Source organism: Seriola dumerili, unplaced genomic scaffold, assembly GCF_002260705.1.
Source record: "Seriola dumerili isolate Sdu_G_001 unplaced genomic scaffold, Sdu_1.0 BDQW01000149.1, whole genome shotgun sequence".
NCBI lineage: Eukaryota > Metazoa > Chordata > Actinopteri > Carangiformes > Carangidae > Seriola > Seriola dumerili.
The window spans coordinates 19,863,319-19,935,407 of NW_019174404.1; the positions used below are offsets into that span (position 1 = coordinate 19,863,319).

A 72,089-nucleotide genomic window follows, 5' to 3' on the forward strand; every position below is an offset into this window, starting at 1 on the left:
GATAACGGTGCGTGTCATTTGGTCTCCTGTCAATGACGTTACATGGACATGCGTCAGAGTTGTGGTTGCCTGCCAGAAGCTTTTATTGTGAAACTGCTTTACTCAGTGTTTGTACCAGTTTAAATCTCCTGGCCCGTTAGTTTTGGACGACACCAAACACCCTATTCTGTGTGTGTTTTGATTGAGAGACCTCTTGTGGCACAGGTTGCGTTTCAGTTTTTGGTTGATTTGGGGGCTGTGGAAAACAGCTACAAACAAAACAATGACATATTATAACCTTATAAAAATTGTATTTGCAAAGGACCATGTTCACATCAACTGACAAAAAGCATGTCCAGTATTCATTCTCCTTTTAGCTCCAGCTCCCATTTTTGGAAGACACTGTTTGCCTTTGTAGCAGCCAACTGCTCCACAAATGTTCACCGAATAGTCATTAACTTCCTTTGGGTGTCGTTTGGTGCTTGGGAGCCAGCGTAGTGGGTTTATCTGATCACTGAAAACAGCTTCCTGCCTGTGCCGGAGAGAACAGCTGAGAGCGATCATGATGAATCAAAACAACAAGCTAAAAGGGGCTAAAACACTCCAGAGACATGGGACAACTGCAGTGTGTGTGTGAATGTCATTTAATCATTTCCCCATATTTTTCCTTATTTGTGTTTTTTAAAAAGCTCTTTATTTGTTTCCTACCTCTCCAGACTGTTGCTGTAACATGTGAATTTTCCCTCTGTAAAGTCTTACCTTATGTTAGGCCCAATGACCTCAATACACATCAAGATGGTGAGATAACACGTTCCAAGATCTCATCACGAACACACTATAAATCTATGAAAGTTCAGTTGTGCAGGCACTGCTATACAGAGTTGTTAAAAAGGTGACATGGTCAGACGAGTCAAGAGAGCGGTACAGGCCTGAGCCTGATCCTCACAGTGAGGATGGCTGATGGCTGCTGTTCTGCTGTGGGTGTATTTTACTGCTTACAGTGGGTTGGGTCCACTTGTGTGAGAGGGAAGGATCAATGCAAGTCAAAACAAATCTTATTCCTATGATGTTACATATCTTTCCAGATAGGACAGGTCTCTTCTACGATAACAAAGCCCCTATCCACAGAGGTGAATACCTCCTCCACTATTACCAGAACACCAAATGTGGGAATGTTACTACTTATATTTGACTGTTTTATGTCTCATTACCAGGCTTGAATTTTAAGGGTTAGCCACATATTTATAGATATTATAGATTTTCATTTTGGCCTGTAGCTTTGAAGTAGGTGATTCTGAACTGCAGGCTGTCTGCTGAGAACCACCCCACCTCTGGATTAGTGAAAGGTTTATTTGCATACAGAAGTGCTAATCCCCTCCAGTTAGTTATTGCATGCTCAATATGCATATGAAGTGAGCTAGCAGACAGTTAGAGATGATTTGGCTACATCTACACTATTATGTTTTAATTTTAGAACAGTGTTTATAAACTAAAATGATCTCCATCCAGACGAGCATTTCATCTGAAATAATCTCTGTCTATACTAACACACCTGAAAACGCATATCACATGACCATTCACGAACATGTGCTGGTGTAAGCAGGAAGCAGATTGTCTACTAAGGCAGTTGTAGCGTTAAAATGCAGAATTTAACTGCACAACAGCTGCCAGCAAAGACAACAAGGACAGTGACGCTTATAATTTGTGATCCATCTTGCATTCACCACCGGTAGTCGTGACTGATAAGACTCAATCAGGGAGCGAACATGGGCGTCCACGTCATCATTTCCAAAAGGTCTCCGTTTCTGCTAGTCCAGACTACAACACAAAAACTAAAACATGGCCAGGCATAAATGTAGCAAAAGTGAAAAGCTTTTTAAAACTAAAATGTGGCTGCAGCCTTTTGTGCTAATCCTCTTGTCATGTCTTTACTTCCTTTGTCTTAGCCTTTGGTAATGTCTGATTCGTGTTTTATTTACATTATTTTATCTCTTATTATTATTTTTACATATTTTATTGCCAGATCTTTTTGCATAATGTTGATTTGAGATGTTTTTATCATAAAGCACTTTGTAACTTTGTTAAGAAAATATATGATTATTATTACTATTATTATTATTATTATTATTATTATTGATTATATTATAAATTTGCAGATAACATGCAGGTTTAGAATTATATGGCTGACCTTATATGGTCAATGTGCAAAATTGAAGATGTAGTTGAAAACTGACATCATTGTGTCGCATTTGCATTCAGTCCTTTATCTATTTGCTCCTCTCTGTGCTCACATATACATCGTTTTATACAGCTGAATTCCCAATAAAGCTGTTCTCATTTACATGTTTTTATTTCTAATTATGTGACCATGAAACAAGTTTGAAATAGTGACTGAATAATGGCTCATTTAGACTTCATGTGAAACCAAGCCATTTTCAAGATTCTGCTCTGCTGCTGCTAAAACCTGATTTTATAACCACAACACTGTCTGACAAAACCACCAACACATAAATTAAAGACAAAGACAGTGTGTGCTACTCCGCCTCTCTGACACTCACTGAACAGAGTAGAGAGGGCATTACTGGACACTCTCTTCTAAGTTGCCAAAGTTTGTCCAAAAGTTAGATTTGTTGCTTTTTGGAAAAAAAAGTCTCTATCTCTATCTCGTATCTTGTATTGACAACACTGCAGACTGTAAACGCCCCCTAATAGAAACTGTTTGTGCCAATTCATTTTGAAAGAGCAACAGCCAATGGGGAAACTCCAACTCAGTCACGTGGCATTTGCTGACCAATGGTGGAAATATGATCACCCAACTCTGTCACTCAGTCACAGACATTCATGATTATTGGGCTATAAATAAAATATAAATATGAAATATGAAATTCAATAGCCAACCAGTAAGACTGGTATTATGGTTATTATGACCCATAGTTACATTTTGTTGCTGAAAAAAGTCTGAAAAGTGCGGTGACGTAGTATAAAGAGAGACAAAGTCCACGTCAGGAGGAGGTTGTGGTGGATGGATGGGTCAACAAATCACAGGAATATGACAAGGAGAGCGGTGTTCAATTCCCATATGAAATCAGTAGTTTCTGTTGTTTATATTATCCATGACCATATGACAAAGTAAACAATGTTGTTATTATTGTAACCATGACAACAAAGATCGTCTAATGTTGTACTTGTTTTAACCCAAATCACGACCTAGCCAAGTAGTTTTAGTGCCTAAACCTACCCAAGCCATGACCGTTATTATGGTAACCGTGACGATAAAGGTAGGTACACCGCTCTTGGTACAGTCCGTGTGTTTATTATTGTAACCATGACAACCAAGGTACGGTGCACATGCAGCCGTAGGGGCACTATTTCAGGAGACACTCCTATGGGTCGTATCAGAGGGTTGAAGAAAAACAACCTATATGGTTGTTCAGGTTGGAGGAGTTGTTGTTTCTCCACGGCCCTCGCAATTTCAGCTCCTTCCAACAAGTACTTTCTGTATCAACAAGAAAAGTCATAAAAAGTTAACTCTGCCTCTAAGACAGAAAAAACTTCAGCGTAGAACAAGATTTCACTGAGTAAAACCAGGGAGGTAGCAGCTGTGGATTGTTGTCTTTCCTTCAAATGATTGCTTGAAACACCAAACATGGATTCAGAGTCGGTGTGTGTTGCGGCTTTGTTACTGGTAGATGCCAGTGTAGAGAGCTGAATTTACAGCTCCTCTTCCTGTAAAACATATCTCAGACAGTCTTTCATGCCAAGTTTGGCTGCTCCTGCGCTGCCGCGGATCACAGCTCCCTCACTGAAGTCGCAGCGAAAAAGGAACAGGATCGAAGCAGCAGCTCCTGGGAGAGACTCTTGAGAACAGTGTGGACTAAGTGAAAATGCTGTAGCACTAAGACTGATGTTTTAAATGCGTGTCACACTCCTGGAAAAAAAAAAAAAAAGCCACAGAGGAGGTTCAGGCCAGGTCAGTGTCTTTAGCTGCAGAGCACGCACCTCTCTTAGCAGCTCAGAAAAGCAAATATCAGCGCAGCTTGCTAGTTGCGAAATGATGCAGTGACGCAGCTTTAAAGAGGAGAAATGATTCTGCTAAATGCATTTTATATCTGTGGCTCTCATTCATCATCTTTTCTACATTTGTAAAGCAGAATCTAGCCTACAGTGGTGGCTTCAGGATCGGCCTCCCTCCTTCTTTGGACTTGAGATGTCAGAAATCTGCTTATCGCCATTTGGGAGCTATTGATACAGTTTAAAATAAAGCAAACATAAAGGCGTGAACATTTTTCAGGGTCCACGATTTTAAAGTAAAGTGACTAAATTGAAATGAACTCAACAGACTGAAAATAAATGACTGCATTTTCTGGCAGGTATAAATATGGAGATCTGTGCCACTTCAGATTGTATTTCAAATGCACACATTTTTATCCAAGATTCAATTCAAACACACTGGAGTGTGTACTGGCTCCATTACTAGTTTATATTTCCTAGTTGAAGGTATAGCATGATCATTTATGCCAACTGAATATTGCTGTATTGAGATTAAAGCTGCAATAATCAATATATTTATATCTGCAGAAGGATCAAATTGATATTTATTATGTAAAAGAGCTCATTTTTAGTGAACACAAGGGAACATTTAGCAGCTAAAGAGCCAGATATCCCTCAGGAGTTTGTTAGCCACCCAAAAGGGAGCAGAGAGGAGAGTGATTATTGGACTTACACTCACCAGGCAGACAGAATTACAACTTGAAAAGAATACTAAACAGATAATTATAACAGCTTTATATGGTATGTCAGTATTATGTCAGTATTGTGCATACAGCTTTTCTGGTTGCTGTCAAGTGGCTACAACAAAACAAATAATGCAGTTTTAAATGATGAACGGGCTTCACTTATGTAGCACTGTTCTAGTCTTAGAGACCACTCAAAGTGTTTTACCCTACATGCCACATTCAGCCATTCACACACGCATCAATACATAAAATGGAACAGCCATCAGGGGCATATTGCGATTCAGTATCTTGCCCAACGACACTTCGACACACGGATTGGAGGAGCAGCGGATAAAACCATCGCCTTTCTGATCAGTGGACGACCCGCTCTTCCTCCTGAGCCACAGCCACCCCAAAAATAGAATCAAAAAAATAAGTTGAGTTGTACTGTACGCAAGAAAAGGACTAGAAATCCCAGAGGCCCTGATTTCCTCTGGGGATTCAGGGAACATGTCCATATCTCTTTTCAAAATCCTTTTTTTTTCCAGCCCTCTCACACAGTGGCAATCCAGAGAAGCCAATCATACAACAACCCATCCATCCCCCCACCCACTTTCCAGATCAGTTTCTTACTGAAGTCTGTCTGAACAGTGTCCTCCTCCTGATGTCCTGCCACCATAGATGTTGATACACTTAAACCTGCAGTTATTACCATGCACTCAAGGCAATGAGCTTTACAAGCAGCAGCGAGTTCACTGTAAAAAAAATAAATAAATAAAAAGGGGGAAGTTGAGCAAATTTTCCAGGCAACTAAGTTAAGTAAAAATTTGATTGCACTATTGAACTTTTGAAGTTTGTCACACGCCTCCAGTTTATTCTATGTGTTTCTAGTATTTCCCCTTTCCCCTGTGCCTCCTGTGCTCATCTCTCTCTCTCTCTCTCTGTCTCTCTCTCTCTGTCTGTTTGTGTGTCCTCTCATTCTCCCAGCTCCCTGGTTGCTGATCAACCTGCACACCTGCAATCTACTCATCAACTCAGCAGTATATCTATCCCGGTTCTTCATCCACTCATTACCACATTGTTGTTTGAGCCGGTGTGGCAGATCATGGTGTCTGGCCACTTTGCGTCTGTGTCTTCAAAGCTTTGACTATCATGTTGTTGTGATCACTAAAATAAAGCTAGCGTCTCTGTACGACAGGATCATTGCATGGCTGCATGTTTTCTCTCTGCCTGCCGATCAGTCATCCAGCCAGGCTCATAGCCCTGCCTTCATCCTTACTCTGCCCTGCTTCGCCAGCCACCAGCTTCCCTCAGCCCCTCCGCCTCCGCCTGCCGTAATCCTCACCTCCATCCACCTTCACTCCCTGGAAGCAGACAATCAACCTTTTGTCATTCATTCGAATTCTGACTTCATGTCCTGCATTTAGGTTTCCCCGCTGATCGGAACAAAGTTTTTAGTTTATCCAGCTTAGAATTTTTCCTTTCTGTTAGAGCAACATGTTCTTTTATATATCTCATGTCAGAATTTTCACTTTTGTCAATTTACCCTAAATGAGAGTGACTCCAGTCTGTATGATGGACCCATGTGGAATTATCCGTTTATAAATGAAAATGGATTTTTAAAATCATTTATTGTGTTAAGCCTCATCCTTATCCCTTATGACGGCTGTTTATATACAATCTCACCCATATGACTCAAGTGCCTTACACAAGAGGGGTTCAGGAAGTGTCTGAAGTACAGACCTCCTGTCACAGCCTGCAATGCCTCTGTCTCACTCTCCACTCTGCCACACCTCCTAATCAGCCTCACTGTCCTCACCTGTTGCCCCCAGCTGCACTCTATCTCCAATCAGGCCAGAATATATATGCATCACCGGTTCACTCGCTCTTTGCCTGATTGTTCTAGTATTATGCTAGACTTTCCAGCGTTCATCTCCAGACTGACTTTCCTGTATCGATTCTGCTCGTCTCTGACCATCCTGCCTCGTCTCTGCCCCCCCGGTAAACACTTCAGCCTTCTGCCCCCGACCACGAGTTCTGCCTGTGCGCTTCCTGGTCCCCGTCTGCCTGCACCCTCGACTACGTCTCCAGCCTGCTCCCTAATGGTACCGTTGCTTTCCTACCAACTCGTCCCTGTGTGTGTGTGAGCCTCCCCAACCCGCTCCACTCACCTGCTCCACAACATGGCATCTCCAGCCCCAGCCCTGGACCCCTTCCTCTATCCCCAATACCCACCTGTGTGCAATATCTCTGCTGGTTCTTTAATAAAAGTCATTACCAACTATTCGCCTGTTTGGTTGTGCTGCAATTGGGTCCTACCATACCCCGTTACACCTCCTGTGTTTTCATCATGGTTTGCATTGTTTCACTTTTGATCAGAGAGGAGATCATCTGACACCTTGAAGACACAGATAAAAAGACACATAATAGCCTATATAAAGACTGTTATGGATTTATATATATATAAATGCAATGATGGCTGAAGCTCTTGGCAAGTGACCATCACCACCACCCACTCCCAGCAAGACGCCATGCTCAGTGGCAGAGAAAATTTAGAAATAGCACATTTAATTATTACTTTTAGAACTAATAATCACGAGTTGTTGACGAAATGTTTGATGGACTGTTTGTTTACATTGATTTAAGTTAATTAGAAACATTTTTAGCTTATTTGCTTGTCCAAGCAGCACTCACTTACATGATGGAGGCTTTCTCTGTGTGTGTGTGTGTGTGTGTGTGTGTATAACCCACTACGCCAGTATTTTGTATACTGTGGATATCTACAGTGTTTTCCTCGTGCCCTTGACTCTCCTGTGTTCAGGATTCCCAGTGTCCTCTTCCCATCGTTTCGCCTTGTCCGCCCACGCCACTTTACCCCGCCAGCCAGCTTCCTCATCCATCTGCCTGCCTGTCCTCTGCCTCAGCCGGCTTCCCATCTCCACCATTTCCTTTACCGTCACAATAAATCCACTGTTCCCTTGATCCAGCTGTATGATCATTGTGGAGGCTGCAGTTTGTGGTGCTGTTGTGGAACTGTCATTATCCAAACTGATTTGAATGAGGTGGGCAGAATCATAGAAACACCTGTCAGTTCAAAAGCACCACAGACTACATCGGCCCAACACGTTTGTTTCTTTGCAGATGAAAGGCCTTTAATATTATTGGATAATACAAAAACTGGCTCTAATATGAAGACAAAGAAGAAGTTACATACAAATTAAGTTTACAACTCAGTTATCTAGTTTCTAGTCTTCTCAAGCAGTGCAAGTCAATGTTGTTTCCAGAAGCCTCAGCACTGAACTCCGTGTGCACGCCGGTGTTGGCTGCTTCAGTTTAGTTGCTCAGACATTCAATGTCAGGCTGTCTGAGCCAAAAGAGGATAGAAAAGCATTTGCTGAGCAATTCTCCCACAGTAGATCCAAGAGGCGAGTTAAGATTCACATTTCCAAATGCCAAGACGTGATTATTTTTATTGCAAATGTCAGGAGGAAAAAAAAGTAGGCTGCAATTTTGTACAGTTTGATGCATTAGGGTTTCAAAATAGTTTCCGCACCTTGATAAATATTTAATTTCCGTATAAATATGAATGTGTATGCTAAGGAGTGATCTCTTCATGCTTGAATCACAGTACATCCATTAACTGGCCTGTTTCAGAGCAGAGAATGGGCACTTGATTTTAATTAAGTCCATAATGGTCATTTATATAAACTTCTCACATTCAATTTAGAACAAAAAAATGTAGCAAAGGAAATCTACAGATGTTTAATTACTTGTGATTTTCTCTATGAGAAGATACAGTATGTGACTTCTCCCTGATTAGAGACGAAAAGTAGTTAATTAAGAACTAAGCCAACTTCTGAAATAACAGACTTGTTTACTTTTTTCTTTTCACCCTCGACTGCATTATCATAAAACTTGATTTTCCCTGTGTTGCAACTGTTTCTACACAATCACTACATTCATTCAGGGTTTTAATACCCAGCGCAGACTGAATATTGATGAGCCAAATGATTATTCTCCTATTTGTAGTGAGAATTTTGGCTCACTGCTACATTTCATAATTAATGTTGCTTGTCACTATGGATCTGCCAGGAAATAATAACCGCAAACACCCTGTAGAGGAAGTGCTGTGATTTTTATATTCTGCCTAAACAAGAGCTCACATTTAAAAGAGCATTGCACCAATTTTAGCCATAAATGTCAGTTTACTTGTCACATGGAGAACATGTCAGCATGTGAACACAGTTGTATGTATTGTCCTCTGGTGCTCTAGAGGACAATTGTCATATCTGAAAAAATCAACTCAAATAATCAAGGTTAAACTAATCAAGTTCATCCAGGCTTGACAAAGCCTGGATTGTTGTATTGATGTTGGTTCTTGTTTGAAACGAGTCAGCCTGAAATATTAAAAAGTCAGCATTTTTAACAAACATATGATGCTAACATTAGCTAACTACAACTCAAGAAGAGCTGTCACCCAGCCACCCTGGCTTCCTATAGCTACTTGGGAGCAGCAGGGAAGCGGATTTGTGCTTCCAATTCACTGAGCCTCGCCTCATAAATAAACTGCATTCATTATATGTACCCTTATCGCTAAAGGCGGCAGAGGAATAACTAAACATAGGGCACAAGGAGGACTTTTAATTTTAAATAGTTCATTGAAGTGTTAAGTATGTGTTAACACGCAATGCGCTAACTTTAACGGGAGCAGATCAAAACAAGGCTTCGTACTAAAATAGAGCTGTGACCAATTATATACGTCACACAGAGGAAATTAAAATAAAGACCTGTTATCTTCAGAAGTTGATGTAAATAAAGGCCAAAACGTCTCTAAATCTAGCGACACATGCGCTGCAGGCTGCAAATGCCTGCCAATGGGAAACTCCTACTCATTCCCATGATATTCAGCTAACCAATGGTGGAAATATGATCACTCCACTATAATCGGTCAGTCAGTCAGTCAGTCAGTCAGTCAGTCACGGACATTCAAAATTAGCAACACTTTTCAATTGAGCCAACAAAATTGACGGTTGCCACCTAGAAATTATCAGATGCTTTTGTCTACTTCTGTTTAAACAGCACTCATTAAAAAATTACTAAGAATTTCAAGTGGTGAATCTGTCCTCATTTGCAATGTAGACTGCATATGTTTACGGAGCAATATTATGCTTTTATATTAATTGGTAATATACTAATATTCTCAGGGGTTTTGTATCACATGCTTGCCTTCCCAGCAGCTCTGTCACTTTTGAAGTGCTCCTGCCTCCTGTTTGAAGCAAACTGTAAGCAGCAGTTTGCTCAGGTAACTATCCCCTGGGTATTTACTGTGATACTCTTCTCTTCCACCCTATGTGTGTGTGTTTTTCTGTCTCTTCCATAGACCATCGAGCATTGGAGATGATTCTGCACCAGGATCAACATTTATTTTGGCGCCCACGTCTCTTCTTTCTCATTTGTGCATTCAAAGCATATCCCTTCCTCTTAAAAAGAACACACAGAGGAGGAAGTGAGGGAAAGCAATGGTGCCCTGTAGGAGGGAGGAGGCTTGACTGATAACCCATCCCTGCTACACAATTGGTTGTCAGTGTAAAAATGGCCTCAGACTCACATCCATTCAATCTAAAGTATAGCGAGCAGACGGGAGCCCGCTCCGGCCCTTAATGCCGTGCAGTTGCACATGTCTGGTTTCAGCGGAAGCCAAGTGACAGATGTCGACAGAGAGCATGATGCATGTTTCCCATCGCCTCCACTGGGTGATATTGAACCTATATTATATTCCCCACTCTCTGCTTTGATGTAAATATGACATTGATTATCCAGCATTATCCATAATGCAAAGGGTACCTACCTACTGCTCTGTGAAACGCTCTCTTTTGAAGGCTGAGACAAATAAAAGCTGTGTTTTACGTACAAGCGTCACTTGACTCACATGACTATCAATAAATCAAGACCTGTGCAACTGAAAATACACTTACAACAACTGAATCTTTTTTAACTAAGCGCCTAAAACTTCCATTTGTCATTACAGACGACACACATCCTATTGTCTCTATGGGCACCCACGTCTCCCAGTGCAGCAGAATTACTGACATTCAGTTATACTGGCAGCCAGCACCAGTGACGTCACCACTGTGCATGGCTCATTTATTGATGTTGAATCCCTCCTGATAGGCTCGGTGCTTGTCTACTGATAAGCAGGTTTGAAAGACAGCTTTGTGACAGGAGCGACACGGGGGGGGGGGGGAGAAGTAGAAAACTGCGATGAGAGGGGACAATAATGAAGTGGGGGGGGGGTGACAGAGGCTCATTATAAGTACATGCAGAAATTGTCTGCATATGCTTATGATGTATATGACAGCTCAGATCCAAGGAAAGCATGCAAGTGTCTCAGTTACAGCAGCTTATACACAGTACACACACAGAGAAAGCTCAGGAAATGCAATATATGGGTGTTCACGTGGAGTGTATGCCCGTATGTAGATCTGTGATCTCTGTTCCTGTGTTGCTATGGATTCAAACGTGTGCAGCTGTACCAGCGTCTATTCCCGTCTGCTCACCATTTGCTTGTAAATGCATAAAATGTACTTTAGCGTCAGCCTCTGCTGATGTTTCCCTCCACTTAGATGCCTGTTTGACAGCCATAGCAGTTCTCAAACGAAGGAACAGTATAGATACCATCAGGTCGTGACACCCACTCTGGATTACCCATGGTGACTAGTGCCTTGTCTGCCTGTCACTTCCCGGGCCCTGCCAGATCAGACTTTCCGGCATTGCCGGCATCTAGAATGAGGTATCTTGATTCTGGGGAGAAATGGTGTAGGGGGGTTGCCATAGCAACAGCTCATTCCCCGTCTGTCTGTGCAATCTGATCTTGTTTATCGAGTTCTTCTTCTCGTCAGAGCAGCTGCATGGAAACAGCCCCTGATGCCTCACAGCCAAAAGAACAGCGTCAGATCTGAAGAGAAATTGATCACTGAAAGAATAAAAATGCTTAAGGATCCCTGAGAAAGTCCTGGCAGAATGTTAATCAGCCATTCATTTGTCTGTGTGACCCCAGTCTATTGTGGGGCCACACAATAGACAGGGCTATTCACACCCCCCCACTTCACTTTTTAAACATTTTTTTACGCTGCAGCCTTTTGGTGATATCGTTTGAATTCATTTTTCCTCTCATCACTCACCACTCAGTGCCCACAGTCACACGTGAAAACAGTATTATAGAAATATTTGCAAATTTATTAAAACATTAAAACTGAAATATCACATTGACATAAGTAGCCTATTCAGAGCCTTTACTCAGTGCTTAAACAAAGTACCTTCACCTGACCAAAAGTTTGAGGACACTTGAACATTACACCCACATGTGGTTGTTGAACATGTGCGTTAATCTCCTGCTACAACAGCCTCCCCTCTTCTTTGAAGGCTTCTCACCAGATTTTGGAACCTAGCTGCACGATTGATGTCAGGCATGGGTGAGAATGTGGTTTGGTGTTGGTGTTTCATTTGAATCCGAAGGTGTTGCATGGGTTTTAAGTCAGGGACAAGTGCAGGCCAGTCAAGTTCTGTCAAACTGGGTAAATCATTCCTCTGTACACAGAGTCCTTGTCAAGTTGAAACAGCAAAGGGCCTTCCCCTAACTGTTGTCGGAAGCACACAAGCCTTAGAGCAACCATAAGCAATATTTTTACAGTAACAATAAGGTCATCCACCTGGGACCCGAGTTGGACCAGGTCCCAGGTGGGGTCTCAGTTCCTCTCCAATCTGTGTGTCAATATGTCCAATATTGGAGTGGATCCAAATGGACTCAAGCGTACATGATGATCACATGGTGCATCCCAATCTATGTGTTTTCAGACGAGAGGAAGAGTGAGGACTGTGAACTTTGTCATGATGAGGAAACTGGAGTTGAAGTTATTTTCGAAAAATCAGTAGCCTGCAAGATCTATGCTGTTGACAGTTTTGTGGAATTTGATTTACAGAAATATGTTAGAACATTGTCTTTTGTCCATCTATGGCCCAGCTGACTCATTCTTAAGACATTATTGTCATATTTCTGTCCTTTTTCACCATGGCTGCTGTTAGTTGATTGAATTAATTTGATAGCGCATTGTGCTGCTGTTGAGAACATTTTCACTCTGTTAGGGTCTGGTTGGGTTGACTTTTAGATCAGGTCTAACTAACCTCTATTTGCTGCGGGTCCTGCCTTTATCCGAAGGGGACCTGAGTACAACAAGACCCAAACTCAGTTAGGTTTTATGCAGGTCCATTTCAGAGCAGTTCCAAAATTCTGGACCTTTGAATACCACCACTGTAAATGTATCAAATGACAATGTGACAATGATGATGATTTCAAGCACACTTAACCCTACCAGCACGTCTAAAACTCAGTAACTGCCGCATTGAATCTCACTTGTTTGGTCTAATTGCCTCCCGGCTCCAGCTAAACACTGCACACTGATATGAGTGTGGTAACTGCCCTCTTCTCTAACTCTCAGCAAGAAAGCAATTAGTGTAAATTACTTTTAAATCCCCCCTAACTAGATCAAGGGGGCTTAAATTATGAAAAACAGCCCAAGGGCAGAAGTACATACAAACTTTTGGCCATATACTGGACTTTATTTTGTAGCACCCCTAACAAATGCATGCTGATAGGCTTCAACCCAAAGCTCCAGAAAATGGAGGGATGGATAGATATATTGCATCATTTTCACCATCAGCAGCCTGGACTGTTGCCACAAGGACGGTTGGATCTATGGTTTCATGCTGCTGACGCCAAATTCTGACCCTACCATCTGCATGCTTCATCAGAAATCAACATTCATCAGAGCAGGCTCCATTTTTCCAGTCTTCAACTGTCCAGTTTTGTTGAGCCTGTGACCATGGCAGCCTCAGGTTTCTGTTCTTGGCTGACAGGAAATGGTCTTCTGCTGCTGTAGTCCATCCACCTCAAGGTTGTGCATTCTGAGATGTTTTTTCTGCCCACCACAGCTGAACGTTTCTGTCCGCGGAGCTGCCGCTCACTGGACGTTTTTTGTTTCCTCTCTAGAGATTGTTGTGTGTGAAAATCTCCGGAGATCAGCAGAAATACTCAAACCAGCCGGTCTGACACCAACAATCATGCCACAGTCAAAGTCACTGAGATCATATTTTTTTTCCCATTCTGAGGTTTGATGTGAACATTAACTGAACCTTTTTTCCAAAGTATATACAAAGAGCTCAGCACAAGATTGGTCTACACAATCAGTATTAATAATAATGACAGAAATATATACTGAAGAATAAAAATAGCAATGAAAAAATATTGATACATCGGAAGCTGAGAAAAGCCATACTCGCAAATATTTTCTTATCCCGTTATCTCAAGATAACAGAGCTTTGTTTTCGTGAAGTAACAGGATGATTATTCCATTATCTCGAGATAATGAGGATTTGTTATGCTGAGATCACGGAATAATTATCCTGTTAACTTGAGAAAACAAAGCTCCGTTATCCATTATCTCAAGATAAGGAGATAATTATTCAGTTATCTCAAGATAATGGAACTTTATTATGTTGAGATAATGGAATAATTATCCTGTTATCTCAAGAAAACAAAGCTCTGTTTTCCATTATCTCGAGATAATGAGATTATTATTCAGTTTTCTTGAGATAACGGGATAATTATTCTGTGATCTCGACAATACAAAGCTCGGTTATCTTGAGATAACATCGCTAACGGGATTAAAAAATATTTGCGATTACGGCCTTTCTCGGCTTCCATATCATCAAACACTTTCGCCCCTCCCTTACATAAAGATAAAAGTCACGATTTTATTATGAAAGATCAAATGACAAAAGGACATCACGATTCAGTATTAAAAAGAAGGTACAACAAGTGGGGTCTATAATTAGTCGAGGATAATACTTGAAAGTGTTGAGGCCATTCTACAGATCTTCGTAAATTGTTCCTTTGAAAAGTGAAGCAGACAGGTCAAGTGTAAAACACTTGATGATTATCTTATGCCAGTCTGCTCCAGTAGGAGGTTTGTGATTTATCCATGACATAAAGATATTCGTCCTTGCAGCATATGTGAGGATATCATACAGTTTGCCAAAGCGAGCACCAACAACAGCATCTGATCCTGATGGCCCAGGAGCAAAGAGAGAGGGTTCAAATGTAACGCCATAATAAAATTATTGTCATGTTTTGCAGACTATCCATCCAGTATGCTTGTATTTTAGGACAGGACCAGACACAGTGACTGTAGGTTCCTGCTGAGATTTTAGATTTTAGGCACAAAGGTGGAAGCTGGTATTTGATTTTATGCTTTGCACTGCCACCACATGATTGGCTGATCGGATAATTACACAAATAAGCAGGTGTACCGGTCTTCCTAATAAAGTGGAGATTGTCTATATACCCATGTCATCAATAACTCATTACTTTCTAAGTTTGTTTATCCTTCTTGAAAAAAAGTTCCTCAATTGAACAGTAATTGCCATGTCGTTGCCTCACAGGATTGATCTAAAAATCTCTATTCTACTCTCCAAATATTTCAGTAGGTCTTTCACGGTATTCAGTGCCGCACTGTCAGCAGGTCTCTCATTTGAGAGTTCACCTGAACACAAACAAAAAATTAGTTTGTGCAAATGCTGGGACTCCTCTCTCGCAGAAGGGCTGAATTCATTATAGGAAAGATAGAGTTTTAATAGAAAATCATAATACAAGTGTCGAGGGCATAGGGAGTAAGCTGAGGTTAATTTCATTCTCTCCTCCTTCTCTGGCAGCAAAACGCTATCTCCGCTTGCACATTTAAAAGGAGGAGTAATTGAATCATTTGTATAGCAAAGGCATTTGAAGGCCATGTATTTTAAAACCAAAGAGCATACAGTAGGAACTTCTCCGCAACACATGGCTTCCATAAGCCGCATTTTGAGTGGATGACAGGACTTAATTGAGCTCACATAAGTATGATTAGATTTTTCCAAAAGGTAGTGCAGGTTTGCATGAGCAAGATATTTGACCTTAGTCATGATAAAAGTAGTTTCAGGTCGCAGAATCATAGTATCAGGTCTCTTATTGATCTCAACTGGTCCTGAATGAGATAACACAAAGCTTATTCAGAGGTTAAATAGGTACTTGGACAATGAAGCAGCACAACTAAGATAATATCAGAGGATAAAAGAAAATCTCTGTGCCTTTTTTTGCAGTCAGGACTAAAATATATCCAAATGGCACTGCAGTGAAGTTCAGAGCTGGTCGCTGCTGATCATCTTTTAGAGCTCCTGATAACTGAACAGAGATAATAAATGTCAATGTCACTCTCCCTATAGTTTTGTAGCCTTGACTATTATTTGATGAACTTGCCTAACTTATTTTTCATTAATTTCATTACTTTTTAAAATTTGATCACCTTTTCTGTAATGACTAGTTTTAGGGATTCGCATCAAACTTTACAGGGGTTTGATGGCTGGTTGAGTTTGGTCTCCCTGAGTTCACTGGAGAGAAACGTGTCGGGATACAGGCTGGAAGTGGTGTGACGTGGTTATCTTCTACTAAAAGAAGACATTTGTAAAGCGCAGTTTTTACATGTTGTGTCTTGTTAGCTTGCCTGCTAACATCAGCCATTAGTAAGCCTGCATTAAGAAATCAGTTCAGAGTTGCAGGACCTCCCTGCACCTTTGTTGTGAAGGCAGGACTCCCAAAGTGCTGCTGTGTGAAGTCACTGGTGCCAGTGTTAACTTAGTTGTAGGTCAGTAAATACTTCTGAAACATGCAGCGTGTAGCATTTTCTTGTTTTCTATTTCTGCATGTCTTAAATACATACATATTTATACATTTATATTTATATACATTAATGAAAATGTGTGGGTGTGGAGGCTTTAAAAGCAGCTTTGATGGAGTTGGGATGAGTAATATGTAAGGAGTAATGTACTTACATGTGCTCTTGAGTAAACTGACATCATTACTTTTTCAGTGGGTAAAATGTAATGGTGACTGATGGTTGGTGTTTCTGTCAGACAGCTCTTGATGAGTAAAAGGAAAGAATTTTGATGCTGAATTTGCAATGTTTCTTCTAGACTGGTAAGTAAACAACTGTTAATGCTAATGTTACCTATGTAGCAATAGCAAAACTTACAAATAGCTCCTTTAAACAGTGGATGTTCTTTACCCTGGGTTTCTCAGAAGGTCAAGGACCTGCAACAGTATTTTTCCTGAAAGCACTCCTCATAGACAATGAACAAACAGTGAAGCGAAACAAGAGAAACTGCCAAAGTGTGATTAGAAAGGAGACAAAGGACAGCAAGGTTAACCAAATATCAGTGAGATCTCAGGAAAAGATCAAGTTCAGGATGTGAAAACAAAGATGGCACACTATCCATGGCACACATGAAATAATGTGAAAAAAAGAGAAGTCTGTTTTAATTTAACTACAAAATACAAGAGATTGCTATGAAGTGTAACCATGTACTTCATTGCACCTGATAAAGGGCAGTCAAACAGCGCCGAGCACTCAGTATGAGCTTGTTTGATTCCTCCATCTGCGTGTGTTAGCAGTGAATGCAAACATCTCAGAAAGTATGAAAACTGAAACAAAAGGAAAATAACACATGTTCCAAAAAACCTGTGAGGTTGGACTGGAATTTATAGCTTTCAATATGAAAAGTAATTTAATGACTAAGTTCGAGTGGGAGACAAATAATCAGTAGCAGGAGTATGAGGAGGAAGAGTGTTGCTTTGCAGGTACATTGTTAAATTGGCACATTAAACATACTACATTTTCAAAAGAAGGTATTGTAGAAACTTTTCTCCACAGTATGTTACTCAGGCTGGATTTTTGCCCTTTTGATTAAAACTAAACCTGATTCTTTACCTCAAACGGCGCTCTAAGGGGATTTTACAGAAAGGTTAGGTCACCGTTTCATTCCCCTTTCACCATCACCTCAAGCAGGTAAACAAATCTCCTCTCCGCCAGCCATTCCTCTGCACATCTAAATTCAGCACTTTTGGAGGGAATACCAACAAATAAACATCATGATTGAAAGGTGTCACGTAAATAAAATAAATAAATAAATAAATAAACAAAACCGGCGCCTCCATTTCCGAGCCGCAGCATCTTGCTGTCAGCCGTTGCTGCTTCCACTCGGTTTTGCATGATCTCAAAAGTGTTTTGACAGTTTCGCAGAAAGTGCCAACGGATAGCGCAACGGGGATGGGATGGTGTCATATACTCAGTATCAACAAGCTGACACTGAGGACTCATCAAAGTGTCACAGCTTCACAACTGTGGTGTGACAAACTGATGCGGGCTCATGACAGTGTGTCTGACTTAACATAGCCACTTTCCAAGAACAGGCCTCGAGGCGGAAGAAGGTGAAACGACACAGTGACCCTTTTTTTCTGGGGCTGCTCCTGTACCACTGTGGTTTGTGGATACGAGGCCCATAAAAAAAAATATCATTGCTGCGTTCCAGCATGTCAAAGTGAGGCCGTGGCATTTCATTAGCAATGATGAATGACATTTGATTGCACTCACACTGCACATGTGTTAATGTGCTAATGACTAATGTCATGTTTAGAGCTGTAGTTTTCAGGTGCATGCTGGTCATTTTTTGAGACCAGTTTCAGTCCATGGATGTATTATAACCATTAGCAACCGATTGCTGCAGTCACACTCCTTTGCATGAGTCATAATTCAAGTCAAGTCAAGTAAAATCTAAACACACTGACACAATACACATATATTTACACTCAGTGTGACTTTACAAGAATATCATTAATCATTAAAGGTCCCATATTTTATATATATATATATATATATATAATTTATATTTTAAGGTTTTGTACCAAAAACCATCTCAGTGAAGTTTTACATTTCCTAGTAACAACAGGTCGGTCGAAGAGAGAAGGCTCTGAGCCTCTCTTCTGATTGGCTGACTGTTTTCTGAGTGGTTGAATAGAAATATAGAAGATTTCAGGTAAACACTAAGAGAAACCAAATCCTGCAAGGTTGGATGGTGGGTCCACGTGGGCGGGGCTTGGGGCATGGCTGAGAGCGGTGACTGCTTTGTTGTGACATCACAGAGTTACAGAAGTCCTGAGGCTGGTTTTATGGCTCAGTTTCTACATACAGGCTGGGTGCATTTCTCTGCGGACTGAGCACTTTGATACTTTCACAGTATTAAAATAGAACCTAGACCTGCTTTAAAATCAAACAACACATGGAAATCTCACTTAATACAATATGGGACCTTTAAATTATTCATTGTCCACAATGCATAAATTTCTATAAATATGCCTAGAAATCATAGAAAAAATATGGTCCTTATAACTCCACTGCTAATAGCTAATTCAGCACACTTTTAATGTTGCCAGTGAACAAATACAATCTTAAAAAGGAATGTTGTAGTCCACAGGGTTACAAAACTGAGATTATCCCCAAAATAGAAGTAATACAAAGAATTGTGTTAATTTTTATTCATTGGCTTATTTATTTACTATTCAAAGAGTCAGACTTTGAAAAACCCCTAGTCTAGAGAATCTAAAGCCAAAAAAAGAAGTCTTTTTGTATAAGGATCAGTGCAAAAGCACACAAAGTATTTTATCCCTGTTACCCGTGCAAAAGCAATTTCAGGCATGTTTAAATTTGAGCCAGTTTAATGAATATGAACACTAAGAGCTTGTACTGTACAGTAGGTGGTGCGGGAAGGGATTGAAGGCTTCTTTATGATATCGGTACCATCATCTAAAGTGCTTTCAGTGCCTGATGTGAATACATTACCCACAGTCATTGTGGTGGAATGGAATGAGAAAACGGTGGTGCTATTTTGGTACGTTTGCTGCCAGCTATATGCCGGCACAATACCATAATTGGTTACTCTAGCCCTTGTGCTGTAATGGATGTGAGAAAACACCTAATCCAACCACTGGCTGCCATGACTGACAAGCAATTAGGGATAGAGAAGTGATTTTTAGGTAAAATGAAATGCATATTAAGATCAAAAAGTGGCATCACAGTGGGAAATATCCTGAAAAGTGACAGGCTTGCAGAAATTTTTCATGTTTATGAGGAACAAAGCCATCTGATCGGCGCCCCTGTCATTTGGTATAACATATAACAGATTTGGTTTTTTTTTTAGGTACATCCCAATCCAGACATTCAGGGACAATGCAGCAGTAACAACAAGCTAATTATTGCCATGTGTTGAGGAAATGTATTCGTTTGGTATCATCTCGACTGCACTACTCTGCAGTCTGAAGCTGTAAACCTGGGAGTGCCCGAGTCTCTGTGGTAACTGGGAGAATGCTAAACCCTGCATGTAAAGAGGAAGAAGAGGAGGAGGAGGAGGAGGAGGAGGAGAAGGAGGAGGAGGAGGCCACAGTCCAGCTGCAGTTTGAATGTGGCGCAAGACAGCCCTCCAATGGAGGAACGATGAACGGACGCAGAAGAGATCACAATACTGTAGCACAGAAATGTGTTGTTTCAAAAGACCAATACTGTTTCCAGTAAAATGGATTTGCTGTAGAGTGGCTCCATTTTCAGAGTTGACTTTATTCTATAAAGATGAAAGCTATCATATGAAAGCACATTACAGAGGGCTACACGGAAATGGATTATTTAGCCCTGGGCATCCCACACTGACGACTGCCTCCTCAGTGAGCTCTACCAGTCAAATGCTTTGGGGCATATACAGTGTAGTCGAGGTTATGGGCTGTGCCAGCTCTTGTGAAGGAGATAGGAGACGTGTTCACGTCCTGCCTGGGAGGCTTAACTTGGGGCAAACATGGCTTGCGGTTAGACGGTTCTGCATATCAAAATATTATGGTTTGCTTCCTCTCTAAATGCGACAATGAGAAGCTCAGTTAAGGCAGGTCGATATATTTGGTCTTTACGGGTAGGCTACTGCTCTCGACCTTTAGCCTGTTTAACCCCAAGAGCAGCAGTTCTCACATCTTAGGACCCACATCACGTGTTGTAGTGTGTTTTTTCATTATGTGTATCATGTAAATACTATTTAAGGCCTATGAAAATGTAAATTTGTTGAGGATTTCATATAGATAAACATCATTTTGTGTAGCAGAAATATGTTTCCTCTGCTTTGCTTCTAGCCTATCATCTTACGGCTCCTCAGATTTGTCCTGTCCGCCCCCAGGTCCAGGCTGTGTGGATTTATTGTTGTGTCACACACAGATGGGAGAAATACTAAGATCCTTCATTGAAGTAAAAGCACCAATGCAAGGATGTAAAATACTTCATTACAAGTGAAGAGTCCTGCAATCAAACTCCTTACAAGTACAGCAGCAAAATGTATTTGAAGTATAAATAGTAAAAGTGCTTATTGTACAGTGACTGAGATGTTATTATGCATCACATTATTAGACTGTCAATGATGAATCAAGCATTTTACTGTTGTAGCTGGCCAAGGTGAAGCTAGATTTAGCTTATGTTTATAACTCAAAGGAGAGGTGAAAAGCTGCTCATCACAGAGAGCGTGGAGACATGCTAACTGTTTCAATAATTGTAATGGTGTACATCTTCACATAGTCTCTCCTGGAAGGCATTCATAGTGTTGCACTCGGTTGTTCACACAGAAAGTGAGTGAAAAAGTTGCGGGAAGAAGTGAAAAAACGAAGCTGCACAGACAAATTCAAACCCTTCACCTCCACACCTGACCAGTCGTGCTTGAAGTAGGTGTGAACGTTGGATTTTCTCTTTCATAAAGTTACAGAAATAGTTGGAGTCAGCCTTAAAATCCCAGCTGTTGTAAAGACGTGTGAGGGGAGGGGGTTTTTCTGAAGCCGTTTGACCATCCGACATGGACCTCTCATAGAGGATACTGCCGCTACACATGCATGTATTCATATTCAGTTTTGAGCTTCTCACTAATCTTAGGGAAATATTGGAGAGTTTAACCTCATTGGAGCCTTGAACAGTTATTTAAATGAAACCATCTGAGAAGTTTAGAGGGGAGCTGCTAATAACTGAGACATCTGAAATGTGACGAGGGTTCTCAAGTAGAGCTCAGCTGTTTTTTTTTTTGTGTGGACTCAGAAGTCAAACAGGTTGGAAACCACTGAGTTTCTTATTGTAAAGTATTGATGTATTGTACTGTATCTTATAAGCTTGTCATATTTTTTATGATTAAACCTCTTTATTGCTTTCTTAAGTATACAAACATATATTAAACACATAGAAGATCCACAAATATTAAATATAATGTAGTAAAAATAAAGAATCAAAAATAAAACCATGTACATTCTTCAGTGTATGACAGGTTATTACACTTCATGCTTGTCCATAGAGCATAGACAATTATATGACGCACATAGAAAATAGGGATGGGCTATATCAGTTATCTTGGTGCTCATCTCTAACTATTACACCCAGATATGGTGCCCCATATCTTCCTGAATACATCCAGACTATTATTAACTCAGTGGATAACCTGTTCAGAAGATCTTATCCAGCTCGTCTCTCCATTCATTAAAACTGACACGCTCTTTTGACTTCCAGTGCCTTACCTCAATTCTGCTTCCTGTTATCAAGCCTAGTTTCACCCATGAACACATTTCTGTTCTGAGGGCAGATTAACTTTTCGTTGGCAAAATAACCATTATGCACAATGGTTGGATTTGCACTGAAATCTGTCTCTAACCAGAAGTTATGCACCATTATAAACTTTTTTTGTGTATAATCTTAATCTGAAAAAATGTACTGCAGTAAAAAGTACAGAAGTATTAAGGGGCACAAAATGGAAACACTTAACCCATATACACATGTAATATACGTACATGTATTGAATTTCCATATATGACATATATGTACATATAAAATAAAAACATACTTTATATGTAAAAATTATATATGAAAACTATTAGAAATTGCAATAATTTCATATAGTGACGCATATGTCTAGGCCATACAAAATATGTATGTTTATGTATGTATGCTTATATTGTAGTACATAAATAAATAGGCCTATCCATCCCAAAGCCTGTCAGTATACAGTATGTTGATATTATATATAAGGTCCAAAAACTCTGTGACACCTTCCCACAATGGTAAGATAGGAATGTTAAAATTAATGAGAAATTAATAAGAAAAACATATGTAATTTTTATATGAATGTTGTTTAAATAAACTTGCACATGTATAAATTAAATATATATGGTTAACATATATGCTCACAACATGTTATACCATATAAAGAATCATCATTTAGATATTTTTGATACATATACAAATTTGACTATGTATGGGTATTTCATATACGTTATAAACGTATATCTTCATAGATCCAGAGGATGTATATATGTAATAATAACATCTCTTGATCATCTTGATATAGGGACATACACTGTATGTCATATGTAACATTTCTGTAGGGGAAAGTACAAGTAACTCAAAGTAACTCAGTTACTTTCCTCAACTGGTGTAACGTTTCATGCATCACCAATGCAACAAAGTAGACTTTCACAGAGCCTCATCTTTCAGTGAGCAGCAGTTTACAGTTCACTCACACTTTCTGATGAACTCTTGTAGCTTTCATTTGTAACTCCTAATTATATCTATGGCCATTTTTCCCAAACAGAAAATGAACCGGAGGATGAATGAATTCCAAGCCTGACGAGATTGCATCAATTCTCGCTTCATTTTACATTTTTTAGTCAGATCACCCGAGAGAAAATATCCATTGATTGATTCAGACCGAGACTCTGACGCTTTGCAATCAATCCTCTCATCTCTGGGGAGAGGTGAAATGGTTGTAGCAGTGGCATGTGTAGCATGGGACCCCTTGTTCCTGTCACATCCCATATGTCTGGCAATTCATCTCTCTCTTGATACCATCATCTCATCTCATAATTCATTATTTGTCTCCACGGCAGATGTACAGTATCTCTTACGTGATTACAATAAACAGAATTCGAAGAAATCCTATGATGTCATTACTTTAGTATGAGTGTCTCATTTCCACTTTCCTGTGATTCCTTCAAAAACAGACGAATGAAACGCCCTGAAGGACCATCCAGGCTCTTTGTGTAAAAATTAAACATATTCCTCATTCTGCTCACAAACTCACGTCACGGCCGGAGAGATTAAATTTCATTTTAGATTAATGACTTTGCACATCGGAAGGTAATTAATCATTTGTTGGGTCCTTTCTTTGGCTCTCAGCACGCTTTGGCCCCACTCAGAGCCCCCTGCTCAAAAAACATCTTGACATTTTTGTAATTACACCTTTTCTCCCCGACGCTCAGCGACTCAGCAGCTGTTGACAAACTGAGAGGTCATATTGCCTCAGCACAAATATAATAAGGCTGTGTGTTAGTCCAGTTCAGCCCAGCAGTTGCAAGAGTGACCATTTTTCAGCCTATAAATTTACTGTAAAGTTTTTAAGTACAGTTTTTATGTATATTACATTATCATTTAACGTCTTGTGTAGAGATTTGAGCAGCGTCACCTGCTTCGTGTAAATAGTCACATGACCGCAGCTGTTACTAAAGTCTGATAAAAGAAAGGTTCTAGCATTGATATTTTATTTTGAAATAGTAAATGGTTTTTAACTTTTTGAGTTAAATGAGTGCCTTGAGTGAAACCTGACTTGAATGGTAATAGATTGGAAGTAACTATTTGAGTTCAATGCACTTTTTTCTCAACATTTGAGGTTAGAAAGACTTGATTTTCAATTTTCATTTAGTGCTCTTTACCATTCTTTTCAGTCAAATATTTAAGTTGAGAAGACTCAAAGTGTGTCCAGTTCACTAACAAACACACAATGCAATACATTTGTTTATATTTTATTTAAAAAAAAACAAAAAAAACAACACTTTCTTTCTTATTAGCCAAAATATACAACTAAAAAAACATTTCCATCCTAGAAAAATACTTTTGTATTTTGGAAGTGCAGGCACTACACTACACTGAGGTTAACATGTTTTTGCATTTCATGTCATAAATGAAGCCAGACTGGAGGCACACTGTCTGAGGCGGGTTCTTCAGTTCCTCCAGGACAACAATGCCTTCCATGATGAGAGATACACTGGACCTTCCTTTAGGAAAGGAAAGGAGCAGATGCCGTCCCACAATTCCTTGCTGCAGCAACATTTAAAACCACACAACATTGCAGTCCCCCTCCAAATAAGCGAATGAACTAAAAACAATTCTTTACTTAACAAATGGTGAAAAAAAGGACAAAACTCTCACATATAGAAGAATAGAATTTATCCAGGCCCTTTACTCAGTTCTTTATTTTTTTTATTGAATTATTACTTTAATGGCTCAACTCTTTCTATTTGTATATTTCTTTCATGTTTCATGGAAATTAATGTTTATTCTCCATGTGTTGTAAGGTTGGTTTAAAATAAATCCAAGTCTGATCGCATTCGGATCCTTTCTGCACCGTGGTTGTCGTTATGAATTCTCCTTCACATCTTTCCTTGACCTCATGACGTTTTCCATCGAGGTCCAGGAAATGTGGTTAGGAAAGGAGATCTGTTTGACATCACGACCGCAGCCTGGGAGTGACGACGCCATTGCTGACGTTTGTTTTTCTGCTGAAGCCGTGGAGTTTTACCCGCAGAATGTCAGAGCAGAAAAAAATTTCAGGACTCCCATTAGAAAGCAGGTGACACTGCTTTACAGTCATTAGTTTTGAAAAGGCTCCCTGTGTCGATGCTAAGTCTGGAATACTGATTTTGTTTTCCAGCTGCTCCAACTCCCACCTGGGTCACACAGCGCTGCAGACCAGATACATTTTTAAAAAAAAAAAAAAAGGTGTGCACCAAAAAAACAAAAAAACAAAACACAAATCAACCACCAATGCAGCCAATTGAATATCAATGCATATGACCCCTATCAGCACTTCCCATAGGCGCAGACAATTATCTGAATAATTGTGAAAATGAAGAGGCCCACACAAAAGAACATCACATGTATTCAAACAGACCTGCTCATTCAGCATGCAAAATTATGCATGCCGTAATTAATTTGCCATTAAGGCTGGATTGATGTCGCCTTCATGATGCAGACTACCAAACCATAATTGCCTCTGGTGTTGCATTCACAGCTTTGCCTCATTACTGAAACAGATGCTAATTTGGCGGAGTGGCTTCAGGTTGACAGGTGTGTGAAGTGTGTGTGTCTCTGTGTGGTTGGCTCCGCTGTGTTGCTGGGCTACATGTGAAGAGTTATTGCGGCAGGGAGACGACGGGTTGAAAAACACATCATATAATGAAACGACATGTTCATGAGGGAAAAAAAAAAAGTTGTTTTCCCTTTTTGGTGGAGGGTCTTTTAATCGTAATGAATGGTACAGAAAGTAATTGGTATGAGGGGGGAAAGGGAGTTAATAGCTTGGGAAAACAAACCATTCTGATGAATTATTAAGCTGTTTAACTAAATGATTTGCTTTTGGACCTCTTAGTTTTTCCTGTTCTTCAATTCATTAGGTTGAAACTCTTTTTTCTATGTGCATTTTTTTTTATAATTCAAATGAAAAAGGATCATCCAAATGATTTAGAAGATATTCTTTTGACAATAAACCCCATTAATATATTTAGTGGCAACATCTTCAGCTATTTGAGAGAAACTAGACTCATAAAAACAGACATGAAAAACTACAAAATATATTTTTTTCTCCATCAGTTCAGTTCTTTCATGACACTAAAGTCTTTGTCTCTGTTTATGCAGTGGCCATGATCTCGACAGCTGGTGTATTTCACCACCTGTCCAGGATTGGCCGGTGAGTTTAGAGTCCACTCTCTCTCCTCCGACACTCACTCAGCTTCTCTTTCACATCTTCTTTGCCCGTTTCTTGGGTCTCTGGTTGAAGACGGGCGACGTGCCCATCAGGGAGTCAGGTGAATGCGAGGCGTAGCTGCCGTCTGACGCAGCGCCTCCCGGTGAAGGTGCCATGGCTCCTCCCGATTCGCTCATGGTGGACATGGGCCCCCCCTCCTCGAAAACATCTCCGCCCAGGACACCGTGGTGATGGTGGTGGTGGTGGCCCGAGCCCTGGCCCTCCTCGCCGTCCTGCGGCTCCATTTTCACCTGCGGCCACAGAGGGGAGTTGTTGGCCCCGCCCCCACCTTAAAAGAAGAGGAGAACAAATTGAGCAAAGGTGATTTTCAACCATAAAAACAAATTCCCTGCATTAAAAAGAAAGAAGGTAATTAAAAAATGCTAACGAGACGTGACAGATGCCATCTGGAATATTGTGTGGTTTTTATTCCAACTATATTTCACATAAAACCTGCTGCTTCATTCTGCAAAAAAAGGTATTGGTTTAGAGGAAGGAGAAATTTAACAGCTAGGAAAACTTTGACATCAATCCTTACACATTCTTATCATGTGAATTAATTAAGGTGGGAGGTAGACAGTCACAATTTCCAGGCTGTGTGGCTCATTCAAATATGACATGTAAGAGGCCTATGAAGGTGCCTTGTTTTGACTGATTTTGATGGATGCAGACAGTTGTGCCTGAGGTTTCATGACCTTGCAAGATCTGCTAAGAGTAAAAACTACGAGAGTAACATGCATCTAAAATATGGAGAGAGATGGAATGGTTTCATAGGGGTAAGAAAAGCAGTAAACAACACATTAGCTATTTTATTTAAAGTGTTTTAAAGAGGTTTGTGGTCAGATGCAACATACTGGTGCAGTGGTAATGTCACTGTGGCAGGACGTGCTGAGTCAAGCTCAGTTTAATGGTCCGCTGACGACTGACTGCACCTATAAACTTGATGTAGATAATGTCTTAATAGCAAACAAGTATAGACTAAGTTATTTTTTGCATAAAAGTGAGCTGATAAAAACTAGGTCATGTTAACAACCTTATTGGAAACACTTTCTGAGGAGAAATCTTATTAGGAAGTGTCCTAGTAGAAAGCTGCTTACTGATTAAAATACACACAGCAATTTACTGAAGCCACGATGCTAAAAACAGAAGCTTTACCTGCTCCACTTGGTCACACAACATCCAGCACTGAAGGTGTTACTCACACCAGTCACCTCAGTAGGGAACTCTTCATGAAGGCAGAATATAAATGTGGACAGGAGTGCTGCTCTCACCTGAGGTGTGAGGAGAATGGTCACCATCCAGGCCTGAAGTCAGCCTTTCACCGTGGGCTCCGAGGACCCCCATAGGCAGAGCCTGGTCCCCAGAGGCCAGGTCGGCCTCAGGCTCCTCGCTAACAGGGAAGGAGATGTCACTCATGGGCTCCTCCTTAATCCTCGGGGGCTTGGAGTCCTCCAGAGCCTTCTCTGGGTTCACCAGCCGCTCGTATTCCTCCGACAGATCCTTACTGACCTAAAGAGGAAAAACTATTAGTCCTGTTTTTCTGGTGTAGGATAAAATGAAAACTGAGCCTGGATGATCCAGCCTTCAATATTATCCTATTATTCTCCTCTGACCTAAAAAATATAGGTCAGTGGCTTCAGCTAAGAGACTTGTCAATATTCAACATTTTTCCACGGAGTCTAAATAATGAGGTATAAAAGCGACATTGATCATCAACAGATCAGTTTCCTCACTTTCTGCTCTCCGCAGCTCTGATCACTTGTGTTTCTTTAAAAGTCCTGTTGGCATTGAGGACAGTGAATCTCTCACTTTGGCGTCTGTCTCACTTCCGAGCAGCTTGCACACAAGTTACCATACGGTCGATTGTTCTCACTCGTACAAAGTGCTTTATGCTTCCTGAGATGATTCAGCATGTTGTCCTGAAGCCATGACACTTTTTTACACTGCACTGTGCCAAAGATGATTATTTTCAGTGCTGATTCATTTGCAGATTATTTTAAAGGTCTAATTGTTTAGTCAATAAAATGTCAAAATATAGTGAAAAATTATGATCAAATCCTCGTATTGGAGAGGCTTGGTTTGGTGTTTTTGGTTGATAAATGACATAAAATTGATACATTATTAAAACTGCACTTAACCAATGATAGTAATAGCACGAAGCAACCTGCTGCTGGTCTATGTCGTAGCTCCTCCTCTGCCATTTATACACTTAAGAAAATATTAATCAAATTGCCAAAAATGATCTTGAACACCACAAACAAACAAGGATAAAATATCATGGTAAATATAATTTTATGCCATGATTTCTACTGACGGGTCAGATTAAAAGGAAAAACATGAATAAATGAGTGGAGAACATAACGAATGTAGATGCTTTCACACAGGTGCACTGCATGGTACAATTAAGCAGTTAACATCCCATCATGCTCTGTGGCAGGTATAAAAATGCTGAGCAGACCCAGCTGATTCTGTGTCTGTATCAAGATGACAAGAGGAAAAGGTCTGAGTGACTTTGAAAGAGGGTTCATTATCAGGGCACAGATGGCAGGAGCACACCAGGAGAACAGTGCAGGCCTGAATGTGTGACCCCTACAGTGAGGGGATCCTGCGGCTCTGTTATGCTATGAGGGGCATTTTGCCGGGATTGTTTGGGTCCACTTGTCCCCTTAGAGGGAGGGGTCACTGCAAATCAATCCAAAGTTGTTCTTCGTCCGATGATGAAACATTTCTATCGTGATGGGAGTGGTCTCTTCCAGGATGACAGTGTTCACTGAATGGTTTGATGAGTATGAACATGATGTGAATCATATGCTATGGCCTTCATAGTTGCCAGATCAAAACCCAAGAAAACCTATAGGAGATGTAGGACTGACATGTTAGACAGCGCTCTCCACCACCATCATCAAATCACCAAAAGAGTGAATATCTTTGGGAAGAAAGGTGTTCATCCCCCAGTAGAGTTCTGGTGGCACCTGGAGGCCCAACACCTTACTAAGACAATTCGTCACCTGTCTGTACTTTTACTGACATATAATATATTTTCTGGAAATTCAAATGAGAAACAGTTAATGAAAAATGTAAACAGGTAGAAATGTCTATTTTGTCTAATTCAGTGGTATTAAAAGTGACAGATACACAGTATTAACAGTATGGCAAATTCTTGAATAGTTATGATTCAACCTCACCTGCAGCATGTAGCTGTGATAGTCTTTGATCCTCACTTGCCAGAAGCGCTGCAGGGCCAGCACGCTGCCGATGCCCACCTCATGGAACACTTGCTCCACCACGTCCGGGAAGGGACTTGCCCCTAACCGCGCCTCCCGATCCACCGCCACCCGCAGCAGGCGGGTGAGGCGCAGGTAATGCTCGTGGACCAGGTCGGTCAGAGTCTCCAGCACACTCTCCTGAGCAGATTCAAAGCCAGCATGGGCCAGGACGGTGGCCACTGACTGATAGAGGAGCTGCCTGCAGGAGAGCCAACTCAGCTCTGTGACAGGCTCGCCTTTACCCCTTAAGATGGAAGAACCAGACGGGATGGAAGGAGATAAATGATACCTGCTTGCTAAATTAACTGAGATTATATCTGTGAAATTATAAACAAATTATAATATCTAAATTAAAACTTAGATGCCCTCAATAGATATGGATGGCATTTAATTACAAAAAAGGGCTCCAATCTTATCTCAGCCACACAGCCAGAGTAACTTACTTATAAAAGTCGCTTTCAGGGTCACTGTGGCGGAGCTGGAAGGGTTGCCGTGGGGCTTTGCTGTCCACAGGTAACAGATCATCTGGCATGACAGGTGGGGTGGGAGGACGTAGAGGGAAGTTGGTATCAGCCTCCTCCATCCTGCTGCCCCCTTCAGACGACGCTGAGCTCTGACCCTGAGCTTGAGCCTGGGCCGCTGCCAAGAGGCCACGGAGGCGGCGAGCATGCTGACACAGCTGCACAGTGTGGATGGTGAGGCTGCAGGGTTCTGAGGGGATGTCTAACATTGTGGTGGGCCGCGGACGCTGGGCCGAGGGCTGGTGCAGGGGAGGGTCCTGCATCTCCACAGAGCGAAACTCACGCTGGAGCAAGTCAAAGGAGCTGCGGCTGGGAGGCGCCCCTGCAGGTCCAGGGATCTCTCCCCAGTAACGCATCATGATGAGTGATCAAAGACACAAGGCTGATTCAAACCGGCATCAAGTCTGATTAAGTCTGAAAACTGTAAAGAGGGAGAGGTGAGAAAAGTCAGTGATCATTGCAGATATTAACATTTTCAGTGGAGTATTGATTCAGATTTTTACACACACACCTTCAATTAACTTAAAAATACTTAATAGTTCTGTTTGCTTATAAGATTGTGAATTTAAGATTTAAATTGTGAAGTTTTAGCTGTGTCAGGGTGGCATCTTAGCCCGAACTGCCAAAGTAATGACGGCCAAATACTAATAGCTGCGCAATTTAATACCATTTGTATATGGCAAACATACACAAACCATGGATCGTGCTTTAAATGTTGTCTCATGATCACCTCGGCATAAATAAATAAAAATATTAGCAATAATAATCAGGTGACACTACTTTTATCAAGAAGGAAGACAGCAGGAAGAGTATTTTGAACGTATAGGAACGGCTGTTAGGTGTATCCCGAATTGAAGAGTACATTATTTGATTGAGTTAAACTCTGAAGTCAACGTTTAACAGGAATTTCTATTTGCCGAATAGCAAGACAACATAAAAAGTCAGGTGTCTGACTGGAGTTTTGCACTACGAGAACAAACAAGAGAAAACGCATTAGCATTAACTCTGACTCATGAGGGAGCAACGACAACAAGCCAGCTAGCTAACGATAAGTACCTTGCATGCATGCTTAGGCAGTTAAACTGTACAATACTTAAGTTAAAAAAAAGACTACTGTAACTTACATTACACAGAGATGGCTGAAACGTCTGTTGATAATTGGAGCCAATTGCCCTTGTATTTTTGAAGGAAGTTGCACAGGATGTAAACTTTCTCGTCCGTGTTGCAAAAAACTCGGGTAAATAGCTGAGGAAGATATTGTTCCGCAACAAACTACTCATTTTGAGTAGAATAAAATTAATTAATACGCTGTGTGGTTTTATTATAAATAGCTTTTCGACATATTTCTCTGGAACATATTATTTATTAAATTATTATTAACTGCTTTAAAAGTTTTGCTGAGGCTCAGAAGACCCGGGCACATTTTATAGTCGCACCAAATAAACATGGACGCCTCCCAGCCGTTAGACGTGAGCGTGAAAAATACAGATGAAGAAATGAGCTCTTCACTGGAAACGGACGGATGCTCCACCACCGATAATGGTGGCGAACTCGAAAAGAAAGACTCGTCTAAAACCGAACCAGAAACAGAGGACCCGTTTAAGAAACCGGCTCTTATCGCTGCGCCTTCTCTCGCCAACAAACGCGGTAACGTCGCTGCTTCTTCCAAACCAACAGCAGCCGAAACAAAAAGTGTGAAAGAAAATAACAAAGCTGAAATTATAGACACTACCAGCGACTCGTTCTCGGGTCCTCTTAATGAAAATGAAACCCAGGGAGAACGTCAAGAACAGGACAAAAAAGGCGAAAAAGATAGGGATGTTCCTCCTGTCAAAATCAAACCAGATACCAAACCCCGGGTGCTTCCTGCGAAAGGGCCCCCAGCTGGCAAATTTCCCCCTCTACCATACACAGAGCCACCGTGGGGTGGCAGGGCCTCAGATATTCCTTATGCTCTTGAAATCCTCAAAAACGGGGCCATAGTGGACAAGATACCCCTCACTCACAGGAGTTTCTTCGTAGTTGGACGTTTACCTGTGTGTGACGTGTCTCTAGAGCATCCCTCCATCTCCAGGTACCACGCAGTGATTCAGTTTCGCGGACAGGCCGGAGAGGGGGAGTCTGTTGGAGAAGAGAGGGGCTTTTACATCCACGACCTGGGCAGCACGCACGGCACCGTGGTGAACAAGAATAAGATCCCCCCGAAGACCTACATCAGACTCCGCGTGGGGCACGTGTTAAAGTTTGGGGGGAGCACAAGACTTTTCATCCTGCAGGTAAGTCATGATGTGGACACCCTTCCCACCTGCACTTCAAAAACTGACGGTATTACTTCATGTTTACACACAGCTATAATTTAACTCGTATGTTAAAGCAAGAATGACTTTTAAACCCCATTCAGCTAGTAAAATAGAATTCACAAATTATATTTGAGACTGATTTTGGCATTACAGATATTTACTCAGATACTATCTTTCCCATTATTTATTTTTATTTTATTTATATTTGTTTATTTTTAAATCTGCTTGGATTGCAATAATCATTTAAATTGCCATTTAATCAGATTATTATTTTCTTGATTAATGGATTTATTGTTTAATCTTTAGTGTCCAAAATGAGTGAAAATGGCCATCACAATTTTCTGAAGCCAATGCTGACATGTTCAATCTGGAAATAGTGATGCATGCTCTGACTTTTTCTTTGCCAAGGCCAATTCCAATTCCTAAACTGAGGGTATATACACTGCCAATACACAGTACAGAATGTACCTGGCATGCAGGGATAGATAAAGCCAATATGTGCACAACGGATTGCTTTGGCACTAAAAAAATATGTAAATATATATAGATATGAATGAATGTGTCCAGCAGTGGAACGACAGGATTTTATAATCACATTAATGAAGAACATGTTTTTTATCTGCTCTGTCACATCTGGCCAATATTCAACTGGTGTAGGTCTGTGTCAGTGCCAATACCAACCCGGTGGATCTGCTTCTCTAACAGGAAGCTTAGAGCAAAGTCAGACAGGTCTAAACTGAAAGTTCTGATGATTTTAGGGAGAAACCATATCAGGATTTATAATTTCCGTGTCTGTTCCAACCACTGCATTGAGCAAATGTTATAATGTTATTTAAATCATATAGTATTAATAGATTAAAATACTTTTTTAATCAGTAAACTACATTTTATAAGTTTTTGTTTAGAAAGTATGATTCATCACTTTATGAAGGCATGCATGATTGACCTATCGTATCATGTATAAGCCCAATAGGAAGCTGCAGCAGAGGAGTCAAAACTTAAGTTATTTTTCTGCCTGGTTATGCCAAAATGGCAGATTACTTCATGGGAGTATCTGTCACTTGACAGAAAATTAATTATTTCAGTCATTTATCAAGCTAATTTGTCAATGAAACCACTTAGTATGGAATTTGGAACTCCCTACTAATTTTATATATACATATATAGATGTTAATTCAAAAAAGAAAGAAAAACCCAAAGTCTTCATCTTCACTCTCCTTTCACAGGGTCCAGAGTTTGATGAGGAAGAGGAGTCTGAACTAACAGTGACAGAGCTGAGGGAGCGTGCCCAGAAACAGAAAGCAGAGCTGGAGAAGAGGATGATGGGAGATGGTTCGGATGATGATGACGACGATGATGAGAAGGAGGAAAAGGAGGAGAGCGGGGAAGGCGAAAGCAACAAGTGCCAGAGCAAACAGTCAAACGAAGATTCAGGCTGCTCGTGGGGAATGGGTGAGCTTTTCTGCTGGTTCTAGGATTACACTACAGTGTGTTACGTGTCAGCTGTGTCGACATACTGCTGTGTTGTCGTCTCAAGTGAGCTGGTATAAAACGTTCTCGCAGGGCGAGTAACTGAGGAAGCAAGTTAATCCCTTAGTTCTCTCCTTTCCTTTCACTCCATCTGTCCCTGTAAATCCGCCCTGCAGCCGAGGAGGTTGTTCCAGAGGAAGACGAGAACGAGGAAAACCCTTTCTCAACAGAGTTCCACGAGGATCAGGAGGCCGCATACCTGAAAGACCCCAAGAAAGCTTTGCAGGGCTTCTATGACAGGGAAGGTGAGGAGACATCAGGTTTTATTAGATGCAGAAGAAAACTGGATGTGTATCTTGAATTGCCTGACTGAGTTTTGACATCCTTTGTCTTAGGGGAGGAACTGGAGTTTGAGTATGAAGACAAAAACCACGGCAGCTGGTTGTGCAGAATAAAGTAAGAGACACGTGTCTCAAAGGTCAAAGGTTAAATAGTGTGTGGATGTGGTGCAGTGTGTCAGAGTCTGTGTTGATTTATCCGTCAGGCTGCCGGTGGATGATGCCATGGGCCGACAGCTGGTCGCCGAGGTGACGCACACAGGGAAGAAGAAAGAAGCGGCCATCCAGTGCTGCCTGGAAGCCTGTCGAATGCTGGAGGCCAGAGGGCTGCTGCGCCAGGAAGCAGGTGGGAACTCAGCCCCACTGGGAATGTCTGAAATTGGAATCTGGAGAGGAGGTTACAGCATGTTGTCATAAGGATAAGAGTTTTCCCTGTTTTACATCCTATTTCCAGTGTCCCGTAAACGCAAGAAGAAGAACTGGGAAGATGAGGACTACTACGACAGCGATGATGACACCTTCCTGGATCGAACTGGCACTGTGGAGAGGAAGAGGCAAGAGCGAATGAAAAAGGCTGGAAAGATTGAGGAGCAGCCAGAGACCTATGAATCTTTGGTAAACATCTGCCGGCACTTTTAAACACAATTGGGGAATATTGCAATATTTTGATTCAGTTCCATGACATGAACAGGAGAAATAGGACGCAGTGACTCTAGATCAGCCTCCTTTTTATTTGTCACTTTAGAACCTTCACTACTGCCTTTTTTTACACTTGTTGCTGTGGTCAGCATCAATATTGTGCTGAGAATTCACAAAGGGTGTGTAATTTGCTGAACAGAAACTAAACACACATCATCTGTGTAAATCATCATATCTAATGACAAAAATGCTGACACACTCACGTGTAGCAGATCTAATACTTACCACATTCACCAGCTTCGCATGTTAGCATTAGCACCTTCTATAGACCAGAATATGTAGCAACATCAACAGATGGAGTTTTTCCTCCTGTTACAACTGTAAATGTTAATATGGTGAAATACCACACACTCCTCCACCTTATAAAACCACAGACTGTGAAAACCACACACCAGGTGTTTGTTGCTCCGCTCCAATGTAATGAATAACATGTATAAATGCAGGTGTTCTCTGTAAGGTGAGAGGAGCTGCTGTTTCCACTGAATGTAACAGAAAAATCTATTTCACTTTTATCTATTATTTCTATTTCATCTATTACACTCAACAAGTCTTTAATGTAAGGTGTGTTGATGTAAATGTTCATGTATTTGATTTTACTGTAGGTGGCCAAACTGTCAGAGGTGGAGAAGGAGCTGGAGGACACTCAGAAAAAGCTCAGTGCTGGTAGAGGAGGTGAGTCACCATCACCTGTGTCACATGCCTCTTCACCTATAAATATATGTTCTCCCCGTGTTATTCTATGTTTCATTCCTCCTTTTAGACTCCTCTGGCTCTTCCACGGAGGACCCACTGGACGCCTTTATGACTGCAGTAAAAAGCGAGGCAGCGATGGACGCTGTGGAGCGCAGGAAGCTTCACGTTCACGTAGCAGACTTACGCAGAGACGCACAGCGACTTCGCAAACTGGTCGAACTCACAAAGCCTGCACAGATGCCGTCGCTGCTGCCGAGGTTAGACACACATACTACAGCTTTAAAACCCAGAAATCTGTGAATTCTTTGAAAGATTTAATCTCCTGAAATATCAACTAGCAAATTTTACATGTAGGTTATGTGAAGGAAAAAAAGTCTGAGACTGTGTTTAACATCTTCTTTGAAACATTCTCTGGAGTTAAATTTTTATTCCAATATATATTGGACCACATTTAAACACTTACAAGATGTCTTGATGTGCGTTGATGATGTAGTGGCGGCACAGAGACAGAGAAGCCTAAGAAGACCTTACCGCTCTTTGGAGCCATGAAGGGAGGAAGCAAATTCAAACTGAAGACTGGCACCATTGGGGTAGGTGTTGTTCCTTATGGTTTTAACTTACGTTTAATCATTTGAGACTTAAATGCCAGTGGAAAATTGCATTTGTACTAGAGTTGTTCTGCTTCAGATACAAAAATCAAAAATGACACCAATACTGCTTAAAATTTGGTATCGGGAATCGGCGAATACGCAAGTCTATGCACCGATTCAGTAATGCGTTATCTATTAATAAATTTCACACCCAGATAAAATCAATTCCTCTTTGCCGTTCTTAAACAGTAGCCTACACAGGAAATTGCGCTGCGACAATGACTGTTTGAGCAATTTGGCAACATGATACACTGGAAAGTCCCACCGGCAAAAAGGCAAAGTGTTCTGAATGCAAGGCTTTAATTTCAACATGTTACAACGACTAGTGTAGGAAGTATTATTTATTTCAGGATTTGTTTTAATGGCTTACAGTCAAATTAGATAATAAAAGAAAGACTATGATATTCATGTATCTGTTCATGTTTTATAAAGGATTTAATCTGAGCAGTCACATCACATCCATACAGGGTCAGAAAAGTTCAGGTGTCGGGAAGGAAAAAATGGTATCAGAGCATCACTAATTTTTTTTTTTTTTACTAAGCCTCTTTCTCTCTGCCGTTGATGTTTTTGTTGTCTCTCTAGAAGTTGCCTCCGAAGCGGCCGAACTTGCCTGCAGAGCTCTTCAATATGAAAGAACTTCCACCTGGTGAAGAGGAGGAAGAAGAAGAAGAAGAAGAGGAGGAAGAGGCAGAGAAAAATGAGGATAATGATGATAAACAGTGTACCAGTATTGCTGAGTCTAATGATGACTCTGAAGAGTCCAGTGCATCCATGAGTCAAGAGAGCGCTCCCTCGGGCCAGCAAAGACGGAAGCCAGTACAGTCCCATGAGCTGAAAGGTAAAAGAACTGTTACTGTCGGAGGAAGCAGGGGATAAGGAGGAATCATGCATTTTGGTTTTCTGACTTCTTTATAGTATGTTCACAAGTTTTAATGATGATGATGATGATGATGATGATGATGATGGTGCCTTATAATGCCACTGGGTGGCAGTAGATCTTTTATACATACAAACAGCATACTGTTTACTTTGTGTGCTTCCATATGCAGACATAGATCATAAAATTCAATTATGAAGCAGTGGTCGGCTTAGATCAACTCTTATATTTTATTTTTGTATTTTTGGTACAAAGTCAGGTAAAATCTGTCCTTATGACCCACATCTGTACCATCACAGGATCTATTTTAACCTTAAAAATTAGAATCCATATGGCACTTTATATTTCTTGTTTGTGTGTTTTCATGTCAGAGCAAAGCAGCAAACAGAGGAGAGGTGGGGAGTGTGCTGAAGCAGTGGAGCAGGTCCCCGAGCACAAGAGCAACAAGGCCCCGGCACTGAGTCCAAGTGGGTGATGTGTCTTATTGTTTCCATATTAATCTGCGCTCTCTCAAGTATTGGTTACTGTGCAGCAGTGGTGAGGGGAGTATTCAGATCATTTATTTAAGGAGCCGTACTGCAATGTAAAAATAATCCTCAAGTCCCATGTTCAAAATTTGAATTTTCAGCGACAAAATTACTCAAAAGTAGTCGTTTGCAAAATGACATGTGCCAGTGTTTTATTGTTGTATGATTGCATCATTAATAATGACACATTAACATGTAAGCAGAAATTAAAAGTTGTAGCTGGTCAAGGTGTAGCTAATTTTAATGTTTTAAAATTGGTCATTTAATATTATATTACAAAAATTCACCATATGTTTTGTATGGAAACTCTTAATTTGAAAAGTTACAAAGCTGTCAAAAGGTGTAGTGGATCAAAATACAATATTTCCCAATGAGTGAAAGAATCTCAAAATTGTTGTATAAAAAAATATTATTGTTGTACGTATTATTATTATTATTATTATTGTCTGTCAGTGGCTTTGGTGCACTGTAATCTTTAATGTACTGTACCTCCGTTTCCACAGAGTCCAAAGCAGAAGGTGACAGAGAGGCAGCAGCTGAGCCCAGTTCCAGAAAGAAGAAGAAAGTGATGGGCCCCAGCAGGGTAGGTCCTCACACACACACAGGAGTAAACATTCAGATGTATGATACAGAAAAAGTGTGACATAAATTGAATCTCCTCATGGTGTGTCTTCATAGCCCCCAGTGCAGCTCTCAGGACAGTATCCAGAGGACGACCCTGATTATTCAGTGTGGATGCCTCCTGCAGGTAAACAACTGGACAGTATAACCTTAACCCTGTTGCTCTTTGTTCTGATTAGTAGAATAGACGTTCTTTCTCCAAATCTCAAGACTTTTTGCCAGAGTGAGCTTTCAAACCTGGAAAAATCTAGAATCCAAACATGTATCAAGTCTATGCAGAATGAAAAGCAGGGACTTAGGACAGCTGGACACAGCAGCAGTGCTACTCTCATACTTTTACTACAAAGTAATTGCCTTCTAGTGCGTCTTGACAAACACTCATTGACACTGATAGACGTGCGTGTTCCTGGGCTACGGAGCTCAGGAATGAAGGGAAGGGGGGAGGCAAATATTTTTTAAGGATACTGTGAGAGGAAGAAAACACGGTCTCATGGTCCATTTGTGCAGCCAAAATTGCAGGGACATTTTCATTGTTCACTAAGGAATGCAGATCAAAGTCACTTAAAAATGATAAGATAAGCTGGAGTAAAATAAACTTTGAAATGTCTGCCAGACTGTGTTTGGATTCAGAGTCAAGACTAATTGCATTGCATAATTTAAGCATCACAATTGGTTTGATCAGGAGCTAGCAGAAAACTTTAACGTAATCCAAAAATGTGTGCGTGCGTGTGCGTGCATGTCCTTTTGATGCTCAAACTTTCTTTTCTTCACTCTTAGGTCAGACTGGAGATGGCCGCACACACCTTAATGACAAGTATGGCTACTGAGGGAAAACATAAGAGAGCTCTTCAGCTTCCACTCCACCAGCTTTTATACTTCAGATAATACCTGCAACACAAAGGCCTCTGGTCTCCTCAGCTCTGACCATTAACCCCCTCCATCCATCCCAGTCCCTCTGTGTGTGGTTCAGCTTAGAAAAACGAGGAGCTTGGAACCGACCAGGGGCGGGCAGCGAGGATGCTGCTGCACCCTCTGATTCATCTCTTGAGGATTTCCGAATTTGCGGATTGATAAACAAAGAGCACACTATTCCAATTCACATTAAATGGGCAGGCTTGGGGAATTGCCCCCTCAGAGCAGACACTGGGCAGTCAGCCTGCTGGCACTTTTCCCTGCGATTGAGACGGGTGGCACCTGAACTTTTTATTTGAATTCTATACAATCAAGCAGAAAACGGAAAGTGAGAGCGAAGGAGCAGTAACTGATCTCAACTCAGTTTTTCTGGTCTTTGGCTGCTCCTCTTGCAGTTAAATCCACCTGACATCCAATCTGTGTCCCTCCTCTGTTTGGCTTCAGTCGATCGCTGGCATAACCTTTTTTTTTTTTTTTTCCAAAGGAGAGTGTGTAACGGAGGGAGAAAGAGGGAGAGCATTGAAGCAGCTTTTCTGACCATCTGGACACTTGGATGGCTTACTGGATGAAACACAAGCTGATAATGACTCAACCTAAGTGGAGTGTGTGTCTTGTGTCTACACCGACACACACACACACACACACGCATAGCCCAACCTTCTCAAAGTTCTCTTTTTAACATGATTGTCTTTATGAGCGAGTCAGCTACTGGGGTGTTTGCCTAGAGCAGGATTCCTCGCTCTGTGAAATCCCACTCAGTGCTGTTCTCTTGGTTTACTGCCATACGTTCCATCCTCTTTCCTGTTGTCTATTCTCGAAACACAAAGTAAAGAAGCTGTATTTTGTTATATAAATGTATAATAAAAGTGTCTGTACATAACCTCTGAGTTGTTTACTCTTACTCCCTTAACTTTGACCTGATTATACCCTCTTCCAGCCACTCTCCTCTAAATTTTCCAGCCGTCCTTCCTCTGCTGTTCTTCTTCACACGCAACCTCGTTCTGACGTCAGACTGTCTTTTTCCTCTCTTTCAAGCTCTCTCTCTCACACACAGGATTTCTCAGGGTATGATCTGGCACAAAGAGGCTTGTGGTCTTGGCTGTGGATCTTTGCTGTGATGTTCTGTGCTGTGACCTACTAATCACAAATGGAAAACATGGTCCCCTCTGCCTCAAACGCAACTACAAATGGTATTGACATATTATCACCACATAAAGTTTTCGTGGGGCACAGGTTAGCAGGTACTTACACATCCAGAGACAGGCATTCAATTGAAAGTCCAAAGAGTCCAGTTGGACAAACTTTCCTCAAGCAAAGGGTTTAGGGAGGGATTATAAATGAGACCTTTCTCTATATAACAATATAATAACTATGTTCTTATATCATTTCAAGGAAAATAACAGCTGTAATAAGTATTAACTACATAGCAGAGGGCTTTTGATAGAATATAATAAAGTGCTTCATTTTACAAAATGAACAGCTTTAACTCCTTTTCTCTTTTTCTCTCTCTCTCTTTCCTTCTTCTATCCCACTTTCCTCACTTATTTCGCTGATGTCGTCGCTCGCATGTTTGTGTCTCACTCAGTGACTTGATTTGTAGTAATTGGCTGAGTAACATCATGACACCAGAAAAGCTATGCTGGTTAAAATGGAAACGTTCTGTTAAAATTGAATAATTCTCAATAATTTATAGGCTATACATCCGGGTCTGGATAGGATAGCATCTGGACCAGGGTCCGCCTATTACTGACCTCTGATGTACAGTAACCGTATGTCTGTGTGTGTGTACAGTGGGTTTATCAGCGCTTTTCTCATGAAAACCGCTGAGAGTGGTGAGAGTGAACCAAAACAATGAGCTAAAAGATACTAAAACCTTTTACATTACATACTGTCATTTGAAGCATCGTTAGTATAAAAATATCAACTAGTGCAGCTTTAAAGGTTTAGTGTCAGATGTGGACTTAATGTTTCACTAATAAAATCTGTGGGAGTTCATGCCTCTGTTAAATACAGGACAGGTACATACTGAGCTTCAAGCAGAGAAAAACATTCAGTATAGTACCTTGTGACATAATGGATGAGTGATAAATTAAAGGAAAATCCCAGATATATTATCTAAGTAAGGACCAAAAGAACAGCTTTAGTGTTACCTAGCAAAGAAAAGCGTCTTAAAAGTGTCAGTTATGTTGTTCGTTCACTCAGTTATTCAGGTTTTCTCTTTTATATTGTCACCTGTCTGTATCATAAATTACATTACATAAATCTATATATATATATATACTGATCCAAAGAAAAAAAGATTACCTAAACAAGAGGCCACAGGGCATTTATTGATTCATTTTGTGCAACAGTGGACGAAAACATGTCAATGTTACATTCACTTCAATTTTAGTTACAGTGGTGACGTTGTGTTTAATCAATGAATCATCTCATGTCAAGCTGAGCTGAGAACTACCTCAAGTTTCATTCAATACAACAGGAATGTGATTTCAAGGCATTAAGAGATCTTTAGAAAACACTGGGATGTCTTGGATACACCAGTGGTCCTCTTCTACCTAGAAAGTAATGAGGTAAAATATTTGAAAAAAAATAATGGCACACTACAAGTAGGCTATGCATAACACAGCACCAGTTACACTTGCCAAATGTGCAGCAAACTATTCTCATACTTCCTTATTTCCATATACCTCTCTCTCTGCAAAACAGTGGAATTCATGCAAGAAAAGAGGATACAAGTACTTAACTCTGACCCTGGACTAAAAGTGACAAATTCATTAAGAAACGTACATCATCAAAGGTCTACTATTCAAACTACATTCATACATGTTTGTTATAGCTCGTTCGTCATGACCTGCATATTCAATAACACATCCAAAGTAGTTTTTCAGACAGACAAACGTGACCACTGTCTATGTTCATCGCAACAATAACATATCAGATGACTCACCTCACCATGTTTAGTATATGAAGTTACCAAGAGCCTTACAAGATGTCCAGTAATCAAATAAAAGGAGGAAACCTTGGGAACCATTTGATTGTCTTACATGCTTTTATTTCCAACCAGAACTAAAGTCAAGTTTCACAACGGTCGGCCTTGTCCCTTTGTACCACACCTCTAGTCCACCGTCCATGTTTGTTTCTTCATCATTCTTCCTCCAATCACAGGATCTTTTCAGAAATAGCTATACATTTGCAATACCTGAAGAATCCTTAGAAACGTTGTGTTTAGGCCACTTCATTCTCCAAATGTCCCTGCTGATTTCACGTGGAGAACAACGATCATGGTGACAGCGTTACAGGGTGGGATTACCTGAGTGTGCAATAGTTCGCTCATCAAACAAATGTCTTTCTAGTGGTCAGTTTCACATCAGTCCTTCCTTGGTCTTGCTGCAGAAGCCACACAAAAGCAGCCGTCTAGGAATGAAGAGTTGGGGGCGGGAGGGGAAGTATTATCTGGCGTTGGATGAATTTTCTTATGAGCAGGGAGGATCCTCGCACGGGGTCAGGGGGCTGCAGGGCGGCACTGTGCTCAAGGAGCGAAAGGCAAAGATAGAGGGATCATAGGTGTACCTGGGTGGAGGACGAGTGCCTGTCAGATTCTGAGGACACAGAAGGAGAGAGAGAGAGCGGTGGTCATGGATCTGTCAGAAGTAGGTGTTTGGGTTAATCCAGCTTTTGAGCTTTACTGGATGTAAAAGGTGAGGATTACCTGCTGTCCCTGAGTTATGCTATTATGGCTCAGTTAGTATACGTCACTGGTGTCACTGGGTGCGGCTGTGTTATAACACATGTAACTGTGAGAACAGTGGCTGATAACCACACTGGCAGTGGTGGGAAAGTCACTGCACCTCATTGGAACATTTTCACAGTGACTTTTTCTAATCACACTGCAGGTTCAGAGACATAAATGCTTTTTCACTCAGAGACATCCCCCTCTGAGCAGAACCATGCTTCTTGTAGCTCTACAAGCCCTCTGTCTAAAATTAGCCCTGGTCATTCTCCTCCCTACAGGAAATGACAGGAAATGACTTTGTTGGATTTGGCAGTGAGGCAGCACTTTCTCCAGAGCCTGCTGAGGGGGAATGAAGTTTTTGAGAAGGTGGACTGAGAAAGTTTAGGACCTTGAGACAGATTAACTGTAGTAAGGAGCCGATCCCATGGAAAAACGTGTGTTATGGATAAGGATAGCTTTATATTGTCAGTGTCAACCTACAGTGTTACTGAGAAAGAGGCATCCCTTCAACTGACTGATTCCATTCAGATGCCCATTGCTACTGGAAAAGTACCAAGTGACATTAGTGCCTATGAAAAAAGCCCCATGAACAGTGCGTGTGAAGCTACAGGTGTTGCTATGACTCCATTCAACAGGGACTCAGCACTGACAACTGAGCCACAGTAACGCAGCAACAATTCCCAAAACCACTTGGAGCTGTTTTATCTACCAATGTTAATATAAACAGGCAAAAAGTGAGATGTGGAAAAACAAATCGCAGCCCAAGAACAAGTTACAGTAAACTTGATAAATGTCAGCTGTGTTCAGATGTTCTCCATATGGTGGATGTGAGTCTGTCCGACTGCAAGGAAGAGTCAAACATCTGGATGGCTACCTATCCACGTTAGCAGTCCCTGCAGAGTAGTTCTGTGGTCACATCTGTAGTATAACAGACATTTAAGGCCCAGAAGGGTCAAGCAAAGTACAAGTCCCAAAAGTACAAGGCCCTCAGTTTGTGCAGACATCAAAAGCAGTGGTTGGAAAGCTGAGTTAAGACACCGGGTTAAAAAATGTTTCTCTCTGGAGATTTGATGTAGTTTTAAGTTTGTTCTGTTTAGAATTAGATTTGCCATGATGCTTCTCTGCTTTAATATTTTATCTATGGTGTTTTGTATATTTGTGGTGAGGCAGGTCATGTGGATCTGCTGTTCTAGGAGTTAGAGAGCTTCTCACAATCTCCACTGTGAACAAAATATGTTTGCCTGGTAGGAAGTGGGTGCTTTTGCCATGTCGGTGCCGAGGGGCCCATTGTTTCATAATCCATCCATGGCTTCATAGTTTTTTTGCAGAATTAGATACGTTTAATACCACTCTCATGTCTGTACAGTAAATATGAAGCTACTGCCAGCAGCAAATTAGCTTATGTTAGCATAGCAAGACTGGACACAAGGGAAAACAGCTAACATTGCTCTGTCCAAAGGTAACAAAAACACACCTAGCAGCAACTCTAGAAGTTGTATCCCCATTTCAAGTCTTTGTGCTAAGCTAAGCTAACCAGCTATTAGTTGTAGCATCATCTTCTCATCTGCCTCTTGGAAAGAACGCGAATTTCCCAAACTGTCAAACTGTTCCTTTAACATCTGCTTGTTCTCATGCTAGAACCAAAACATCTTTCAGTTACGTCCAGGCCATGTAGTTTACCCAAAATCAAAGGGGTATGCAGCATATTTTCCCTTTCCAATCTCTTCATATTTGCACCATTTCCCTCACCTCAATCAATCTTTGCCATCCTCTGCACCCATCCTTTACGTTGGCTGAAACCAGACGCCATCACTCTTGCCTGCTACAGCCTGGGAACCTCTCACGACTCTCCTATTCACCTCCAACCCCTGGAGGGCGAAGGCGTAAGCAGCAGCAGCAACAGCAGCCAAAGCTATGTTTTGCTACTGCCCCCCCACCCCCCACCCCCCCACTCCCACTTAATACACAAACACAACCACCATCATCAACCTCCCCAACCCTCTTAACAACTCCCATGCTTGAATGCTTGAATCAAGTCTCAAAGCCGGGGCCCCATCCAGATCCAGTGTCTCTTCTGGATCCTGGCCAGGAAACTGGAGGCTGACAGATAAAAGGAGAAAGAGACAGAGGGAAAGAGGTAACAGCAGAGAAAAGATGTAACAGAGAAAGAGAGATGGGTACAGAGTGGCACAAAGGGTAGAAAAAGTCAACACAAGCCTCTAAATGGCTCATCAGTCCACTGTGCCTCACTGTGTACTCGCTTCAAGAAAAATCCATGAAGTGGAATGTACCCAGTGCCCACAGACGTCACTGACAGGGACAACAACACGACCAACTGCATCAGCGAGAACAGAGAATAATGAGCAATATCTCTATGTATCAGTGGAGCTAAACAGATAGAAGCCAGCCAGGCTATAAATGGAAAATGACTTCATCCCTGGAAACACTCCACCTCTTCTTCCTCCTCCTCGGCTCCATCTCTCATCTCCACTCAATCGTTCTTCATAACAGACTCTCAAAGATTATCCTGAGTTTATGTACATATTTGTACTGATCACACATACCTACGTGGAAGACTGGAGCAAACTAGATGCCTGCTACCGTTGATGTATGTGTGTGCAACCATAAACAAGTGTGTGATAAGCTTCCATTGACACTAGCCCACACAACGTGATAATAACGTCACTTTTCTCACCACACTGTGCATCCTTCTGGAGTACCCTGCTCTGTGCCAAGATGCCCAGGCTTGTTCCAATCCACTCTCCAGCATGTTGTCCTTACCCACTACAAACAAGATCAGCCCATACACAGTTGCAGTGCTGAGTTGCTGGATGATTATTGGACATAGTGTCTGAGAAAACCACTTTACAGGAAGATCAGAAGGACACAATCTTGGGAAAATACCTCAATGTTACAAAGCTATTTAGGCGAGTAAATGTGCACTTCTAAGACCACTAATGGTACAAGTGGAAAGCTGGGTTGTTGAGTGAGATCAAGAGAGATCAAAAGATCAAGCAAACCTGAAAAAAAGAGCACATTTCTTTCCATGATTCTTTGTCTTAGGTATCACTGCACTAAACACTTCAGCTTGGTTTTCTGTTTGCAGAAGGAATCTGACAGTGCTATCAGATTTTCAGACGTCTCAGGCACGGCTCTGGGCATGAGAACAAACGCTGTGGCCAGATGCTGTCCCAGTATGCACTTGGATGGACATCAAGGTGCTTGCAACAAGAAGGGCCAGGCTGTTTCACAGGGGCTGGGCAACCTCGCAACCTTATCATTGCTGTAATGGACAACCTGATCTGGACTGCCTATTATTGGTCTGCATAAAAGGAAAGGCTGAGTGTGTGTATATTCAGATTAATGCCTCGTGTAACAAAGTATTTATCTGTATGACGTGAATCACAACTGGGTTTTGACATACCAGTGTTTCCCATATATTGATTTGTCTGTGGCAGCCCGCCACAATATCAACATTGACTACCACATGTTGATTTTTTTTACTATTTCCAATGGGTAAAATCTTATTTCATTGTTTCATTGATTTGCCATCCTTGCTCTCTGTTTTCTCTCTACCATCTGTCACAGTCGGACTGGCAATCAAGATATCCTGCTGCAAAAAATCCACAAGACTTTCATCACCTCTCTGTCTCTTTACTCTGTGTGTGCCTGATATTCAGGGTGCGCAGAGCATACTGCACGTGTGTGCAGAGCATACTGCATGTGTGTGCTGGGACTGGAGCTGTATGTATTGTTCAGTTATTTATTTGTCACAATTAAAATATTTGCTGAGGAGCACTTTATCTGATTCTGTGGGAAACACTGTACCATAAATTGTTGGGATTCATCATGACAAATTACCACAAAAGGTTTTGTTCATTTGCTGTGGGAAACTAACTCACCCGAATCTTTATGGTCCGCGTTTTCCCTCCGCAGTTCTTTTTCAGCAGCATTTTCTGTGGAGTACAAGAATAGAGTTCACTTCCTTTCTCTCAACATTAAGTGAAACTTCTGCAGCTTCTCTTTATGTAACAATCCCAAAACTATATAAAAGTTGCTTGCTTGTATAATTTGTAACATACTGTCTTGTACACTTCAACAAAAATGTAAACCCAAAGAACTAACTGCAGTACAGTTGCTTGAGTAAAGCTCATGCCAGGCTTATGTATATTTGAATATTGATTCTAAATTGAGCGTATTACCAAAATTCAACCATTTCAAAACCTTCATTTAAACAGTAATCTTTACAGTAAAACAGCAACGTACTGTGTGATGTGACAAGAAGTGAACACTGGCAGTCAATAAACATTGAATCAGGATGATTAAGAAAGTGAGGCAAATCCAGCTGTCTCACTAAACTAAACATTCGGTCAATGAAGCTTATGCAATATCCTGTCTCCCACTCCCCTCTATGTCCACGCAGCTTCACTATTCTCAAAAACACAGTGGGGGTGGTGGGACCACACAATCATCGAATTGTCTCGCGTTGGGGAGGTAGCTTCTAAGGGGGAAGGGAGCTTAGGAAAGAATGGAAACACAAGACTCCTGCTGTTGTGATGTGGGAGAGAGCTGGTGTGCACTTGCCCTCATGCTCACCTCCTGCCAGCCCTTATCTCTTTTCATCAATGGGACTACAGTCGCTTTGGGTGCAAGCTGCTCCCACAGCAATTCAAAATGGAAATTTCTACTTTGTATTTAATTCAGCTTCTCAAAAAAAGCTGACAAAGATACATTTTTAATACTGCATGTGATTAAGTGAGTCAACTTTGTTTATCAAACATGTGAGTACTTTGAAAAAAGGGGGCAACCAACTTTAAATAACATCAGCCAAACATTTGTCCTTCATCAATTTCATTCCACACATACAGCACTGACTGCAGCAGAATCACTGTTATTCACCACCAGCCCACACCACGCTCCTCTTAAACCACACGCACGCACGCACGCACGCACGCACACACACACACACACACACACACAAACACACACACACACACAAACACACACACACACACGTCTAACAGGTCGTGACTCTGGCTGGCTGTTTGAGTGTTGTGGTTATTCATGAAGAATACAAAAAGTGAAATATTTTGATTTTCCAATTTTGAAGATTTTGGAGGATTCAGTTTTGGTTTTGTCTTTATGATTGTTTTAGAGGAAGTGAATTTCTGAACTGATGAATTTTAAACATTTAGTCTATGTGTGATGTTTGGAGGGTTGGATAATTTATTCTGTGATTTATATAAAGAATTACCTGTGTTACCTGTATATGAATTCTGCGATACACAACTGTTGCTTTGAGTTGCTTATCTTAGCTGATCCTTGGTGAGAGCTATAATGTAACCACTGTTTATGTCTATATATTTACACTCGTCTCTGATGTTGAAGCTGAAACATCAACACACCAGCTGATCTTTTTTTATCTGCACTTTTAAATGTATTGACTCACAACTGTAATCTTATTTTAAAAATGTATAATGTTCAATATGAGACATTACTCATTGCAATCATGTTTACATTTGATATTCAATGAATTCAATTAATATAAATAGTATGTAGGAAATAGAAATAATGGGTAGGAAAATTATAAAAGGAAATGACTGCAAGTAAGGTAAACTAGCAAAATGGCTACAATATGTAAAATACTGCTGTGGTCATTTGAGTGAAGTGTGTATTTTTTATTATATTTTGTACAGCTGCACCATTTACATACAGAGGTCTGACCAGCATCTTCCACATAAACAGTTGTTCTTTCATGATAATCAAGCTAACAAACAGCGGCAGTGTCACATCTGAGCAATTGGTCATGGATTAGCATGCATGAGGGATTATCAGCGACTAAAGGAAAACAGCCTGCTGACCCTTTAACCCCACCTTTAATAAAATTATGAGATAAATAAATGTATGGCTAAGGTCGCAGCTCATGGTCACACTGGGGTATGGCAGCCTTCCAAGCTTTGGCTTTAGATAGTACCAGATCAGCAGCGACAATTGAGGGTTTCGGGGGAACACAAGTGGACTTCAACATCCGTTGAACAAAATCATTAATTTAATAGCGTAATATGAAAAATATTTCTCTGCTTATTCCTTAGAACAAGGAGACGATGTGTAACAACTTTGGTCACAGGCTGTGCTCCTCATCAACATCATACAAACTTTGGTAAATCTTTATCAATTAATAGATATAACAGAGAGCTTCTCATATGGGGTTTCAGTAAGAAACTAAAAGAATGGGAGTCTGGAATCTAAAATAATTTTTTAGGAGGATGGAAAATGTTTGACCTGATCAGACAGAATCCTCCTGATTTTAACACCTTTAAATGCTACCTGCTTTTCTTTTCTTTTTTTTTTTTTTAAAGACCCAGCTCAGTCATCTTTCTTTCTTCTGTCTAACTCCAGAAGTGCATCTGTGAAAGAAATGACATGGTGTGTAAGTTGAGGCAGACTTTGTGCGTGGAAGTTGTCCAGCTAAAGGGTTAATAGGAGACTGGAGCTGTGTCTGCTAGCTACCTCTGTAGGCCCCCTATTGTATTCCCTGCAGCACCTCCCATTCCACTTGACCGAGTGTGCACACACTTTCTCACACACACACACACACACTGTGGCAACACGCACGCATGCACAGACACAGCAACAAACTCGCAGACAGAAGGATGTACACATGCAGACACAAAAAGACAGGCAGGATGATAGACGCGTACCCCCCCTACACACTCTCTCTCTCTCTCTCTCTCTCTCTTCTTCTTTTTTTCTTTTAACCCTTCTCATTGCTGCCCGCTGTCTCTCATCATCTGTTCTTTCCCTCTAAAAACCCCATGGACATATGGACCCCTGAAACCTGCAGTTTCTCTCTGTGCAAACACACACACACACTCACTGAGACACACACACACACACACACACAACCTTTCCCATCCATGGTGTGGGCCAACAAGTCTATTGGATTTTAATGATTAGTGGACCAGCTTCTCCATGACTCATTAGTGGCTGTCGTTTTTCTGTTGTTTGTTTAATCCTCTCCTTCTGCCTCCACCCCTCCATCGTTTCCCCTCGCTCGCCAGCCTTTGTGAGAAACGAGGGCGGACATCTGCCGTCCGTGCCTCCCTCTCCTTCATCCCTCTCCAGCCAGACCACCGTGGTGGCAAGCGTCCGGCCATGGAAAGGGAAGACTTTGTTTGCTTGTGCGAGTGTGCACATTTGTGTGGCCATGTGTGTGTGGAGGGTAGCCGGGTAGACTGCAGGGACATCATTGTATTTTTGGACAGAATCCTCAGCCTGACTTTACAGTCTGAGCTGTTCAGGAGAGTAGTGCAACACTCATCTGCTTTTTTGTACTTTTGTACTATGCTAAGAAAAATACTTCAGCATGAGGCATCCTATGAATGCTCTCAAGTGCTGCTAGGAAGACATCACCACCTCACCTTGTCAGGTAGTGTATCATCATATGCAACAAAAGAAAATACATAACGTGCAATTCTCAACAAAATGACTGAAGTGTTGCAAAGTGCACAGTGTTCATTCATTATGGAGCCTGCTAATTGAGTATTAAGGTGTCTCCAAGCTAAATATCCCATTGAGGGTAACAGATCATTTGTCTGGGTTATCTGAGAGACAATTAGTGCTGTGTGACAATTAAGCTGATAATAATTCATCATTTAAGTGCTCTGAGAACTTAAACACATTTTCATTTTGCAGTGATGGCAGGTCACTACTTACCTTTACTTAAGAACTGTACATCAGTACACACTTGAGACTTGTACTTTACTTGAATATTTCTATTTCATCTGACTTTATACTTTATACTCCACTACAGTTTAGATGGAAATATTCTTCTTCCTAATCTGCAACATTTATTTGACTGCTGGAGTTATTTTAACTACCAAACAGTATATAATGTAGTTAAAATTAGCTCCACTTTGACCAGCTACAACATTAAAATGTCACTTACACATAAATGCATTTGTAATAATAATGCTTTCAATTTTGACAGTATTGTATTGTTACTTTTACTTACATGAAGCATCTGAACAATACCTCTATTGTCATGTTGTTAAGTTAATAATATGTCAATAATGTTACCAAATAATATGTTAATAATACAAATTGACCGCATTTCTTAGGCCATGCTAGTAGCCCCTTAACACAGTACATGACCCCTGATCTAAATTGTTAAACAGAACAAACTTTTTGTGATTATTATTTATTATTGCTTAGTAGTTTTAATGTAATTGAAATCTGTTCAATATGTATATATATTGAGGTTGGTGCTCGTAAAAAAGTCATGAGGTATGTAACCACACCTTGGACTACTAACCTGTTGCATTTTCTCCAGGTCCAGACTGGGTCTCCCCGGCTCCCCACTGTAGCTGTGCCGATACTTTCTATAAGGTGCTGCCTGGTCAAAGTGGGTCAAAATAATGGGCCGTGCCACTGGCTGCACCACCTGCAGCTGAAAGCGCATAGGTGGTGGCTTGAGGCTACGTGGTGGGCTGGAGCTGAAGAGCACAGGACTGGGGGAAGCAGCCAAGCAGGCGCCTGGCTCAACAAGTGGCCTGGCAGAGGCAGCCGGCGACCTGCAGCCACAGAGATCCCGCACCTCCTCATCACTGGAGGCGCTGCTGTGGTGATCACTGTGGCGCTGGGGAAGTGCAGACACCCACTTCCTGTTGTCACCACAGCTGATTCGCTCAAGCTCTTCCTCTGAAGAGTGACGATCCAGATTGGCATCTAGAAGGAGGCGCAGGCGCCGTAACCGAGCTGGAGAGAGGGGGCCCTGGTTGTGCTGCTGGCTGGTGGCCAATGGGGTGAGGGCGCAATTTCTCCGTCTCTCTAGGAGTTGATAAACAGGAAATGTCAAAGGAGAAGGTGGAGACATGGTTGCAAAAAGAGTGCAAATGCTCTTATCAACAAGCAATTATCTGTTGACTTGAAACATTTAATCATAATGTGTGAGAGTAAATGAATGATGGAGAAGGTCATCATCTATTTACAATGAAAATCATTTGTTTGGCAGAGAGCACTTACCTCTGTCAATCTGTGCAAGTTCCTGGTTCTCCCCCTCTGAGTCGTCACTCTCTCCTCCCTCTCCACTGCCATGGTAAGAGATCTGGAAAAAGGATTGAACTTATACTGTAGGTCAAATATGTCATGTAGTGATGTCTGATAAATTAACCCCTTACATTTTCTGCAGTGGTTAATATCTCTCCCAAAATGCTTCTCTTTTTTCTTTTTTAAATCAACATTTAATTTGGCCACTGATCAATTGTGAAGGCTGTTTTCAATGTAATTGAATCAATAAAGGATCAGAGTCTCAGATACACAGAGCAACTTAAATACACACTCAAAATAAAAAGCAAAACCTTAACAATTGCAATGATGGAGTACAAAACAGGGTGACCCAATTCCTAATTATGAGTTATGTACAATGTTTTCTTAGTTTGCTGCAAAAACAACAAGAAGTCATCTGCAACAAATACAAGATCTATAATGAGCTTCCAACAGAAACATTCATTTCAATGTAAATGTTGCATGGTAATTTCTACAACATAGGCAGGCACAAAGTTGAGTTGTATTGTTGTCTAAGAGTAGACTATTGTTTCTCCTAAGGGGAGGTTTCAACCTAAACCAGCCAGTCTCTTTAAAATGAATTCCTTGTCTATAGCAGTAGCAACAATACAGATACCCTGCAGACTGCAACGCTAAGAGTTAAGTAATGCGCCTCACACTCAGTAATTACCACTCCAAGGCCTCGCTGAGCAGCTGCCATCTGTGCTTGTGCGTGCGTGTGTATGCTTACACACATACATTCACACAAACGTACAGTGTCCTCCCTTCCACCCTCTAATACACACACACACACACACACACACACACACACACACACACACACACACACACACACACACACACACACACACACACACACACTCTTCCTTTTTCTGTAGCTCTCCAAAAAGACGGAGAGAGGAGCCAGGGCCTCAAAGCCCAATAAGGACAGACAGTATTCAATTCTTATTAAGTGTGAATTCCAATGTAGTTTCTCACACTCTTCAGTTATATATTATTATGAAAAACCAGAGGGTTGCATCACATACTGTGTCCCCCCTTTTCCACCTGCTTGTGTCACGTTGCTACATATTAAACATTTCCTATCATCATGAACTATCACAATATAACCAACCTACAATGCATATTTTCATAGATTCCTACATATGAAGCATTAGACAGAAATTCAGAATAAATATATTTAAAAAAACAAAGTGTGATGGTAAAATATTTTCCCATATAGTAAATAAATACATTTGAAGGAATTAAATATGACAGTAAAGGATGTAGCCTAATATTTCTCCATATTGACACTGTTGAAGTCATTTGGATAAGGCATGAGAGCAGCTTGCTCTTCAATGGTACACGAGTTGTGGGACAGATTCTCAATGAACAGGCCCGGAGCCAGCGTACAAGACAAAAAAACCTTGGCTCTCTCAAGTAAAACTGCATCACTTCATGAACTCCATAGGAAAAATTACACTGAGGAATAACTGTGGGAAGGAAATGTATTTTGGCAAGTGGCTGACTCAGGGCTTCGGCTACACTATACACTCCAGTGAATTATTGTTGGACAGCATCCATGAAACAGCTGAAATCCTATTAAAAGTTACTGCTGCAGGACACTAAGAATGAAGTGACGCTGGTGGTTCATAAACTACATGTCTTAATTGTACTCTGCAGACATGAGTTCAGTCCAGACGAGAAATCAACAGGATGAAGAAGTTACATAGAGACTCTGACAGAGTTAGCAGCTTTAATTTCTGTGCTTCTTCTGGTCTGGAAGTCTGATGTTTCTCCACAGAGCAATCATTGTCTGTGCAACAAGAGGCAAATATAAGCTGACAGTAACGAATCAGCCTTTCCTTCCCCTCAGGGAACGCCTCAGAGGTTGTTGTTGATGAATTAGAGAACAACAGAAATGTATTGTACCAAATGTGCAGCTCATTTGTAAGACATGGGTTGATGTCTAATAATATAGGACAACACTTGTTCATGTGTTTCAGGTTCTGTTACAATCTGCTGTAATAAATGCATGTCTCAGATTTACACACTGACACAAACATAAAAATGTGTTGAACCACAACACATAACCTTTACAAGTTTGGTGCATGACACAACAGCTTTCTACTTTCAGTGACTTCCTTACTTTCACTGGCACACATATTATCACTTTAACACTGACCACCATTCTAACAGCACACCATCTGAGAAATTACTATTTATGCAAAGCAGGTCTGTGTCAACAGACCATAAAAACATCCAACCATGCAAATCTCATCTGGGTGTTATGCATGTAAGTATTTGAATAAGTTTCACTCCCAACACTCTTTTAGACACTCATGCAGCAGAATCGTGATGGATGTCCTGACATTTGTTTTCTCACAGTTATCTTGTATCAGAATTTAAGTAACTGTTGTTACAAATGGTATCTGTATGTGAGTCTGTGTGAGAGAGAGAGAGAGAGAGAGAGAGAGAGAGAGATCCACGTTTTTCAGTGAACCACGTATATGGTAAGTGCTTTGGTGTACAGAATCTAGCTTTAATAAACACCCGACTCTGCCTGACTGACATTCAGTTTACAGTGAGACAGGATGGCAGGGCTTTCCTAACAGAAAATGAATAACAGGGTTTCACCATTGCCACTGTGCCATTGTGGCACCATCATTCCAGCTGCAGAATATGGTGTTGAAATGATGCTTTCATACAATTTTACTGACTAAATTTAGAGTCACCAGCTACATTGATCCACAATAATTTACTTGTAGTCTGCATATGATCATCAAAAATTACAGACAGGTTTAGCAGCTGGATTTGATTTCATCTAATTTATTTGCTTGATGCATTGATGAGAATCTATTTATACAACTTCAAAGGACAGACATTTCTTCTTGCAATGTTTCGTGGCCCTTTCAGTTCATTCTTTTTTCAGCTCTTGTATAATGCTGTGGTTAAGCCTGGATTGCACCACTCCAACCTAGATAGGTCGCCTCATACTATAATCCTTGCTACTAAGCATCGACACCTCCATTCCTGAAGTGTCAGTTTTGGATAAAGAGCAGTACGCTGCACCTGCAGTTGTACTGCACTGATAAGAAGTTCATAGCTGGCTAGAAAATATCACAGCTGAGGCTGTTCGGTTGAACAGACATTTTGGCCTTGACTGTACAGTCAGGTTCAAAATACCAAGTACAAATCAGTAATGTTTTGATTTTCTACAAAGCCTGATCATTACAGCACAGGTTAAATGTATGAAAACACAATGTTAGCATAGGTGGAGCAGCATTTGTCAGGATGGTGGAATTCATTAGTAAAATTCACAGTTGAATGCTGATGTATTTCTGCACATATACTCTGAGAAGATACTTATATCTACATACATACATATTTATAGATATAAGATAAGGAACTACTTGCAAAACAGAAAGTACATTATGTACACGTTAAGCACAGACACCCAATCAAATGTTCAATCAGGACCACCCACAGTCACACCCTTTCCCACGTGCTTATTAGTCATTTGCATCATTCACATTCACAGCGAAAACAATCCATGGTGAAGGAGATGTGTTAACATGAAAACAAGTGTGAAATTGACATTTAAAAGATATATGACCTTCTACTGCTGCTTCCACATTAGTGCACCCTGTAATAGCTTTGAAAAAAAAAAAAGAGTCCTGCACTTACATCACTCAGATATTATCTTCAAGTAAATCACTGATGGTGGTTTTCATCAACTTGTCCAACTACTAAATTTGGATCCACCACTACTTTGCATGACAAATATTCAAATTATGTTTGAGGTAAGGATTTGGTCTGCTAGCAGCCATGACAGTAGCATTGTCCTGCAGTGTACCAAACTACCCTGGAGACTATTTTTCTCGCACGTGTCAACTGTCCACAAGTTTAGCAGTGGGTCTGAGAACTGATCACAAAAAGGCGGATATCCATGTATTCATTTAATCTTCTAAATGTACAAGTTAATCAAATCTACAGTGATGTAATGGAGTATACAGTGCAATTTTTAACATATTAATACATTTCTACATTCATTAAAGAATATCAACTGTGATATGATATACTGTGCAAAACTTTTAGAGATAATATGTTTATGAGGTGTCAGGGAGAAAAATAACAAGCCAGAAAGGTTTATATCACAGCCTCATGATTTATAGATAGCAATGTTAAACTTTATTACTCATATTACAGTCCTAACCCAGTGGTGTACAAGGCAAGTAATTGCAGACTACATGACAGCTGGGACACATAAGCAAAGTGAAAGTGAGACTCTATGAAACTCCCAAAGCATAAAAACTGCTTTTGTGCATGCATGCAGAGACAGACAAAGAGTTGTGTGTTTGTGTGTCAAGAACAGTTGAATGAAATCCTTGTCAGTCCCTTGCAACGCTGAGCAGCTTGCTAAGCTGGATCAATGGCAATGTCACAGCGTACACACACCACCCAGTTCACACACATATCAGCTTTGCTCTATCCTTCCACACAGACATGGACACTGTCCCACTCAATTCTTCCTCTCATGAAAACACACGACACAGGGTCAGAAATGGTTGATCCACTTTCCCTCACACTCCAGTGAATCTTCCCCACAGTGCAGAAAAGTAGTCTTGATTAGTGTAAGCTCATAGGATAGGTACTGTAGCATTGCCTAAGAGACCTTTAGTCCCTTGTCAATTATCCTGTAATGGTCACTCAGTCCTCAATCACCCAGTGACCACTGCCACAAACCTCTAACTCAAATACTATCGGAGTTACTAATGAAAAACTGCAGTCCCTATAGCAAAGCCCCAAACTAAATCAGATAAAAATAATAGCTAATAATAATTCATCTTTAATCAAAACACTTGATGTAAATAATTAGCTATAATCGATATGTGGACTGAAACAGGGTTCACACCAGACTGCTAACTGAGGAATACTGCCAAACTGAACCTTGGTTTGCTGTCATTAATAACAGTAGTAAACCAGCTAATAACTAACCATATGTAAAAGTGCACGCTACCAAATTACAAATGGGTTGAGGAGTTTGTAAAACATTGAATTTGTAATGCAGGGAGGGTCGAAAAACTCTCTGTACACCAGAGTTTCTTTGTCACAACAAAAAAATTCTAGGGGAGGATAGTTTGTTTATGTTATTTGTTTCAGTTTAAAAAGTTACTATCAGACGATGTACCATTATCGTTTTTTTTTTAATTTTCAAATATCAATATCAGTATAGGCCTAAAAATTGAGTATCACTCAGGCTATAAAGTGAAATACTAAATCACTGAAGTGCCCCTTTAAAGGTTAGTTTCAGTTTATTACAAAAGTTTCTTATATTTTTAGCCTTATCATTTCTATAAGTAATAACAGTCTTGTGCTTACCAAAGTCATTTCAGAGATTTGGGAGATTTGGAGCACTGATAAGAAGTCAATGTGAGGTGACGTGTGTGAAGAACTATGAGTTATCAGATAATCAGACATGTTTTAAACAAACCTGCAAGTGAGACAACTTATTTGGCAGAAAAAACAAAGGCAAACATTCATCATCTTTTACAGACTTCCTGAATGCTTGTTTAGCGATGTTGCTATGTTCCTTGGTATAAGCAAATAACTTGGCTAGTACAATGCTATTGTTACTGGTATGAATGTTGGCCAAAACTGTGAAAGTTTCTGTCTCTATCATTAAAAAGTGGTTGGTGCTGGCTGACATATCTCAAACCAAGTTTCCTGCTAGCTTTGATATTATAATACACTTTTATACTACGACAGTTCAACACTACTTCAACCAATAACACTGGTTTAAAAGTTGCACATCAGTCCAGTTTTTGCGCACTTTTAAGTGAGAGCTAATACTGAAATGCGCAGTAACTTTTTTTTAAAACCTTGATTTAACAATTAGGATTTTTTCCAATGGGAATTCCTTTGTTTGAACCCTGTGTATCAGTTTCAATAGTATGAGGTGTAGCCTGAAGAGATCTTTTACCAGGGGTAGGATATAGGCACCAGACCTACTCACTACTCACTTTTCCCATCACACTAACCACTTTCAGCAGAAAGAATCCTCCAACTGAGCAGAGCAACAAACACAAACAAAAGCAGACAATGAGGATGGCACACTTTCCCCTGTATCCGTGGCCAGGCCTTTGAACAGGAGCGCTTTGGCACAAAATGGCTGCCATGCGACTATACAGTTGGTTGACGCACAATAGTGTTGTGGATGGAGCAAGTTAGTGACCCATGCAGGATACAATTCACCCTCCTACTCACCAAAAAGAGGCATTATGCAAACTGAGCAGGCAGCAACAATTGAGGAGCACTTACATGGATTCTGTTGTGGAAAATTGGAGGGCACAGATGTAGATGTTGACACTAAGGTTTTTACTGAAATGTTTTGTTTTTTAGAGCCTTTGTATGTGTCTAAATGACACCCCAACACACACCAACCTGGACTCTTCTTTTACACGCAAAGGGAACTCTGACCATTAAGTGTGGACAAAGATTTACTTTCTCAAATGACAAACAGTTTATGAGTCAATGAGTGTCCATATGAGAGTGGGAGAGTTTGTTGACATGCCACATGTTTGTGATGTGTTTGTGTAGCAATGTGGATCTCCGGTTTCTTCTTGTAAACATCTGGCTCGGTCCTATGAGCCACGAAGAGCACATTCCTTCTTACATGGTAATGAATGGGTTGAGGTGCTTAGAAGCAGAAAATACCTCCAAACAACACATGCTTGAATATCAGAACACACAGGCTGTCAATGTCCAAAGAAACTCACTGCAGTTTGTTATTTGTCTGTATAAGAGTGAGTGAGTGAGTGAGTGTGTGTGTGTGTGTGTGTGCGTGTGTGTGTGTGTAAGAAAGAGAAAGAGAAAGGAGGAGAGTGTTAATGAACTCACTATAACCCCGTTCAAGCAAGGTTACAAGCTGAGCTCATAGTGTTCAAGCTGCTCAGTCAACTGGCCTACAAATGAACAAGTCACAAGACAAAAGTAAAGCACAAAAAAAAGCTTCTCAGCTGTACTGCTATGTGTTCTAGCCCAAGTGTACTGACAACTACAAGCTATGACTTTAAATGGTGTTAAAACAGCAGTATTATGGAGATAAGTACCTCTGTCAAACTTACCTTCAGTTGGAAAGGATGAATCTCATTGAGTGAATGTCTTCTTAGTTTCTTCGTCAACGTCTTTAGCATGTTTTTTTTTCTGAGTAGCTTATGGCTTATCCTCTACAATTACTACTGTTTCTGATGTGACGGTTACAACTTCATTAGCTAACATGAGCGGCTTTACACATTTAAAAGAAGGCACACGGGATTATCACTTGACTTCAAACCGCCGAGCAGCTGCACACTCTTAGCTCCAGGTTAGCTAGTGTCAAAAAACATGATACACCGAAATTCGTTAAACTGCGTAGATGTGGCTTCTTTTCAACGGCTGTGCGTAGCAAACTTGTTATTATCGAGTTCATTAGTCTACGTTGTAGTGTCGGGTCTTTTTTTCTTTTCCTCACCCACCGCAGCCTCGACTCACTTCCACAGCTTAATTCAAAGATGTGGGCAAAAAAAATAATTAAAAAACAATATCAACTTGCTCGCATTCAGACACTCACACACGCACACTCACACACATACACACAACCAAATGCACACCAGCTCCACGAACACACACAGTACTCCTCCAGCCTGAGCGTACTACCCTCTGATTGGCTGCACCTCTGAGTGATGTCATGTTTCTCTCTCGAGGAGGAGGGCTGAGAGTTAAAGCCACATTATCTTGTCTGTTTACTTCCTCTTTTTCTATCAGGATAATAAATTATATGCACTTAAACACACAGGTGTTTGTATTCTGTCTGCCTTCTGCAAAAAAATGTCTAGTTTAATTAATTTGAATACGTGAATTTGCGGCCATCACAACCTTAATGTTACTGAATTTTCTGTTAAATTGGTAGAAGTTAGTACAAGTAAACAAAAAGTCGCAGAAATATCATTACATCTAAATTATGTTGTCTTTTTAATAGCTCTAATTTAATTTAAATCAATGCAAATACTCAGTTAATTGACATTTCACGTGATAAAAAGCACACTACTAATATGAGTATGATGGCTCTGCTTCATATACTGTAAGAGGTACTGTGCCGACTCAATGACATGACTTAGGCTACTGGGACACCCAAATGAAATGGGGCTATCATTAATTAGTTAATCAGTAACATCTGTGCTTTTCCTGCTATGAATATGGCCACACTTACATAGGTCCATACCTCTGACAAGGTGAAATTGAAGCCATGTCATTCAATCTGTCTACTTTCTTTCTGCCAACCCCCCCTATTTAGTATCTATTAGCACTATATCAACATTTTATATATTGTTATAATGTGGTTGTACATAGATAAGCGTTTATTAATGTACAGTATTTGTTGACAGTTACAACCTCTACTATGAAGCCATATTATAGATTATTAGAGCTGTGTTTTACAGCAGTGACATTTATCAGCTGGTTATTCACAAGCCTCTACTGATGGATGCCTCACAGGAGGAGTTACAGTTATTGACAAATACATTAATAAACACGAACCTGCTTACAGCTAAATTATAGTGTCTTTTAAACCACTTGATAAATATTTATATTCTGCCTATAAATGCTAAATAGGGGGACTTAAAGTAAAGTGTTACCCTATCCTTTATAATGTGGTGGAGAAGTATACAGAACCACAAAGAAAAAATATTCCACTAACAGTCCTGCATTGACAATATTTAAGTGTTTGAAATTATTAACAAAAGTAAAAGCACTTAAAAATGGCCCATACACATGATATATTATTATTTTGCTGCATTATCCTTATAACTGATGCACTGCTGTGTAAGTAGCACGTGATGTATTTGGTTGAGGTGCATCTGATTTTAAATTTGTAAAGTCACTAGAAAATAATGGAGTCAAAAGTATTGTACAACATTTCCCTTTAAACTGCAGGAGAAGCAAAATTGCATGCTGGAAATACTCAAATAAAGTATATCTATACTAACACTTTACTTTCCACCACTGCAGTTTACCACATATTAAGCTCTTAGTTTGACATGATATGAATTTGATTAGCATAGCGAGATATGTTTCATTTGAGTCATCATTAAAGCAATGTTGAAGTATTAGACCCTGGTATTAAATGATGAGGTCCTCCTACAGCTGTTACATGCAAGAGTTTTGGAACACTGTATAGCTTCGGCAGCTTCAGTAGACTTGAAGCCGACAGAAGTCTTTGAATTGCAACGTCACCATAATTTAATTCACAAGTTATTATCCCAGCGTGAACACATGAGGATGACTATTATACCCTAAGGATTAACTCTTTCCAATGTGCAGTGCAGACAGTTACACAACTCAAACACTGAGGAGTGTCATTCAGAGCAAATAACATTAGGCTCAGTGTGTGTCCATTTTGGAGCCTGCACTGTGACATGAAAACATAAAAAATGTACTTGTGATCTTTTTGGATTAATTTTACTATGATAAACAATGTACTGAAGCTTATTAAAATCATTTTTAAAAAACAATTAAAATAAAAGACACAGCAGAAGAAGTGGATCATTATGTTTACTGAAGTATGTAAACACTGGCTTGTGTTTCAAGGAAAGAAAAATGTTTCCAAATCTGAATAAAAGCCAACATTTCCATTTGTGAGGCCTTCCATCTATCTTCTTGCTACAGCTGTTATTCCTTGCGGTATCCCAGTGTCCAATAACAACTACACCTTTTCAAGAGAGAGAGAGAGAGAGAGAGAGAGAGAGAAGGAGGACATGTCAGGTGTAATTGGTGTAAGTGGAGCATCCAGTTTCAGTGATGTCATTCTTAGCAACCAGTCTTATCTAAGACGTCGTTGCATGCCTGCATACATGTCCTGCACTGCAGCAGCATTTGTTTTTGTCTCTGTTTTCTTTCTATGATGCTCTAGAATCCTATTACAATGATTAAATGTATCCAAAAGCTAATCAAACACTTAATAGCCAACACTAAGGTAAGACAATTTCAAATCATTTAACCCACTCCAAACATAACTTATTTGCATAACAGTGCTGAGCATCAACATTAACACCTCGCTGTGCTGTTAAACACTTGTGGCTCACTCGTTTGTGTGTGAGATGCTCACTTAACACCTCCGGTCAATGACCTGGTAAACTTTCCAGGAACCTGTGACTTGGCTCCAGGTCAAGCTCAATGCAAATCCAATTTGCAACTGAATATAGCCAACGAGTCAGCAGTACCCAAGATCTGCGTAACCTCTGAGAGTATAAATATAAACTGCCCAAAAATAATGAGAAGAGAAACAGTTCATTACGATTATGATTATGTTTAGCCCTTGTCAAAAACTGAGAAGACTGTACAGGCTCATTATTTTTATGGGGGTTGTTGTTCTTACATTTTTGGTCACATGAGGGCAGCATTTGTATTCTTTTAGAGGAAAGGAATAAATGGATTACATCAAAGAAAAGATCCTAGATTGCAAGGGTGGTCACAAATCCTTTGAACAGCAGTGTGTGGCTGTGGTGAAGGTGGGTGGTGTAGTTCAAAGTTAAAGTTACTAATATAACCGCTGACCTTTGGACAATGATCATCCTGGTTTATTCTGTTCAAAATAATAAATCCAATTGGAAATATGTCAATTTTATAAAAAATATATTCAATTTAAGAACGTGGATAAAATGTTGCTCATTGATAAAGTGTCCTTTTGTTCCTCTTTAGTTTTTCATGTACTCAAAAACTACAAGCTAACAAAAAACCTGTACTTGTGTAATTGTAAATACTACAATATATTTCCCATATTCATACCTGGAAGAATCTTGTGACACCCCTACAGTGGACCGCAACATTTGATCTGCCTGCTTCACTAGCTTGTATAGCTTTTTTAATACACTTTACTTTCTTACCTTCAGAGATTCTGAATTAGATTGTATCAAGTATCTTTGGCTGAAAACTAATGTTAGCTTCTTTCTCACATTAGCCATAAGTTGCAGTTGAGCTAACTAATGTTGGCTAGCTGATAGTGTACACTTTCATTTCCAATGTTAGCTTGTCATTTCATTACAAATATAAAATGTCATATAAGATCTTATCTTAAGCAACACTGGTGCTAAGTCATGAGCAGTGAAACAATAGATGATTAGTTGTTGTAGAGATATATTTTTACATCCATATAGAGTTATTATTTTATTTGGTGTGGTTAATTAGTCTTTTACTTTGAACATTAGTTTTTATACTAGGCACCCTCTTTGTTTTCAAGAGGCAGTTGTCTGTTTTTCTGTGCTGGTAATCCAACCATGGGATGATCTACAGTTTATTCACCTCTTACATTGACTCCAATGTGGATATAAGAGGGCAGGCTGACAGCACACTCATTTCCAGCACATCACTGCAGTATGCAGTGGTGTATTTGCGTGTATTGGACTTTGTTTACTGACTGATTGATCGTAAATGTGACTAGCTCATTTTCATCCAGTGGCAGATCATGTTTGCAGTGTCTGCCACAGCAAACACGGCTCCAGAGTAAGCAGCAGTCTTGTTTGCTCTCTGCTGGCAGCTCAGTGATACTGCACAGATCATGTGAGTCAGTGTGGGCTGAAATGGTCCAGTGTGTTACAGTAAGTGTTTTGGAGAGCAGGGGTGTGAGAGGTGTTTGCTCATTCTTCTGTGACACTAAAAGCCAAAAGTACATAATTTATCCTAACATTGCATTGTGGTTCAATCATTTCCTGTTAAAGGGCAAAAGTTGCATATGTTTCTCTCTTCCTGATTTGAAGTTTAGTCATTTACCACACATTTGTGTCTAAATAATTTCACTGAACACAGGGGCTGTAACTGTAAGAGTTCAATGTAACATTCATGAATGTTTCATCATTGCAAGTATTTCAAGGATTTTTGAGGTTTGAATGGACACTGTACTGTGATTCAGAGAGGTTAGTGAAGAGAAGAGAAGAGAAGAGAAGAGAAGAGAAGAGAGGAGAAGAGAAGAGAAGAGAAGAGAAGAGAAGAGAAGAGAAGAGAAGAGAAGAGAGGAGAAGAGAAGAGAAGAGAAGAGAAGAGAAGAGAAGAGAAGAGAAGAGAAGAGGAGAGGAGATACATACACCCTGTCCAGCAGCAGGACCAGACACCACCTAAAGGTGATGCTGTGACACCACTCATCAGCCACTTTGACCCTGGTATTGTCCTGTTTACCAAATATGGCATAATCTTATATCCAGGAAACAGTGTTTGATTTCTCTGCCCAGATGATTGCACAAACGGAAGAATGTGGGGGCAAGAAATGATGTGAGCACGCACTGATGATGTCAACAGTTTTCCTTCTCGCTCATCAGTTGTTTAACATTGCTGAAATAGCTGATGACAAATCAGCCGGCTGACCTCTGAGCGTCATCACGTCTGTTTTTAGCAGTGTGCACTGCAAACCTCGGCCCACTTGGCCTTAGAAGTCCTTGTCTTTCTCTTTCCTGCTGCCCGCGTCGCCCACACTCTCCCCTGGATAGCGGCGTACGGGCACAGCCTCTCCTCTCGCCTGCACTCCCCCTCCACTCTTCCCTCACCCACTGACCCACTGGCGGAAAGCGTGGGGGCCATCTGTGGTGGAGAGGCTACTTTTAGTCTCCCAGGCTGCTATTTTCTCTCCACTGTTTTGTTTAAAAAACACAAAGCGCAGGCTGACTTACGCAATACTTGTCTCACTCGCTGGTTCTCTCTTCCATTGCTTCACAGGTCCTGTTTACACAACCCTCCACTTGGCCTGTGGCAACACCCTTACAGGAAGAATGACTGTCAAATTTAGACTTCAGATGAATTATTTTTTTACCAAATGAATGGAGGAATAAATGGTTCAAGACAGCAGTCTCTCCGCTGGGGCTGGATATTTATATTCACATTTAGGGTATAGCTGCTTGTATCAAGAGGGAAACTCATTCTGTCCATTTGCAAGACATTCAAAACCAGTTGATAAGCCAGTATGTTTCATATGACGTTACTTTGGATTTTCAAAAATATATAGTTTAAATGTATGGCAAAGAATAGACTGTACATTTAATGTGTTTTAACAGGCAAACCCGCAGTGCTGTGTTGTATCCAAATAAGATTCTCCAACTTTGTTAAATTTTTATTCAGCTTTAAAGTTATGCGCTTAGCTACAACAATTCTCTAAACATTAGTGACTCAAGATCAAATGCAATGATCTAACTCTGTCTCTCTCTCTAAAATTGTCATCAAATCCAGCTACTTTAAAAAAAAAGATATCCTTGCAGATTTGAGACTAAAATTTGGAAAATATTATTGGAATTACAATTTGGGGTTTTCCAAACACATGACATGAAATATACTGTAGAACTGTTGACACACACACACACACACACACACACACACACACACACACACACACACACACACACGTAAGCTAAACTGAACTTGGAAATATACACAAGTGCCCTCATACATATTTTAAAGACCTGAAGATCTGTGAGGCTGTGTTAAGGCACAGCAGTGCTTTGAGGTAAATGCTAATGTCAGTATGCTAACATGCTCACAATGACTATTCTGCATGCTGATGTTTAGCAGGTATAATGTTTATAATGTTCCATATCTTATTTTAACATGCTAACATTTAACAAAGAGTACAGATGGGGCTGATGGAATCACATTACGTCTGCAGAAAGGCCTATTGGGTCATATTGAAATTCCAAATTACAATTTCTGCCTGATGATAGTAGCAGATTAAAACTCAGAGGATCATGAGGGGGATATGAATGAGTGTACCAAAATTCAGGGTAATCCATTCAATAGTTTTGAATTAAAATTTAATTCAAAAGCACAAATGTCAACCTCATGGTGGCGCTAGAGGAAAATTGAGACTAGTTCATCTCGTAGCTGTTAGATATTTCATTGAATAAGTGGCACTAGATGAAGAGTCGGGGTGGACACAGTCATTGGGGTTCTTTTGATGGGCACCATGAATCAATACCAACCTTTGTGACAATCCATCCAACAACTGTCCACACATTTCACTAAAACGAAATAATGTCAACTTAATGGTGCCACCAGAATTCGTAGGATTCATCCTCTGCACAAATTTCATGGCACTGTATCTTATAGATGTCCAGCTATTTCAGTCTGGACCAAAATGGTGGACAGATCAACCAGCCGACATACAGCCAGGCTTCTGCTGGCTTGTGAAAATATTGATTATAGCCACTTTAGATTTGGGGAATCCTCACAGAAGAGGTTTTTTGCAACAATTTACATGATACTATTGTTCTGCATTATCTAAACAGAAATGAGAAATGCAAACAAAGTCCCTCAAGATATCTGAAAAATAGAAAAGAGGTGACATTTCAAACAGGTTAACATTTAAAAGACATACAGTATGGGTTTAGCCACTCCTTCATCATGTGTATGTAGACGTACTGTATATTGAAGCTGTTCAAAGGTTTTTGTACAATGTATAGCATATATCTTTTGTCCTTAGGCTCATAATTTTATCGTTTATAACAATCTTGATGTTGGAAAATACTTTTGATGAATTATAACTCCCCCTAAAACCACAAATTACAGATTAAATAAACAAGTTACAAGATGTTAATTAATGAATTTTTTAGATGTTGATGGGCGTATAGATACGAGAGTGATTTTGGTCCTCTCATCTCACTATCAGAAAGAGGGACGTGCTTCAATAGAAAATCTTCCCATTTTAAAACCCACCATATATTGTCATAGGTGTGTTACCTAAGAAGAAACACTGTGTATTGACCCTGTGATGCCATAGATAATGGTAATACAAAAGGTATGTATGTGCCATATGAAAGTATGAAGTCATGGTTTCAGACAGAGTGCTGACTGCAACGGAAAAAAGAGAAATGATCTAAGTTGCAGGTTAAACAGCTGATAGACACTGATGCTAAAGATAGCTACTTTGACCACAAGTCAATCTTGTGCTCAAAACCATGGTGATCTTTAACACATGACATCGACATCCATTTTTCCTACTTTTCATTCAGCAAAATCAAGCTGAACAATTCAGCTGTAGTCCACAGTCCAGTCTGATTTTACCCATAGCAGTGAGTGTTTACCTACAGTCACACTTTGCTAAAAATATCTCTCCAGGGGCGGGAAGTTAAATATACATGTGCAACCTTTTCCATAAGATGTTAGCCACACCATGCTGGCCTTTAAGAGAATTTTCCTCTGCAGCGTGTTTCTATTTGAGTATTATTCCAGTCATATTCATTCTTGTGGAACAAAACGTGGTGAAACTCTGAGTGGAAATTATGGCATCTCTTTCTGGGAACACAACCTTGATTTATGACCTGCAGTCACTCTCAAAAGTCAAATTAATGCGCAATTGCCATCTGACTTTGTCCAGTGACAGATCATTATGTGTGTGTTTGTGTGTGTGTGTGTGTGTGTGTGTGTGTGTGTGTGTGTGTGTGTGTGTGTGTGTGTGTGTGTGTGTGTGTGAGTGTGTGGGAATACTTGTCTTTGTCTGGTGACAGATCATTATGTGTGTGTTTGTGTGTGTGTGTGTGTGTGTGTGTGTGTGTGTGTGTGTGTGTGTGTGTGTGTGTGTGTGTGTGTGTGTGTGTGTGTGTGTGTGTGTGTGTGTGTGTGTGAACAACCAGGTCATGATGACCTGAAAGAGTGCAACTGTTTTTTTATTGTTACTGGATTTAAAAAGACATGGTCAAATACAATGTCTGTAGTGCAACAATACTATTTTCTCTATAATAAATCAATAATAAATATTGATCCTCATAAATGCTACTACTATTTTTATTCTCATACACTACATATGAGAGGGAAATATTGTATTTTTTTACTCCACCACATTTACCTGTCAGCTAAGCTATAGTCTCTAGTTACTTGGTATATCAGGATTTACATTTACATTTACTCATTTGGCAGATGCTTTTATCCAAAGCGACATACAAGTGAGGGACAACAACAAAATATTATACATTCCTATACAGTGGGTTAAACTAATAAACAGTATAGAAAGTTACTACAATTAGCTCTTTATTGACCACCATGTTAATGCATCAGTAATAATATCACAATGACATCATAATATCACAAAATCACAATCTGTTGCATAATGAGAACAGTAATTCTACTTTTGATACTTCTGAATACAGGTCTTTTACATAATGGAGTATTTTTACATTGCGGTATTCTATTACTTAATAAAAGATATAAATACATCATCCATCACTGCCAATAATAGAACATGTATGTATAATAAAAATATTCTGTCATTTTGCATAATGAGTACATTTACTTTTGATACCTGGTAACTGATAAGGTTTATGTACTTTTACTTGAGCAAAGGGACTTTTTACTTGTAATACAGTATCTTGCTACCTAAATGAAGTATGTGAACACCTCTTTCACCACTGCTTACAGAATCACACAGTATATATTTTGTTTCAGCTTGTATTACCTCATTGAAGCTTTATGCTGTGAAATGTTCAAACCCAACAGCTCACAGTGATCCCAGGATAGTGTGTTTGTACAGAGTTTTGCGATTGTCATGACTGGAGCACACCAGCAGACTGCTGAAGAGTTAAAGCAAGAAGAATGATTGTAGATAATAAGTTTCTAATAATTATGGATAAATACATAAGCATATGCTAAAGCTGCCAGGCTTTTTACCTCAAGGAGGAGTTGTGACCATATCGACCCAGTTTTAATCTCCTTACACTGGCTCCCAGTACTGATTACCTTTAAGATTCTCATGGCCGTCCTGCTTGCTGTATTTCTTTTATTGCTATGACACAAATCTGAATCTAGCTTAAGATGGGCAAAGGTTTGATCTAAAGCCCTGCTGGTAATTCTTGTGTTTCAGAAGAGTTGGACTTTACATGTACAGTGTAATTAAAATAGCAAATAAGCAGACAAACAGACAAACAAAACAATTAACAATACAATAAAATTGTCTAGAAATGGGTACAGTTCTGGTTTGCTGCTGGCCAGCACTTAACCTTTGTTGTGAAAGAATTCATATCTAGAATTAATCTGATTTCAGTTGGTAATATGATCCAAAAGGTTGACAGCCCTTTAAATTTTATAAACTGATCATGTGTTTTTATGTAAAATCTTAATCTGGCAGGTTAATGTGCTGGAGTAAGAAGTGCAATGGACAGAGGTTTTACAGTCAGTATCATAAACTTAACAGTAGAGAACAACAGGGGGCAGCAGAGTGTTTTAGTGCAACCAATGACATGTCCTGACCAGACTACTGTATCTTGATAACACAGGGAAGAGAGCTGATTCAATGAGAGCAGTAGGAATCACAGCATGCTCCAGCGGCTCTCGTCACTGGCTTCGTATGGAAGCACTACACTTAGATGAAGGATGAAACCGGACCAGCCGCGGCCAAGATGAACAGAGGCAGGGGGCCCCGGGGTGCTACTTCCTCTCTTCCCTCTCTTGGCAGTGGCATAATTGCTGAGGTTGCCTAGCGACCGGAAGCCTGGAAACAGAAGGTGTCACTTGTTACCTCAGAGCTAGATTTAGCCAAATTGTAAAATAGCCACTGGTGGATCATGAGCAGGGGTCATGTTACTAAAGATAAGAAGCAGAAGGCAGGAGGAGAGGGAGAGATCAGAAAATAGACAGAGGTCACTGTGATGGCCATTGATTCATGTCTCTATATTGTTTTTCTGGGAATGTCTAAATTACCCATCCATCCGATTGACAATAATGTAAAACAATCTGATTTTATGACAATAATGTGGAGTAATAATAAGTGGTATTTTTATGCATATTGGGCTAAAATGACAAAACACATTTGTAAGCTAATAGGGTTTTTGGTTACAGGTAATTACAGATACACAATAGTATACAACTTACATTTACAGCTCTATGACTACACCCTTATTTAAAGACTCATTCCCCACCCTTTACACTGTTTGGGAACAAACCACAGGTTTGTGTTGCAATAAGCATGAATAAGTGACCACTGTCAAAAAAGCAAATGACAAAATAGTTTTATTACAAGTGCTTTACATCATAATATTTCTTCACCACCCATTTTGTGTCTGTTCTAACAGTGAGCTCGCTGGGGTCAATTACAGGCCACTAAAAGTGGGAGTGAAGAGCTATAGTTCCAATATGTAGGAGGAGATCAGTTCTATCAGTGTTGATGCACTTTGAAACACTCATCCACAGAGCCTGACAGAGGTAAATTAATTTATTACACAATTCATGTAATTACTTTCTAGTAATGATTTAGCAGATATATTCCTAAAAACTGCAGATAACAATATTTGTACATTAACAATAAAACAAATGGCTGCTCTTTGTGATGAGCCCACAGTTCCTCTCAACCCAGCAACAAACGTCAAAGTTAGCAGTTGCCTTTTGAAATGTAGCTGAGCATTTAGCAGCTGCAGAGCCACACATTTTTCTCTGGAGGTGGTGGAGAACAAAACAGAGCTAAAAGTTGAATGAAAGTTAGACTGTATTTATTCATCATTTGCCCAGGAACATCACTGGCCACAACTCAGTGGCCATGTTGCTCTGTGTCATGGATTTTTAAATAGGCAATTGTTTGCTCACATGTACACCATATTAAATTTATAAGGTGATGATATGTTAATGTTGTGTTATTGTTGTGACCCCACCAAAAATGAATGAATGCAGGTTTAATAACATAAAGGTTATGTTTGTTTTAGGTTTTTATGGAGAGGAACTAACGTTTAGCTAACTTTCTCTTTCAGCTAGCTACTATGTAGCTATGAGTGCCCAAAGCCTCAATGGCAGTAAAGATAGATCCAAAGTATCATGTAATTACAAACTATTTTATCTGAAATGATGAAAATGTAATGGAAAATCATGCTAGGCTAGTGTTATTAATGTACAAGTGAAGGATTATTACTACATTTCACCAAGATAAAATGCAAACAAGCTGAACTGTAATCCCACTGCAAAAAAAAACTTTTTTTTTTACATGTATGCCATAACTTATCATTATGTAGGCTATACATGCTCTTGAGCATTTGTGTCACAATATATTAATAATAATAATAATAATAATAATAATAATAATAAAAATAATAGTATTCTTTATTTAAAGAGCACTTTTCTAAACCAACTCTAAAAGCACTTTAAACAAAGCATCAGAATAAGACACGCATGTCACATGTGCCTAACCCAGATAATTAGCCTGAGTCAAGTCTTTTTTAATTATATATCCCAGATTTATTTATATGCCTCAGACGGCTTTACAATTCACACAATATACCACATCCTCTATTTTTACCATCTACTGTTGTCTTAAGTACTGGCAACATGTGCATTGTGTTATGATTAAGCCTTTGACTGGACATCACGCCCAATGGCACCAATTAGATCCTTGTAAACAATCAGTTCATTTCTAAAAGTCTTTATTCTCAGAATCATTTCCCAGCAAGATCGAGTCATTCAAGGCCTGTCAATCTAGTTCCTGACATTTTTCTGTCCTTTCCTCATTGTCTGTGTCGTCATCTTGCTTCCGCTCTTCTGTCCTTAGCTCCCCGTTATTAGACTCTCATCCCCTCATCTCCTCCTCCTCCCCGCTCCTTCTATTTCTCTCTGCATTTTCTCACCCATCCATGTCTCCTTCCCTCCAACAAGCCCATCCTACCATCCTACAATCTGTACTATAGCTCGCTCTTCTTCTTTCCTGTCCCCATTCATCCCCATTATTTACTTTTTCTGCATCTCCCACTGTCACCTTCTCTCAGGCTTCCACTCACTGTTGTTTAAATGCCCCCCCCAGCCCCCTCCACCATATACCTCCATCTCTGCCTCCATCTCTGGTGCGCACACAGCGGATGGCGGCAGCCCACTCAGTCCTCTCAGGGAGCAGAAGGTTTGTCCACTCCCACTCAGGCTTTGCGTCATGGAACACAGCGAAATAGAGACAGAGGAGAGAGAACAGATGGGAGGAGGACACACT

General features: G+C 40.3%; 3 protein-coding genes across 4 annotated transcripts; 1 reads left to right on the forward strand and 2 right to left on the reverse strand.

The window, feature by feature from the left end:
* Nucleotides 1-24,508: 24,508 nt before the first annotated feature.
* supt7l (SPT7 like, STAGA complex gamma subunit) lies at nucleotides 24,509-31,475 on the reverse strand. The gene is made up of 5 exons (XM_022750593.1): nucleotides 31,386-31,475; nucleotides 30,184-30,682; nucleotides 29,660-29,984; nucleotides 27,746-27,983; nucleotides 24,509-26,763 (listed from the first exon to the last, which is right to left on the reverse strand). Exons 2-5 carry the CDS (start codon nucleotides 30,618-30,620, stop codon nucleotides 26,468-26,470), a joined length of 1,296 nt encoding a protein of 431 aa, XP_022606314.1. The 5' UTR covers nucleotides 30,621-30,682; nucleotides 31,386-31,475; the 3' UTR covers nucleotides 24,509-26,467.
* Nucleotides 31,476-31,702: 227 nt separating this feature from the next.
* Nucleotides 31,703-40,209, forward strand: slc4a1ap (solute carrier family 4 member 1 adaptor protein). The gene is made up of 14 exons (XM_022750433.1): nucleotides 31,703-32,537; nucleotides 33,788-34,013; nucleotides 34,208-34,336; nucleotides 34,427-34,487; nucleotides 34,576-34,715; nucleotides 34,824-34,984; nucleotides 35,671-35,740; nucleotides 35,829-36,018; nucleotides 36,255-36,351; nucleotides 36,994-37,249; nucleotides 37,660-37,755; nucleotides 38,319-38,398; nucleotides 38,494-38,563; nucleotides 39,214-40,209. The coding sequence occupies exons 1-14, from the start codon at nucleotides 31,707-31,709 to the stop codon at nucleotides 39,261-39,263; spliced, it is 2,457 nt and encodes an 818-aa protein (XP_022606154.1). The 5' UTR covers nucleotides 31,703-31,706; the 3' UTR covers nucleotides 39,264-40,209.
* Nucleotides 36,682-59,757, reverse strand: LOC111225510. 2 transcript variants are annotated; one of them, XM_022750435.1, is made up of 5 exons: nucleotides 59,254-59,757; nucleotides 52,106-52,187; nucleotides 51,396-51,910; nucleotides 46,984-47,037; nucleotides 36,682-37,054 (listed from the first exon to the last, which is right to left on the reverse strand). In XM_022750435.1, exons 1-5 carry the CDS (start codon nucleotides 59,320-59,322, stop codon nucleotides 37,034-37,036), a joined length of 741 nt encoding a protein of 246 aa, XP_022606156.1. In that variant the 5' UTR covers nucleotides 59,323-59,757; the 3' UTR covers nucleotides 36,682-37,033. The 2 variants fall into 2 exon arrangements, with proteins under 2 accessions (XP_022606156.1, XP_022606155.1); XM_022750434.1 differs by lacking the exon at nucleotides 36,682-37,054 and adding an exon at nucleotides 41,654-42,947.
* Between the last annotated feature and the right edge of the window lie 12,332 nt (nucleotides 59,758-72,089).

Bases quoted from the DNA above. Each gene is read 5' to 3' on its own strand.
- supt7l (XM_022750593.1), bottom strand. From the start codon at position 30,620: ATGATGCGTTACTGGGGAGAGATCCCTGGACCTGCAGGGGCGCCTCCC. The intron at 29,985-30,183 runs GTAAGTTACTCT...TTCCATCTTAAG, and splicing joins CCTGAAAGCGACTTTTATAA to GGGTAAAGGCGAGCCTGTCA. The intron at 27,984-29,659 runs GTGAGGTTGAAT...TTTCCTCTTTAG, and splicing joins ATCACAGCTACATGCTGCAG to GTCAGTAAGGATCTGTCGGA.
- slc4a1ap (XM_022750433.1), top strand. From the start codon at position 31,707: ATGGACGCCTCCCAGCCGTTAGACGTGAGCGTGAAAAATACAGATGAA. The intron at 34,985-35,670 runs GTAAACATCTGC...ATTTTACTGTAG, and splicing joins CAGAGACCTATGAATCTTTG to GTGGCCAAACTGTCAGAGGT. The intron at 38,564-39,213 runs GTAAACAACTGG...CTTCACTCTTAG, and splicing joins AGTGTGGATGCCTCCTGCAG to GTCAGACTGGAGATGGCCGC.
- LOC111225510 (XM_022750434.1), bottom strand. From the start codon at position 59,322: ATGCTAAAGACGTTGACGAAGAAACTAAGAAGACATTCACTCAATGAG. The intron at 47,038-51,395 runs GTTAGTAGTCCA...TGTACTCCACAG, and splicing joins ACCTGGAGAAAATGCAACAG to AAAATGCTGCTGAAAAAGAA. The intron at 42,948-46,983 runs GTGAGTTAGTTT...CTGTGTCCTCAG, and splicing joins CGCGGACCATAAAGATTCGG to AATCTGACAGGCACTCGTCC.